The sequence below is a fragment of the Myotis nattereri genome (assembly GCF_964212035.1).
Source record: "Myotis nattereri genome assembly, chromosome: 2".
Classification (NCBI taxonomy): domain Eukaryota; kingdom Metazoa; phylum Chordata; class Mammalia; order Chiroptera; family Vespertilionidae; genus Myotis; species Myotis nattereri.
In genome coordinates, this window is record NC_138076.1 from 23,126,093 (window position 1) to 23,197,026 (window position 70,934).

Genomic DNA, 70,934 nt, shown 5'->3' on the forward strand with positions numbered 1-70,934 from the left:
AAGGAGACAGGACCTGCTCAAAGCCAGGCCTGGTGCCTGGAGCCCTCACCCCCCATTTCAATCCCTGATGAAGCAGTGGGAAGGGGCCAGCAGTGGCTGCCCCCAGGCCCCTGGCCCCTTCCTCAGGCCCACGGTGGGCCCCGCCTCTGTGCAGCCTTCCTTCTGGAATGACTTGTTCCTTTGACTCACACCCTTCCTGTCAGCACCCCTAGAGCGTCATCTCTCCGTCCTGATTTGTGGAATGGTTTGTGTGTGCTCACTTGTTCCTTCTGTGGGACTGTTTGTCCCTGAGGCAGGTGCCCCCACCCAGCTCCCTCACCCCCCAGCACTCAGCTTCAAGCAGGGCACAGAGCAGGTGCTTGCTCCTTCTCTATTGGGTGATCAATTGAGGAAGCAGCTGGGGGTGCAAGTATGTCTTCTGAATTAGGAAACCTGCCTATGGGCTTGGCTCTGAGCCCTCAAAGAGCCCCAAAGGGAAGACAGGACCGAAGGAAGAGGCCTTGGCCTCTCTTGTTCATTGTGTGTGTGTGTGTGTGTGTGTGTGTGTGAGGGGGGTGATGGGGGCTCTGCCTTTCGTAGACTTGGAAGGAGAAGGTGCAGGTGGTTGCTGAGACAGCTGCTCCTCCCTTCTTGGTACACGTGAGCCCTGGTGCACATGGTCCCCCAGTGGAGGCGGTGGGAGGGAGTTATTATGGGACAGGCCCTGCAGATAATGTTCAAGGTTCAAGGCCCTGCTGTTGCCATCCTGAGGAGAATTATGGCCCTGGTGAGAGGGGAGGGGGTGGTGTGGGGACACTGGAGGACCGAGGCATAGTGCTGTTGCTGATGTCAGAGGCAGCCATTGACTCAAAAGAGGAGGGTGTTGGTGACCTCCCCCAGGCCAAGGCTTTCTTCTCTTCCTCAGGCCGCATGACTGTTAACTCTCACTGTCTCTCTGACTACGGCGGGGAGAGAGGCCTGGGAATTTCCTCTGGTTCCGGACGTCATCTGTATCTGGCTTTGCTTCTTAAGGGCAGAGCCCCGCAGGGAGATCAGATGGACACAGCTGGTCAGAAGGAAGATACCAGAGATCTGGCTGAGGCTGTGCAGAGTGTTGGAGAGGAAGGCCTGGGGCCAGGGGAGGGAGACAGGGTGAGCAGAAAAGAAGACTTCATTCATTCATTCATTCAACAATCCTTTATTGAGTATCCACTGTGGCTCTACAGCTATGAGGAAAATGAACCATACGATCCAATATGGAAAGTTGTAGAGCACATGAGGGGTTTTGGAAGTACAAGGATGGAACACCTAATTACACAGGGAGAGGGAGGAGTGTTATGGATGGCTTCTGGGAGGAAGTGACATGAGAGCTGTGTGTAGGAAGTGCAAGAAGGAGTTAGCCAGGTTTGAGATAGAGGATGGAGTGTGGGTGTCCCAGGAAGAACAAATGGCCAACAATATGGAGAAGGGATCTGAGGGTTGAGAGCTGGCTGTCCTGGGTGGGGAACTTTGGTTGTTCAGCCATGAAATTGTAGGTTGTGGTGGAAGATTAATTCCTCTGCAGGTTCCTGAGAGTTGAGGAGAGGGACCTTGAACTTGTCTGGGCCCTGGCTCAGAGCAGGCGAGCACTGGGCAACAGCACCTGCCTTTGGGTTGGTTGCGATGGTAGTGAGGATGCTGTGAACTGGAGCGGAGGAAGCACAGGTTTTGTATTCGGAGGCCTTCAGTCCTGGTTCCACCACTTACTTTATGGTTGGAGTTGCTCACATCTTCAATCTCAACTTTCTTATCTGTAGAATAGAGAGATGTTTTGTTTTCCCTTTTGTAATCCTTTGGGGAGGAGTTATATGGCTTAAATGAGGTAATAATACATCAAGAGCCCACAAGATGAAATCTGGACTTCTCAGCCCAGTCCCTGGGCCTCTGAATTCTCACCCTGGCTTTCCTCTCCAGCCACTCTTAGCATGGTGCTGAGGTGACTGCCTGCGGTCTGCCCCATGCATGCCTTCTCCTCATTCAAGGCAGCTCCCAGTGTTACCTGTCCTCAAGGGCTTCCCTTTGGGCCCCACATCACCCAACTTCTTTTTTCTAGAATATATTTTTATTGATCTCAGAGAGGATGGGATAGGGGACAAGAGAGATAGAAACATCAATGATGAGAATCATTGATTGGCTGCCTCCTGCATACCCCCTTCTGGGGATCGAGCCTGCAACTCAGGCATGCACCCTTGACTGGAATCAAACCCAAGACTTTTCAGACCACAGGCAGATGCTCTATTCACTGAGCCAAACCAGCTAGGGCTATTTACTTATTTAATATTGAGAGAATAGAGTGTTTTCCTCCATTGTGAGAAGGTAGTAGAAAGTTAAGGCAAGTTTGACTACTTGGATTGGAAATAATTATTTTTTTAAATATATTTTTTATTGATTTCAGAGAAGAAGGCAGAGGGAGAGAGAGATTGAGCCTGCAACCCAGGCATGTGCCCTGACTGGTTATCAAACCGTGACCTCCTGGTTCATAGGTTGACGCTCAACCACTGACCCACGCCAGCCAGGCTGGAGGTAATTATTGATTATCTTCCCTTATAATACATTTATGTAATCCAGCACGCAATTCCTTAATCTGAGTTGGTCACCATCATTTCACAGATATTACTCTTATTTGTACAAGGGTGACTGTAAGTACAAGTTCACTGAGGGTATGGTAAGGGGGAGAGAGAGAGAAACAGCAGAGAGGGAAACACCATTGGCTGCCTCCTGCATGCGCCATACCAGGGATCAATCCAGCAACCCAAGCATATGCCCTGATTGTGAATCGAACTGGCAACGCTTTGGTGCATGGGATGACACCCAACCAACTGAGCCACACTGGCCAGGGCAGGAAGTGCTATTTGAAAGAGGTAGTCAGGGAAGGTGAAAGTTGAGCAGAGATCTGAGGATTGTGAGGGCAGGACCCTGCAGCTACCTAGGGCAAGCATGTTCCAAGCACAGAGAACCACAAATTCTAACCCCATCCAGGGCACAGGTGATTTTCAGGGGGTGAGGTAAAAGATGGGGAATGGACATATACTTTTCTTTATTATTTGTAATAGCATATAACAATTTACTACAAAGGCAGTTTTTTGAATGTTTCTGAACAGCTACCGATAAATATATTTTATACATGCATGTATACATTTTATATAATGTACTCTATATTCTATACCAATTTTTAATTATGTATTTTAATCCTCACCCGAGAATATTTTTTCCATTGATTTTTAGAGAGAGTGGAAGGGAGGAGGGAGAAACATTGATGTAAGAAAGACACATCAATTGGTTGCCTCCTGCACCTGCCCTAACTAAGGCTGGAGATGGAACTTGCAACCCACGTATGTGCCCTTGACCAGAATCAAACGCGCTACCCTCTGGTGCACAAGCCAACACTCTAACCATCGAGCTATGCTGGTCAAGACTATGTTTTTCTTGATGAGAGAGAGAGAAGAGAGGAGAGAGGAGAAACATCGATCAGTTGCCTCCCATATGTGCCCCAACCAGGGATTAAACCTATAACCTAAATATGTGCCCTGACCTGCAATCTTTTGATGTATGGGACAATACTCCAATCAGCAGAGCCACCTGGCCAGGGGCTATTCCAATTTTAAATGCTGGTTATAACTCACTAAATTCATATCAAGACCTAGTAGGTTACAACCTAGGTTTAAATTAAGATGATCATGTTCAGTCTCATTGGCAAAAACTTGACCTCTCCCAGGTTTAACCTAGTCCTAACAGATTGTGTCACTGTTAGGAGTTCTTGCATTGGTACAACACACGTGCATTGTATCACCGATGACATTCCTGCTCAGCTCACATTAACTCCTAGGTTATGTAGGAGTTAGACTCTTTCCTGTCGCTCTTTCCTTGATTATGAGCAGGGTTGGTTAGCTTCAAGCTGGAAGGTTGGTTCAGCATTAGTGCATCAGCCTGCAACATCTACAACCAAAATGCCTTATTTGTACGTCATGGGGAACGCTGGCTCCTAATGAGAAAGGAAATTGGATGTTTATCTTTTTTAGTACGACTTAGGTGAGAAAATGCCCCACAGACACATAGACACACACACACGTATGTATGTATAATTTTTTTCGGGGGGGAGTCAAGGGGTGGGGGACTGCTCATTAATTGCCTCTCCTATTTTCTTGCCAGGTACAATTCCTGGGATCCATTTCTTAAGCTGTGCAGTGCCACCATGAATGTCATGTGTGAATCTGAGACAAGAGGTTGGAAACTGCTCACAGTAGGTGTATCCACTCTGCCTGCTGGCCTACGCCCTCTCCTGTCTGCACTGCCAGCCAACACTTGTAGACCATTTTGCCATCTTCACCTCTGTGCAATACCTGGGGGGGTTCACGTTGACACGGCTTCCCTGAGGAACCTTCCATAATAGACAGTATAAGGGTATCTGGCTATTGTTAGGCCTTTTGGGAGTTTATCAGACTTGGGGAGGGAAGCAGACAGTGTGGTTTAAACTTAGCTAAGAGCATGCAATGTAAGATCAAAGGCCAAGGAAAGGGAAAGAGACCGGCTGGAGGTGTAAGAGATATGCTGCTATACTCAAGTATATCAGAATACAGATGGCCAGGAAAGGGGTTTCGGTAGATCTTCCTCATTTGTCTTCCTTGAAAGCAGTCTCATGGGAACTCCTATTGGAAGAAACTATTAAAAGGTAAAACAGGCCCTGGCTGGTGTGGTTCAGTTGGTCGGAGCATTGTCCCATACACCAAAGAGTTGCAGGTTCAATTCCCCATCAGGGCACATACCCAGGTTGCAGGTTCCATCCCTGGTCAGGGGGTGTGCCTCCCCCTTCCTCTCACTAAAATCAATTAAAAACTAAAAAAGATAAAACAAAGGTATAAATAGGAAAAAAAGCATGATTTCAGTATCTGCAAAAATCCTGGGCTGTGCAGAGCTGAGGGCAAGCCACTTCATTGAACATCCTGGTGACGAAGAGGAAGGAAGCTGGTAGTCTAGTTTCACTTGCGAGGTCTAATTCTTCGATGCTGCCTGCATGACACAGGTCTAAAAACAATGCACCAAACCTTGCTATGACTGGGAAATTGTTAGAATTCAGTCTCTTTTCCTCCTTTAACATAATAAATTATAACTCCTGTTACTGTGTTTGAAGTTGAAGAAGGTTGAAAAAACTAGATAACTACAGTTCAAATTTCTTGAAGGATCAAAAGTTCTGAAACAGTGGTGCTTAAAAAAGCAAATGCTGTAATCCTGCTGACTCCCAACAAATATTATCTAGTTAGACATGTTTTTCAAAAGGTGGTGATGGTGTTTTTCTCCCTTTGTATGAGTAGTTAAAAAATTCTGGTTATTAAATGGTTTGAGGCACAACACACTTGATAAATCATTAAGTACAGCTGTTTCTTCACAAATTATGTTAAAATCAACTCAGTGATGAAGAGGTCAGCAATCAAATGGTTTATAGGCATCTGGGGCAGTTTTAAAAACACCTGAGCTCATAAAAAGTTAAGTCTACGTAATGCTATAAAATAATTCAGGGGGAATGCATATAAATCTTATGAAAAGGACATCTTTGCTCAACAGATTATGAAAATGAAATGCCTGTAATAATTCCACAGTTAAAAAAACCCTGAGAATTCAGAAGAGAGACTTGCTCAAGCCTAAGATGCTAGGGGTAGAACAAAGTGAAAAAAATTTTTTTAAATATATTTTATTGATTTTCTACAGAGAGGAAGGGAGAGAGATAGTTAGAAACATCGATGAGAGAGAAACATCGATCAGCTGCCTCCTGCACACCCCCCACTGGGGATGTGCCCGCAACCCACGTACATGCCCTTGACCGGAATCGAACCTGCGACCCTTCAGTCCGCAGGCTGACGCTCTATCCACTGAGCCAAACCAGCTTTGGCACAAAGTGAAAATTTTAACATAAACTCCTAAACTCCCAGCTCAGTACATTGTCCACTGAACTACACCGTCCTCTCTGCAAGCAGCCTGTTACACTTACCACGCAGTAAACATCATACTAAAAAAGTGGCATCATTGTGGGTGGTCAGCAGGAATAACGTAGATGTATCAGCCACTGAAACACCATTTTGTTTGTGCTTCTCTTTGATGAGAATAGCACAAGAGGCTCAAGATTCAATCCGAAGGGCTAGAAAACTGAACTAAATTAACAGAGAAAAAGTCACCTTAGTTAAATGCTGGATCTCAGGGGAACCTTGCTTTGAATAGCTGTTGGTGAAGCCGGAACAGCAACTTTAGTAGTGATGTTGTTTCTCACACCTGAGGCTTTTGTTATAACCAGTAACTATGAAAATTCACGGAAAGCCCCTTTCTGAAGGCTGAAAATGTGTTTTTCTCATCAGTGGGGAGAGGGGATGACCACAAGATACCTAGTATGGAAATATTCCTTCATAAGTAACTAGCAACTTGCAAGTGTGACAGAGGGGAAATCCCAGTGTGTGGACTGGTTATACCTTTGAGACCAGAAACTTAATTTTGCTTATTCTTTGGCGGCAACTCAAACTTGGGAAATAACATGACAACTTTGAGATTCGTATTTTATTTACAAGCAAATGAAGACTATTCCCTGTAAACTCTAATTTGGGATGAGAAGAGCAACATAGAAAAGTAGTTGCTGGCTCCATAGTGATGTGTGAAAGGAGTCCATCCAGCTATTTCTTTAAACAATGATTTTGTTAATAAAAAGGGGGAAAAGCCACATGATTTCTTCATGTTGCACATGTGAAAGAATCCAAAAGAAAAACGTCATTTTCATTCAGTGAGAGCCCCTGCTCCCCAAGAGCAATAGCCTCGGAGCAGAGTTAATACTCATCAAGGGTGTCTGCTCGAGGAACGGAGAGACCTCGATCTTTAAGAGCCTGAACCTTCAGCTTCTCGTTTTCCAGCTTGGTCTGCTGTTCTACCCTTTGTTCTTCTAGAATTTCTTCAATAGACACTTGCTGCAAGGGTGTGTCACTCTCCTTTTCCAAGTCCTACAAAACAAGGTTTAAGAAACTTCAGCTGACCAAGAATAGTAGACACTGCAGATCTCAAGGCAAATGGATTCCTATGTCAGGCTTGGGTATTTTTTCATAATTGTGACATGGCTGAAATAGCCTTCTCCTAGGAATAGATAAGTTTTACAAAGAAATGGCTGGCCACACTACTATAGAGTACTTACATGAATGTGGTAATAGGGATCAGTTAGTGTTTATTGTGTATAACAAAGCTTTAGGTTGCCCGAAGTCCTACACTAGTCAATCACTACTTTTCTTAAAAAACAACTAACTAAATATATAAATAAAATAAGGCTCGCTCTCCAACCCAAGAGAATCCAAGAGAGAAGTTACCGAGGCCAAGATGGCTTTAGATATGTTTTGTATATTTACATTACCAAAGTCAGCTTAAATTCTGGCGGTTGTTGCTCAATAAGGTAGAGAACTCTGAGTCAAAGAAGCACCCCCTCCCACCAAAGGCGATAAACCAGTGGTTGTCAACCTTCCTCATGTCGCGACCCTTTAATGCAGCTCCTCATGCGGTGGTGGCCCCCAACCATAACATTACTTTCGTTGCTACTTCATAACTGTAATGTTGCTACTGTTATGAATTGTAATGTAAATATCTGATATGCAGGATGTATTTAGGCGACCCCTGTGAAAGGGTCGTTCAATCCCCAAAGGGGTTGCGACCCACAGGTTGAGAACCACTGCAATAAACTGCCTTCTGTTGCATTAACTAGGAGTCTTTAAATGAAAACACAAGACTCCTTTCCCCTCTATGACAACAAGTCTAGAGAAAACCTCAGCAGAGCAGTTAGATTACCACACCAGTTTGGCCCCAATATAGTTCTCTACTTGAATTAAAATCTGTTTTGCTTAATGCCCTGCTTACTGCTCAGTTAAGAGTGTCATCCCATACACCAAAAGGTGGTGAAGTTTGATTCCTGGTCAGGCTTTACGGGAAGCAACTGACCAATGTTTTTCTTTCTCTCTCTTTCTCTAAGCAACTATTTCTCTCTCTCTCATTCAATGAAAAACGTATCACTTGGAGAGGATTTTACAAAAAAATCATTTTACTTACTAAAATATTTTTGCCATTATTTAAAAAAAATCGATGCTCATTGTATGATATTTAAAAACCAGCCAAGCAGCCCTAGCCAGTTAGGCTCAGTGGATAGATCATCGACCTGCAGACTGATGGGTCCCAGGTTCCATTCCGGTCAAGTGCGTGTATCTTGGTTGCAGATTCCTGGCCCTGGTCGGGGTGCATGCGGGAGGCAACCAATCGATGTGTCTCTCTCACATCGATGTTTCTCTCTCTCTGTCTCTCCTTCTCCCTTCCACTCTCTCTAAAAATCAATGCAAAAATATCCTCGGGTGAGGACTAAAAAAAAAAAAAAAGATGAAAAAAATAGACAAGCAGAAAAAAATCCTTAATTCCAGTATGGAGGAATAACAAGTTGGTGAATAACTTTCCAATTTTTCCATGTATATACTGACTTCTTGAAAGACCCACAATGCAAATATTGACTGTCATTTTGTTCTTAATATGGCATAAAATGTTTGTTTTATTTTTAAATAACTTATAAACATTTGATAACTAATCTTGTAATGCAGAATCTTGCTATAAAAGCATCTCACTATTATCCATAGATTCGGTTCATTCTCTTTAAAATGAGCTTACAGGTATTACTCTGTTTTTGTAACTGAAAAGCCTACACAAACAGGATATTCTTAGTTCTTATCCTCTTCTCTTTCACTGATAAAATTGTGTGAAGGCATTACAAATATACAAACTCTCCAGATGTTCCACTGGATGCTAATCTTCAGATGCTGCCAAGGCCTCAGAACCCACAGGCTGTGACACATCAGATGAAGGACTCTCTCCAGAGAGGTTAGATGAAAGCCACACAAATGACATAAGCAAAATCTGCCCTGGGTCAAATGTTAACTGCACCCAGAAAAATATGTTATCAAGTGTAACCTGCCCTCATAACCCCTGGGTAGCAGCTGAAGGGAAGATCATGTTCTTAGCTTAGTTTACTCAATTGAGCTATTTATGTGGTTATGATGATGCTGTTCCCAAGAATCTGTCTTGTTACTTTAGACTTTGTACCATCATCTTTGAGGCAGAATCCAGGGACTTCTTAAGCAATGAAATGTTTGCAGAATCTAGATAGCTTCCCTAGAATTGGTACTTAATTTCTTCAAACTGACTATTGATTCATGTAACTATGTAAGCATTCCTGTTTTTCTTTAGTGTTACCACTGCAAAAATTCTACAGCATCCAAACCATAATATATAAAAAGAGTACTTTTCTCCACAAAAGGGCTACCAGGATATTATGAATCTTTAAGAACAAACACAAGTTCATTCATTTCTCTTCAGATATACTTATATCTACATAGGGTCAATTTGTGCCAATGTAACTGGCATAGAAAGCATTTCTGTGATGTTCACTACTATAAATCTGAAGCAGAGTATGTGTAAATATTTTAACTTAGCTCTTTATCCCTAGTAGAAGTAATAGATCTCCTCTTCAAAAATTAAATTCAGAGAAGTATAAAAAAAGAAAAAAAATAATCAACCACAATTCTACTGACCAGAGAGGGGTTACCCCTCTTAATATACTGGCAGACTACTTCACAGTCACATCTCCAGGTAGTATAGTGCTTTATTTTAACCTTTACATAATACATGGAGATGACAATTTCTGCTGCATAAACATGGAAGAAATGATACACTGAACCAAAAGCATCAACTACAAAAATATTTTAAAAATTAGAAAAAGGCATTTCATAGCCACACTTGGGTAGTATTGAGTAGTCATTTCCAGCTAACTATTTCATACAAGGTCTCTGAACCAACTGGACCCTGGCTTTTTGTTAAAATGATTCAATACTCTCAAAACCTGATTTAAGATGTGGCTAGGTATTGGGAAATTTACTGAAAACTTTAAAAACTTTAAAAACAAAATAGGCCAAAACTGGTTTGGCTCAGTGGATAGAGCGTCGGCTTGGGGACTGAAAGGTCCCAGGTTCAAGTCCGCTCAAGGGCATGTAACTGGGTTGCGGGCACATCCCTAGTAGGAGATGTGCAGGAGGCAGCTGATCGATGTTTCTCTCTCATCGATGTTTCTAACTCTCTATCTCTCTCCCTTCCTCTCTGTAAAAAAATCAATAAAATATATTTAAAAAATAAATAAATAAATAAAAAAATAAAAACAAAATAGGAAAAGATGAAATCAAGCAAACATCAAAGTTTTTCTGATTATTGGACCCAATAATCAGAAGTAGCAGGATCAAGTCAAAGGTATTAAATAAGGTACTTTTAAGTTATGTTTCATGTAAAACATGAAATCAGGTCTATCTTTTTAAAATATTGAGTGCTTCTTAGTTTTATAGAGTTGGGCAAAAGTAGGTCTATAGTTGTGAGTACATGAAACAGTTTATTCTTGTATTACTAATTAATTACTGTATTCTTTTTGATCTGAAGAAGTATAAACCTACTTTTGTCCCACCCTGTATATAAGTTTTCTAATAGTTTTGTATATATATGCATACATGTGTGTATATACGTGTACATACACACACGCTAGAAGATTTAACTTCACACCTGTCAGCTAGTCGTTTTCTTTTTCCTCATTGGTTTTGAGGTAAGGATTCAGGTGAAGCTGACTGAACTCCATTACCAGGATAGTTTACAGAAAGCCTTCTCCTACATGCATTCCTTCCGCTTTCCCCTTTAAGAATATGGGTATCACACTGAATATGCATTGTGACTTTCCTCCCCAACACAGCTAACTTTGTTATGAAAAACTACTTATGACCAACTGCTTAAATAACTACAAAACATAAATGTATATAAATCTTTATCAAATCATTCTTTTCAAGTTTTTCAATTTTCTGCTATTAGAAATAGCAGAAATAATTTGTTAATGAACACATTTGCAGGATGGCAGTTTTTGAAGATATTAGGTAAAATTAATGATATTTTGCTGCTAATGGGATCAAATCTTTAAAAATGCCAAGAGGCACTGAAACAAAGTTAATTATCTATAACTTTCCTTTTATAATTGTGGCTTTCCTAAGCTAATTTGGTGGTTTCCTGTGAGAAGCTGGGTAAAATGTGGAAAATGTATTTTTCTTCTTGAAAAGACCAAAAAAAACCCCCAAAACAAACAACAAACCAAAAAACTAACTCTCATAATTATCAAGACCCACGCTATAGCAGCTTAACAGTTTTCACTTACTATTTCTCCTAGTAGGACCACATTTTCTCCTCTGACCACAAAAATCCCTCGAGGAATATCACCGTATTTTTTGCCCACATGAATACGCTCCACAGTCTGATGTAGCACTAAATTAGCTATAAGTTGTATAGGGAAAAAACAAAGATATTCAGTTTAAATTACTGGGTAAAGGACTATAACTCAGTTATTTTGAGTAAAAAAAATTTAATTAAACATGATTGCAAAACTTTCTGACTTTAGGAAAAACTAAAATTTCAAACACAATCTCCTATTTCTTTACAACACACCACTTAAGAGATGTTTAACCAATTACAAACTGAGAGAGTATCTAGGATTATGTTGCACTAATATATGAGTGATGGTGGGGAAAAGTTTAAAAAAATGAAATTCATTTATCAGTTAACTGTTAAAATGAACATGGCTGTAAGAAAATATAAATGAGTAGGGCACTTGGAAGACTCTAAACAACTGCAAAGATTAAAACTCTAGTTTCTTCTATGTTGTGGGGTGTGTGCATGTGATGAGTTACCAAAATTTAACTTTGTTTCAGTACTTAGGATTTACTTATGATACAGCAAAAACTCATTTTTTCATGTTGTCAGATAACCCATACCTGGTAATCTGAGAGTAGTCAGTATTTATTACTTTTCGCTCAAAGTAGTCTGATGAATTTGACTTAAGATTTAGAACCCGCCAGTTGGTGTGGTTCAGTGGTTGAGTGACGACCCATGATCCGGTTCAATTCCCAATCAAGGCACATGCCTGGGTTGTGGGCTTAATCCCCATTAGGGAGTGTGCAGGAGGCAGCCGATCGATGTCTCTCTCTCATTGATGTTTTTATCTCTCTCCTCTAAAATCAATAAAAATGTATTTTAAAAAAAGATTTAGAACTCCCAATATGTTAAGAATTATTTTTTTCTTTGCCTTATTTGAAGAAAGCAGGTATCTATATTCTTTAACTTCTATAACTCTTATAAGTGTTTCAATTACATTGTTATTTTCCTCATGCCCAAATCCACTGACCTAGAAGATGTCCAACAAATGTTGATATGAACTAAGAAGTTTCTTGAAACAAAAGCAAACATAGTTCTCTAGAAAAATGCAAGATGCAAAACAAAGACTGAGATTCTTGAGTCGGATGTATTCTTAAGTGAAAAATCTTGAGCTTAATGTTGGGGTGCCTAACAAGCTTCAGAAAGTGCCTTCTATCCAGTTTTCATTGGATGGGGGGATTGCCTTCAGTGCAGGAACTGCTTTGAAGAGTAGTCGCACCCAAGCCAATGTACAACTGAGCAGCTTTTTCAGCAGACTGAGTTTATTTCTATCTTTTGGCTCCCTCTAATGGGGAAAATAAAAACAATAGTCCAAGACATTATAATCTTATGTTCTAGTGAAAACCAGTTTTAGAAATATAAGCTTGAAAATACAAGCTTTTGAATCATCTTGTCATAATTTAGGAAACAATGATGTAATGACTCAGGACAGTATTCCATTATGCCAGACACATGAAAAAGTTGCAGATAAATGCCTTACAATATGAAATAACAAAAATACGACCGGCAGCTCTTATTATCCAGAGTATAAGAGAAGTCTATAGCTAATACATACCAAACTGGTCAATGCTCCTCAAAAAGCCTATAAGCGTCCTTCCATCTCGCAGCAGGACCAAGTGCTTTTCTGGGAACAGGAAAAAAGATCTTTGAAAAATGAAAACTGTTAGCTTCAGTGAGCTTACAGGGTAACAATAAATATAAAGTTGTTAGTTTAAGTTCTACCACTTCCTCTTCCAATGTATTTAAGTTGGAGTTCATTAAGAAACTGGAGGACCAAGTTAGCCTGGGGTTTAGATTGAAACAGCAATTTTCAACCAGTGTGCCCCAGGAATTCTATTGATTTTTTTTTTTTTTTTAAGACAGAAAAAAAAAGGAGAGGGAGAAAGAGATAGAAATATCAATGTGAGGTCAAGACGGCCCTGGTGAAGATGAAACGGCCCTGGTGAGGTTGGGACAGATAATGGGGACCAGTATAGACAGATGAACAGGGGTAGATGCAGAGGCAGAGCAGCACTGAACAGACTGTCAAACTACAGTGGGAAGCCTGGGAAGGGTTTGGGGTGGGGTGGGGGGTTAAGAGATCAACCAAAGGACTTATATGCATGCAAATAAGAATAACCAATGGACATAAGACACTAGGGGGTAGGGGTGGGCAAACTTTTTGACTCGAGGGCCACTATGGGTTCTTAAACTGGACCGGAGGCCGGAACAAAAGCATGGATGGAGTGTTTGTGTGAACTAATATAAATTCAAAGTAAACATCATTACATAAAAGGGTACAGTCTTTTTTTTTTTTTTAGTTTTATTCATTTCAAACGGGCCGGATCGAGCCCGTGGGCCGCAGTTTGCCCACGGCTGCACTGGGGGTAGGGGCCGGGGGAATGTCAAGGGGTGGGGGGAGGGGGGGGCGGGAAGGAGACATATGTAATACTCTTTGTAATACTTCAAGCAATAAAAATTATTAAAAAAAAAAAAAAAAGAAATATCAATGTGAGAGCGAAACACGGATTGGCTGCCTCCTACATACCCGCTACCAGGAATCGAGCCCGCAACCTGAGCATGTGCCCTGAACGGAATCGAACCAGTGATCTCTTAGTGCAATACCTGACTATTTAGACCAGTGGTTCTCAACCTGTGGGTCGAGACCCCTTTGGGGGTCGAACGACCCTTTCACAGGGGTCGCCTAAGACCATCGGAAAACACATATATAATTACATATTGTTTTTGTGATTAATCACTATGCTTTAATTATCTTCAATTTGTAACAATGAAAATATATCCCGCATATCAGATATTTACATTATTTCATAACAGTAACAAAATTACAGTTATGAAGTAGCAACGAAAATAATTTTATGGTTGGGGGTCACCACAACATGAGGAGAACTGTATTAAAGGGTGACAGCATTAGGAAGGTTGAGAACCACTGCCTTAGACTGTCAAATAAAAAAGGGACAACAGCCAACACAATAGCTGTCTGCTGTGAATGAATCAAAATCGTGCCTTTTTTTTGGTCAGATTGGCAAAAACATTTTTTGGTGTGCCACAGACTTTTAGTAATTAGTTTATGTGTGCCATGAGATGAAAAAGGTTGAAAATCACTGAATTAAGAGAATCAGAGTAGTGTGGCAGAGTGGAAAAGGGACTGGATGAGTAGCCAGAAAGCCTGACTGGCCTAGATACGCATGTTTGAGTTACTCCTCCATGTCTACCTAGTGTTATGTCAGTTTCTATATCTGCAAATTGAGTTTAGTCTGCATGATCTTTGTGATCTTAATTCTAGGACTGTTTCCCCCCATGAACTTAGAAAAGTTTCTATTTCACATTTTGGAATTATGAATCAGGGGAGGTTTTAAATAAAAACAATGTCCCAGACATGTAAAAGGAGGATGCTGATAATATGCTAGAGCAAAAATACAATAATATTTACTGAGTGCTATGTACTGTTCTGGGGCCTAGATATACATTAGAGAATAAGACTCAAGAAGTAACCAACCTCATGAACTTATATTCCTGGTGGAGGAAGGCAAACAAAATAACCTATTATGATTAGTACAAAGGTATAATATGTAAGATAGCAAGGTATATGATGAAGGGAGGGAATGTAGCTACGGAAGAGAGTGGCTAGAGGATGGCCAGGGAAAATCTCTCTGAAGAGGTGACTTAGAGCTGACTCTGAAGAATGATGATAAACCAGCCACTAGAATAGCTAGCAAAGTTCATTCATTTGCTGTTTTAATACCACACATAAAGTACCGTCTAGGTGTAGGACAGAGGAAAAGACAGCAATTCTTCCCTGAAAGAATTTACAACTGAGTTCCACAAGACAATACATCTTAATTATATGAGACTGAGAGAAACTCAGTATGTAGCTGGAGTATGGTATCTGGATTGGTCCTTGAAAAGTAGGTAATTTTTGGCCTTGGGAATAGTGACAGGGAAGGGGAGGGAAATCTGTAATTAGGCAGGAGAAAAGGGCAATGTAACCATATGTGTGGTGAAAAGCTGAGGGTGTGGCCGAAACCGGTTTGGCTCAGTGGATAGAGCGTCGGCCTGCGGACTGAAAGGTCGAGGGCATGTACCTGGGTTGCAGGCACATCCCCAGTAGGGAGTGTGCAGGAGGCAGCTGATCGATGTTTCTCTCTCATCGATGTTTCTAACTCTCTATCTCTCTCCCTTCCTCTCTGTAAAAAATCAATAAAATGTTAAAAAAAAAAAAGTTGAGGGTGTGAAGGGAAATAACAGTAAACAATGTCAAAAAGAACTGGGAACAGGTCGATTTTGGGAATAAAAAAACACTGAAGACTGAACTGGCAAAAAAGGGAGAGTGACTGAGGCTATTCCCGGAGTCTGAGGCATAAAGAAGAGACCTGAACCAAGGTAGAGAGGAGAAGGGAGAGACGAGAGAACTGAGACTGTGCAGGTATAAGTAACAGCTAACTGAGAGTGTATATGTGGGTACGTGTGAGAAAGTGTGGTGCTGAAGAGAGGAATTAAAGAACACGTACTCATTTTGAGTTGTCATGGCAGGGAGGACCAGTTACCAAGAGTTTGTAATTCTGAAGTGCTATCAGGACACTTATATAGAAGTGTCAAGACAGCTGGAAATGTAAGACTGGAATGGCAAAGAGGTCAGAAATAGAGAGAGAGATTTTGGATAAGGCCACAGATAGGTGATATAATTATTAAAGTCCAGGAGATCTCCTACAGACTTAAAAAAAGAAGCAAGCCAAACAGAGAAGTGATATAATATTAAAGTCCCCGAGATTTCCTAGAGACTTAAAGAAAGAAGCAGGCCAAAGAGGGAACCCAAGAGACAATCTATTTTAGGGAACATAAGAGTTGAAATAAGAAAATCAAGTGCCAGTGTCAGAGAAATGAAGAACACAGATTAAGAATCTAGTATCACAATGTATAGTATCACAATGCTGCAGAGGGGAAGGGGAAACTCAGGAGTGCATTAGACTGATGCCTTTAAAGATTGGAGCTGCAGGAGTGTGATGACAACAAAAATCAATTATGGGGTAACAGGTGGTCTATTGCAGATGGCCTGAAAGAGTCAAAATGGAGATGGCTCAAGTGGTTTGGGGGTAAGGATAGAAAAAATGGGATGGAAGTTTAATGGAGAGACAAAACTGGAAAAAAAACACACACGATAAGGACAGAATAGAACGTAAATGAAGGGAAAAATCCAGGGAGAAAAAGGATATTAATGATAGAAGGTTCCAGAAGTAGTGGGAGAAAAGACATAAATTGAGAGGGAGGAATAATTCCCACTCAAATGAAAGGATTGGTGAAAATGCTAGAGAGACTAAGGTGAGAGGAGGAAAGTGGGGGGGGGGGGGGGGGCGTGAAAGGCACATATGAAATGGTTTTTAATTTTTCAGTAGAGGAAGCTTGGAATCTACAAAAAAGAGGTTAGAAGGCTTGAGAACAAAAATTATTATTTTGCCAAAACCGGTTTGGCTCAGTGGATAGAGCGTCGGCCTGTGGACTAAAGGGTCCCAGGTTCGATTCCGGTCAAGGGCATGTACCTGGGTTGTGGGCACATCCCCAGCAGGAGATGTGCAGGAGGCGGCTGATCGATGTTTCTCTCTCATCGATGTTTCTGACTCTCTGTCTCTCTCCCTTCCTCTCTGTAAAAAATCAATAAAATATATTTTAAAAAAATATATTATTTTAAAGATTTTTAAAATTGATTTTTAAATATATTTTTTTATTGATTTTTTACAGAGAGGAAGAGAGAGGGATAGAGAGTTAGAAACATCGATCAGCTGCCTCTTGCACATTCGCACATTCCCCACTGGGAATATGCCCGCAACCAAGGTACATGCCCTTGACCGGAATCAAACCTGTGACCCTTGAGTCCGCAGGCCGACGCTCTATCCACTGAGCCAAACTGGCTAGGGCATTTTTTTTTTTAATTGATTTTTAGAGAAAGAGGGGGAGGGGGAGGGGGAGAGAGAGAGAGAGAAACATCCATGTGAGAGTGAAACATCCATTGGCTGCCTCCTGCACACTCCCTACTGGGGATCCAGCCCGAAACATGGGCATGTGCTGTGACCAGGAATCGAACTAGCAACCTTCCAGTGCACAGGATGTAGCCCAACCAGCTGAACCCACACCAGCAAAGAGCCACAAATTATTTTTAGTAAAAATACAGAGTGTGTTAGGGCCTGAAATAATTCAGATATACACAAGAGAGGTGAGGGCAAAAGGGCATCCACAGACAGCTAAAACTTAAGTTTTCATTATATTACAGATAGATTTGTACAGTGGTTATTTATATGAATTTGGTCCAATTTATCCTGCATTTCCCTTCAATAGCAAAATCACTAATTTAGATTTTAAAAATAATTTCAGACGATAAAAAAGTTTAGTTATACATTCATTCTTTAATTTGCACACATAGTAACTGCAGAGACTTGTAACTTGTTTGGAACTATGTGTAACCATTTTGCAGCAATTGCAAGTTAATGAGACAAATCACACGATTTAAACGATTAGAAAAATGTTACTTGAGAAATAATTCACAGATGAGAGTTTAGCAGAAGGAAAGACGGGACAACTGTAACTGGCTCCTCTTCGGGACAATGACGAGGAATAGGGAGGCCTTCTTAGTAAAAGCAAAAAGAAAACGGCCCTGACCGGTTTGGCTCAGTGGATGGAGTGTCGGCCTGCGGACTGAAGGGTCCCAGGTTCGATTCCGGTCAAGGGCATGTACCTTGGTTGCGGGCACATCCTCAGTAGGGGGTATTCAGGAGGCAGCTGATCGATGTTTCTAACTCTCTATCCCTCTCCCTTCCTCTCTGTAAAAAATCAATAAAATATATATTTTTTAAAAAAGCAAAAGAAAACGGTCTAACGGGGTGGGGGTGGGAAGAAGTTTCAAGTGACTCAGCCTTTCCACAAAAGTCAGTCAATACCTTGTCCGGCAATGGTCTCTTCTATCACAACCTGCAAGTGCTGAAGATCCTCCCGGTAAAATACTGCTAATGGCCACAGAGTTTATGCAGAAAGCCTACGTTTACTGCCAATTAAATCCAGATGCTGTTTCTTAATAGTTTCATTTCTTGAATCCTTTCTCTAAGTATTTGCACCAGTAACAACCTGGAACTTCGAAATAGCGCAGAGGAAGACAGCTGACTGGGCGGGGGCAGATTTCGCGTCTGGTCCCCGGCAGCGCGTCCCGCGGGAGGAGGACGGAACTGTCCAGCGTGGGGCTGAGCAGCCGGGGAACTGGGCTGCGAGGAGCAGCACAGACCTAACAGGGGGGCTAGGAGGTGGGCAAACGGAGCGTCCCCGAGGAGGACGTCACCGCCAAACACCGGAACGGCTAAGCACACACTGCCCTCCGCCCCACACTCAGGCTACGAGCTTCCTCGTCGGGGATGAGGGGGCTCACCCAGACTTCACCCGAAGGAGAAGAGCAACTCACTGTCGATGTCCTCGATGAGGCTGGCGGTGCCGGGCATATAGTTCATGTTGAGCTGAGAAAAGGCTGCAACGTAAAGCGGCGAAGGGCCCGCGCGTCCAACACCTCCTTCCTCCTACCGTGGTCGCCGCCTCGGCGGGACGGGGACGGGGACCCAGACGGGGACCCGCACTTCTGCCCCGGCTTTCAGCCGCCGGGGCACGCCGGAAGCTCCTCCATATTATCCCTACCCACTTCCGGTACCACGTGCTGTCTTCAGGAAGAGGCGGGGCCATCGTGCGGTCCTGGGACACCCTTTCCCCACCCTTGAAGAGAGGGGAAAAGGAATCTAGATGGCACAGGCGGAGGGAAAATGAATTCTCCTTTCTAAGGAACACGGTGCTGCTCCTCGTCTTCCTGATCCCTCGATCCCCAGAGTCACAGAGATCCATCCCTCAACCCTCCGGACTCGGGAGCCGAAGGGGCGGGACTTGGCCTGGGATTGGCTATTGTTGGCCGACCCCCTTCACTGCTGTCCATTCCCGCTCGCTGGCTGGCGCCTGCGCAGTGGGCCGGCTGTGGGGGGCGGGAAGCTCCTAGGGGCAGTAGAGCCCATGTCGGCCCTAAGGCGTTCGGGCTATGGCCCCAGTGATGGTTCGTCATATGGCCGCTACTACGGGCCTGGGGGTGGAGATGTGCCGGTGCACCCACCTCCACCCTTATATCCTCCTCGTCCTGAACCTCCCCAGCCTCCCATTTCCTGGCGGGTGCGCGGGGGCGGCCCGGCGGAGACCACCTGGCCGGGAGAAGGCGGAGGAGGCGATGGCTACTATCCCTCTGGAGGCACCTGGACGGAGCCGGGTCGAGCTGGGGGAAGCCACCAGGTAAGCTTTGTGCCATTTGTCCTAGGGGGTCCTTTGGGGGTGAGGGCCGTGGAGATAGATATACCTCCAGAGTTCGTCATGGATCGGGTTTCATATTTGTTTACCTTTTGGGGAAGTATGTAGCGATAAGAGACTGGGATATGCTCGTGTTTTCTTTGCCCCTCCTTTTCCACTTCGACCATAATAAATGTGTATTACCATTAAAAGGGGGGAAAAGATCCTGCGCTGACTTGCTAAGCTAAATAGAGGATGCGGGATGTCTCGCCTGGGAGCGATGCGGGGCTGAAGTGACCCAGCTCTGCTGGTCGAGCTCGCAATTTATCCTGCGTGGCTGTCAGGCCGGCTCCCGCGCAGGGAGGTGGCTGCAGCCCCCGCCGCCTGCCAGCGGCCCCTCCCGCGCGGGGAGGGATCTGGGCATTTAGCCTTTGCCCGGAATGCTCTGCCCAGGATTGAATCACGAATAGTCGGTGTTGGAACACTTGCGTGTGTGTGTGTGTGTGTGTGTGTGTGAGAGAGAGAGAGAGGGGGGGGGGGTGTTATTTAATCTTCACGGCGGCTGCAACATAAATGTTATTGCACACAGCATCCCTATTTTACGATTGAAGAACGGTTGGCTCTCAGAGGTCAACTCGTTTGCTCAGTATAATCGGACCTATGCCATTTTATTTCTTGTGTTTCTGCCAGAAAGCTACAGTACTTATGCTATGTTAATGCAGTATTCGTCCTAGACTCGAATTCTCATCATATGGTGTGGGACACATCTCTCCTTTCGTTTAGGAATTTTAACATCCTCATTGTTGGAAGATGTGACAGTGAAATTCCCATACATTGCTGATGGGGATGTAAAATGGTTCAGTGCTTTGGAAAATGGTCTGGCAGTTGCTCCAAACGTTAAGCGTAGAGCTAGCATATTACTCAGCAAGTCTGCTCTTAGAGACATATCCAAGAGAACTGAAAACTTATGACCACATAAAAACTTGTACACGTATATTCAAATTCCAAGTAGCCAAAAAGTGGAAATAATTCAAATGCCTATCAACTGATGAGTAGATAAAATATGGAATATTCATACAATGGAATTATTTAGCCATAGAAAGGAAAGAAGTACTGATACATAACATTCTGCAACATGGATGAACCTGGAAAACCTCCTGCTACATGAACGAAGCCAGTTGTAAAGATCACATATTTTATGTTGCATTTATGTGAAATGTCCAGATAGGCAAATCTATAAAGATAGGAAGCTTAGTGGTTGCCAGAGTCTGGGGGACTGGGGACATTGGGGGTGGTAGATAAAGGGTATGGTTTCTTTTGGGGGGGGATGATGAAAATATTCTGGAATTAGATTGTGATGATGATTGCACAACTTTGACTATACTAAAAACCATTGAGGCCAGGCTGGTGTTGCTCGCAGTGGTTACAGCGCTGGCCCGCTCCCAAAGGGTAGAGGGCTCGATTCTTCCTCAAGAACACATACCTGCGTTGCAGGTTCAGTCCTCAGCCTGGTGCAGGTGCATGTGCATACGGGAGACTACCAGTCAATGTATCTCTCTCACATCTATGTTTTCTCTCCCTCTCTGCCTCTCCCTCTCTCCTCCTCCCTCCCTTCTATTCTTTAAAAATCAATGGGAAAAAATCCTTGGGTGAATATTAACCAAAATAAATAAGTAAATAAAATAAAACACCATTGAATTGTGTTTTAAAGGGTGGGTTTTACCTGGTCTTGCTTGACAAAGTCACATATGACAAGCTCTGTAAGGAAGTTCTTAACTACAAGCTTATAACCCCAGCTGTGGTCTCTGAGAGGCTGAAGATTCGCGGCTCCTTGGCCAGGGCAGCCCTTCAGGAGCTACTTAGTAAAGGACTTATTAAACTAGTCTCAAACACAGAGCTCAAGTGATTTAACCAGAAACACCCCAGCTGCTGGAGAAGATGCATGAACAACAGATCTGACCAGCTGTACATTTTGAAAAATAAACATTTATTAAATTAAAAAAAAAAGAAGGGTGGGTTTTATAGTATGTTATATCTTAAAAATTGTGTGAGAAAAAAACATGTAGTAGTGAAAGGCTAATTGTGAAGAAGGGTCTGTATTTGCTCTGTCTAAATCTGGAATAAGCAGCCTGTGAGACTTTAATCCCATGGTAGAGTGATGAAACGCTCAGCCTATAAATAGGCAAACTAGATGGAAGATCAATTGAAGGGAAAGAGGAGAGGAGAAGTCTTTTTTTCTCTTTAATATATTTTTATTGATTTCAGAGAAGAAGGGAGAGAGTGATAGAAAGAAAAATCAATGATGAGAGAGAATCATTGATTGGCTGCCTCCTGCACGCCCCACACTGGAGATTGAGCCCACAACCCGGGCATGTGCCCTGCCTGGGAGTCGAACCGTGACCTCCTGGTTCATAGGTCAGCCACTGAGCCACGCCAGCTGGGTGAGAGAAGTCTTAAACTGAAGACTTCTACGTGGGCTTGTTGTATTACCAAAACAAAAGTGTGTTAGATGCTCAATAAGTACTTGTTAATTGAAAAAAATTTTTAGAAAGTGTGTTTTCAGAGTAAGGTTACAGAAGTTAAGATTTTTAATACTGCAGAGGCAGTTGTAAGCCATGGTTGGAGCATAGGCATGCACACAGGGTGGGTGAAGGTGCTGGAGTAGTTGAATGTAAAGCTGGAATGTGTAATGGTCATTTGTAAACCTTTTCAAGAGCTTATCTTTCTGGTTGATGTTCCTGAAACTTGAAAAGTATAGGATTGTAATTTATGCAGCAATAGAAAATTAATGCAAAAGATATGCATGCTGTCATGGATGTTGCAAATGATTCTTTCCAAATTCCTTATTTGTCTTTTAACTTTATTTTGGACATATAAGTTTTACATTTACCTATAATCAAATATGTTAAACAAACAAACAAAAGGTATTAGGGGCCTTTTAAAACCTTATTACTCGCCTGGCCAGTGTGGCTTGATGGTGGTTGAGCGTTGACCACAGTTCGACTCCTGGTCAGGGCACATGCCCAGATTGTGGGCTCCATCCCTAGTGGGGGCGGGCGTTCAGGAAGCAGCTGATCAATGATTCTTTCTCATCATTGATGTTTCTATCTTTCTCTCCTCTCCCTTCGTCTCTGAAATAAAAATATTAAAAACCCACAAAAAAAACCCTTATTACTAAAAAAATTTAAAAAATGTGGTCCTTGGACCAGAGGCTTCAGTATTGCTTGGAGGTTGCTGGAAATGCAGAATCTCCTGCTCTAGATTTACTGCTGCAGTTTAGTAAGATACGCAGGTGATTTGTATGCACACTCATGTTTGAGAAGCATTACTCCGTGGAACTGAATATAGTAGTGAGATGATGTTGCACTAAACGACTACAAAGACCTGACTCTATCTTTACATATTTAAATATAGCTATACTTAGAGCTCTGTAGTTTGCTCCCTGAGCTAGTAGCATCTGCATTACCTAGGAGCTTGTTGGAATGCTGTATCTCAGGCCCTGCCCCAGATGCACTGAATCAGAATGTGCATTTTACCAAGATCCCTAGATGATTTACGTATTCTCCCAGAACAAGTCATCCAGAGAGAGTTTGTGAAAGCTGGAAGGCACAGATGAGATTACAACCTAATCTCAGAAGTGATATACCATCATATTGGTCATAGAGATCAACCCTGGCACAATGTGGGAAGCAAGTTCACAAGGGTATGAATACCAGGAGGCAGGAATCATGGGGGAGCTGCTTTGGAGGAGGATTATAATGGCAAGGAATGGAGAGACAGAGAGCTCAGTTAGGCTCCCAAAGTAGACCAGGAGAGAGGAACTTAAATGAATTTGAAACAATGTCTGAATGTGGTCAGGTTTTGTTTTTTTTCCAACATTGTATTGTAAAAATTTTCAAACACACAGAAAAGTTGAAAGAATTATACAGGGAATACCTATATATCTACCACCTAGATTCTATAAATAGCATTTATTATATTTGCTTTATCACATCTATTTTATTTATTTTTTTAAAATATATTTTATTGATTTTTTTTACAGAGAGGAAGGGAGAGGGATAGAGAGAAACATAGATGAGAGAGAAACATCAATCAGCTGCCTCCTGCACACTTCCCACTGGGTATGTGCCTGCAACCAAGGTACATGCCCTTGACCGGAATCGAACCTAGGACCCTTGAGTCGGCAGGCCGACGCTCTATCCACTGAGCCAAACCGGTCAGGGCATCTATCTTATTTTTTGGATTCATTTCAAAACAAGTTGCATGGATTTGAAAGACATTTTCCAAGGTATGTATCAACTGGTAGTGAGAGATGCAGGAGAAAGAGAAGGTGATTCTGAGGTTTTAGTATTTCATAGGAATAAAGGTTTCATAGGAATAAAAACGAGGAGGAAAAGTTTTTTTATGGAAAGATATGGCTTAGTTTTGTACCAAAAGAACTAGTGATTGGTTCATAGAGGAACTTAAAAAATATGAAATGTAAAGACTTCGTAAGGGTTTATGTACTGCCTTTCTTTCATTTCTGCTGGAAACCAATTAGTCACAGTAGTTAGTCATGAGCCAAGCTCTGGATGCAATGTATGCAGTTGATTAAAGAGAAGTTTGTGATTTTCTGTTCTTATTTTTTTTATGTCGAATTTTAGAGTTTTTGTGGCATCCAGTATTTGTTGTATGTGGTAATAAAACAATAGATGTGGAGCTTAGGAGGGCGAATGGGGGCTGGAGATAGTGATTTGAGAGAGTCATCAAATATAAGCATAACTGAATTACCAAACTGAATAGTGTTGCCAGGGGAGATCTTTGAGAATCTAGAATAGGTGACAGCAAAAGAGGATCCAAAAGAATACAATGAGAGACAACCCTCCAAAAGGTAGTAGGAAAATCAGGAAAGTCATACAATGCAAACCAAGCAAGGACACAGTTATTTTGCAGACAAGTGATGTGAGAATTGAAAAGAAACTGGTGGATTTGGCAGTAAAAAGATGTTGATTTTCATGGTGGGAGTTTAATATAGTATTAAAGTAATCAATGGGAGGTTTGGATAAGGAGATAGTGTAGACTAGTATACTTCCAGAGTTTGTTATTAAGTGAGAAAGAAAGTGGTCACTTGACTGGGAAGCAGGATAGAGGGAAGAATTTTTAGGATTAGGTGGCTCAAGTGTGTTTGGAAGCAGAAGAGAGTAACCTAGTAGATTGGGTGAGAAGATGCAACCAAAAGGATGGAATATGGTTGGGGGTGAGGAAAAGTTGAGAAACTTCTTCCTGAGCCAGAGGAGATGATAGAGTAAGTTTGGAGTTGGAGAGAGGGACATTGAGGGATTTACAGCCCTTGGCATCCTTTCTTAGTGAAGATGGAGGGAGAGACACTTAGCATGTTAGCCTTTTAGATAGATAGATAGATAGATAGATAGATAGATAGATAGATAGATGTTTCTCTCTCTCTCTCTCTCTCTCTCTCTCTCTCTCTCTCTCTCTCTCTCTCCCTCTCTCTCCCTCTCTGAAGTCAATATACCGCTAAGGATATCCATTAAGGAAACTGTTTGAGTTACTTGGATTAAGTATTTTGTAAGTCTTTTTAAAATATATAGTTTTTGAATTCTTACTGATATTTCCAATTCAAATTAACTATTAAAAATGTAAAATTTTATTATTCTTATATCTCTTATCTCCTATTGTAAAAATACTGATTTTCAACCACACAGCATAGTCATTCATTTGCAATTATAGTACCCACACAACAGTATCAAAAATACTAACAATGTTGTTAATTATTCAGATGATGACTGAAGAAACTTCAAGTTTTTTGTTTTGTTTTTGGTACTCTATAAAGTTTGCATATCCCAATAGGGATGTTGGTCAAATTACTATGCTTTATGTCCACTTGAAATAGTTTCTCTTTGTGAGGTGGTTCTTTCAATTTAATACTGAGTAGTTTTTGCTTTCTTTTAGGGATTTAAAAACATTTCATTATTTTTTTTATAGTTATGTAAAATATTTACAGTTGATATAAAGTTAAATGTTGAAAACAGTGTATATTTAAGGAAAGTCTACTTTCAATCCCTGCCCCACAGTTTTGTTTTTTAACTTTTTATTATAGAAACTTTCAAACAGATATAAAAGAAAGAGACTATAATAAAAATCCCAGATATCCATCACTCATCTTCAGTAATTATCAGTTATGTTAATCTTGTTTATTTATAAATAAACTAGAGGCCCAGTGCACAAAAATTTGTGCACTGACGGGGTGGGGGGTGTCCCTCAGCCCCACTTGTGCCCTGCTGGGGTCCAACCCCAGCAGGTCCAGTGGTCCCCAAAGGTGTGGACGGAGTCGGCGAAGAAGGAATGTCATGGAGGCAGCATTCAGTTGATCAGCATCATAGCCAGGTTCTCCTGCCAGGTTCTCCAGCCAAGTTCTGGTCTGGATCTCCAGAGAGGTTCTGCTTAGGATCTCCAGCCAGGTTCTGTGTCCATGTTCTCTTGCTAGGTTCTCCAGCCAGGTTCCCCAGGTTCCCCAGCCAGGTTCGGTCACCAGATTCTGTAGCCAGGTTCTTCAGCCAGGTTCTGGCTAGGTTCTCCAGCCAGGTTCAGTCACCAGGTTCTAGTCAGGTTCTCTTGCCATGCTCTATAGTCAGGTTCAGTCCAGGATCTTTTGCCATGTTCTCTCGCTAGGCTCTGTCTCTAGGTTCTGTGTAGGTTCTGTCTTCTAAGTTCTGTCTTCTTAGTTCTGTCTTGTTACATCTGTATTTATACCAGTTGATTCCAATCCTATCAATCTCTATTCCAAAAGTTAGGGCGTTTCTTATCTCCATTCCAGGGAGTAAAGATTATGTAGCTTAAGCATGATTGTTCATAGTTAAAGTGATTAATTACCCACCTGGCACTTAGTTAAGAGGTTTTATTCCCTCCCTAACTTCAGGGGAAAATCCTTACCTGGGGAAACAACCTTTCTCAGAGACCTTGGTTAAAACACATAGTGCCAAGAAGGTGAGCAAACATATTAAGAACAGTATGCCATATATGCCAGGTCCCTTGAAGCAGCAAGCATGGACCGGCTCCCAGCAGTGCCCTCTCACAGTCTGGGACCCCTTGGGAGATAACGACCTGCTGGCTTAGGCCCACTTCCGGGTGGCAGAGAGCAGGCCCAATCCCTAGGTGCCTGCCCCGCAGCCCCTGGTCAGGCTCAGAGCAGGGCCGATTGGGGAGTTGGGGCGCCTCTCCCTGTCATGCATAGAGCAGGGCGGATCGGGAGGTTGCAATGCCACCCCCAGTCATGCTCAGGGTAGGGCCGATTGGGGGGTTGGGACGCCGTCCCCTGTCACGCACAGAGCAGGGCCCATCAGGGGGGTTGGGGCTCTGTACACTGTCACACACAGAGCAGGGCCGATCAGGGGGTTAGGGAGCTCCCCCCCCCCCCCCCCCGTCACGCACAGAGTAGGGCCGATAGGGGAGTTGGGGCACCACCCCCGTCACACACACAGAGCAGGGCGGATCAGGGGGTTGGGGTGCTGCGTCCTGTCACCCACAGAGCAGGGCCGATCAGGGGGTTGGGGCACTCCCCCCGTCACACTCAAGGTAGGGCCGATGGGGAGGTTGCGGCTCCACCCCGTCACACACAGAGCAGGGCCCATGGGGGGGTTAGGGTGCCGCACCCTGTCACACACAGAGTAGGGCCGATCAGGGGTTTGGGGAGCTCCCCCTTATCAGGCACAGAGCAGGGCCAATCAGGGGGTTGGGGCGCCTTCCCCTGTCACGAACAGAGCAGTGTGGATAGGGAGGTTGTGGCCCCTCCCCGTCTCACACACAGAGCCACAGGGCGATCGGGGGTTTGGGCGCTACCCCCTGTCACGCTGCTCCAGGGGCCAGGAGGCCTCACGGCTCCGCTGATCCCAGTGCTGGGAGGCCTCGCTGCTCTGCTGATCCTGGTGCTGGGAGGCCTCATGGCTCCGCTGATCCCAGTGCTGGGAGGCATATTACCCTTTTACTATATAGGATAGAGGCCTGGTGCATGGGTGGGGGCCGGCTGGTTTGCCCTGAAGGGTGTCCCGGATCAGGGTGGGGGTCCCGCTTGGGTGCCTGGCCAGACTGGGTGAGGGGATGATGGCTGTTTTCAGGCTGGCGGGCAACTGAAGCTCCCAGCCTCTCCTTTTTTTCTTTTTCTTTTCTTTTTTTTATTCTGGGATTTATTTACCTTCTATGGCCGTCACTGGAACTGAGAGCCGGCTTTAGCTCTGAGGCTCAGCTCCAGCTCTGAGACCTTGGCTGCTGAAAGCAGGTATCTTGGTTTATTTGGATTCTATAATTGAAACATTGTTGCCATCACTGCCACTCTAAGCTCTGAGGCTGAAGCTGGCTGAAAGCAGGTTTCTGGAGCTTGTTTAGCTCCTTTAATTGCAACAGTGTTTCTTAGACTGCAGCTCAGAGCCCAGCAGCGGCAGGCGGGGAACCCTGGCTTCCTCCATCACTGGAGCAAGCAAGCCTCCTGTTCGCTTCAGCTGCCTGGCTGCCGGCCGCTGTCTTGGTTGGCAGTTAATTTGCATATCGCCCTGATTAGCCAATGGGAAGGGTAGCGAAGTTATGGTTAATTACCATGTTTGTCTATTATTAGATAGGAAATAAATAAATCTCTTACCATTGTTAGTTATGGTAGTTTAAAAATATTACAATATTTGTTTAGGGTAGTCCTGAGGACAGGTTTGTATTCTATTGGAAGTAATCTGCTCTACAAGGAGGAAATAGATGATTTGTGAAAGAATAGGATAATTGCAGGAGTAAGTATTAGGAAGAAGTTATGTGGTCCACAGAACAGTGTGGAAGAATTGGCCTTTAGTAGGGCCAAGGACACTTCATTCATGCTTTCTGGGAAGACAGTGACAGATATGGTATTTGGTAGATTTAGTAGGAAGATGAAGGAATTTCTGTCTGATTGCTGCTACTGCTTTTTCTTTATTTGATTTTAAGTGAAATGTGAGATAAAGTTGTCACTTGAAAAATGAAGGGTGGATCGCCGAAACCGGTTTGGCTCAGTGGATAGAGCGTCAGCCTGCGGACTGAAAGGTCCCAGGTTTGATTCCGGTCAAGGGCATGTACCTTGGTTGTGGGCGCATCCCCGGTGGGGAGTGTGCAGGAGGCAGCTGGTCGATGTTTCTCTCTCATCGATGTTTCTAACTCTCTATCTCTCTCTCTTCCTCTCTGTAAAAACTCAATAAAATATATTTAAAACAAAAAGAAAAATGAAGGGTGGGATAAGAGTAGAAATGGTTCAGGAAAGTGTGATGAACATACTAAGGAAGTGCAATATAGTTGCTAGGCAGTGCTGAGTGTCTACCTGAAATTTGTGGTCATGAATTTATAGTGAAATCAGAAAGCTTGTGTTTTTCTCCCCCAGATATTTAGATGAAGTACAGATGTGAAATCAGTGGATAACTTGGTTTTAAACTGGATTAGGTGTTTGTAGGGTGAGTATATCTGAGGGAAAGAGTGGCAGGGGATGAAGTAAGGAAGGAAATGAGGACATGGGTGGCATGAGGGATGCAAGGGTGGAGAGGTAGTAAAAATGTGGGGTACTTCAGAGAATCAGTAGGAAAGAAAAAAACAAAATAGTTCTGGGGAATAAGGTAGTAGTTGACCACCACTGGAGTGAGTTAGCTTCAACTCTTGTATTTTCATCTCTTTGCTCAAGATTCAAATTCTTGGAGGAGAGAAATCAATTAGCCAGTCAAATATTCACCCTTTAACCAGGAGATGGAAGGAAATATATTAATCAGGGGAATTTGTCTGAGAAATTTGGTAGTTAGGATCTGAAGTTTGCCCAAAACATTTTTTTTTAAATCTTGCTGTTTTTCTATATTATGTAAAAGGAGATGTTACTTGCCCAGTTTGTACTAGGTGTACCAGTTAATAATATGGATTTTTTTCAATAGATGAAGTTACACATATGTTGATATATATGCGATTTGATATGTATGCTATTTCGTTGTATTGACAGCAAGCTTTAAAACTTCATATGTCAAATTTGCTGAAGGTGTTAACATCATAGGTATTTTTACGCTTAAAAATGTTGAATTTCATGCCAAAAAGAAGAGCATTTGTGGGAACTTTTAATTCATTACTTTATTTTGAAGAAAACTGCTGCTGAAAGTTACCGTACACTTCGGGAAGCTTATGGTGAACATGCTCCATCTCAAGATACTTGGGAACGCTGGGTTAAACGCTTTTTAAAGGTGATGATTTTGATGTGAAAGACAAAGAAAGTTCAGGTCAATTTAAAATGTTTGAAGACCAACAATTACAAGCATTATTGGATGAAGATGCGTGTCAAACTCAAAAACAACTTGCAGAAAGATTAAACGTTGCTCAGTAAACAATTTCCGATCTTTTACAAGCAATGGGAAGGATTTTAAAGGAAGGAAAATGGGTGCCACATCAACTGAACGAAAGACAAATGGAAAACGGAAAAGTCATCAGTAAAATGTTGCTTCAACGGCATGAAAGAAAGTCTTTTTTGCATTGAATTGTGACTGGCGATGAAAAGTGGATTTGTTTTGAGAATCCCAAATGCACAAAATCATGGGTTGATCCAGGTCAACCATCAACATCCACTGCAAGGCCAAATCGCTTCGGAAAGAAGACAATGCTTTGGTGGGATCAGGAGAGGGTGTGGTGTATTATGGGCTTCTAAAACCAGGTGAAACCATTAATACTGATCGCTACCGGCAACAAATAATCAATTTGAACCACGCTCTAATAGTGAAACGATCAGAATGTGCCAGAAGACACAGCAAAGTGATTTTGCTTCATGATAATGCACCATCACACACTTCAAAACCAGTTAAAGACACTTTAAAAGGTCTTGACTGGGATGTATTAACCTACCCGCTGTATTCACCAGACCTTGCTCTTTCAGATTACCACTTGTTCCGATCAATGGCACATGCACTTTCTGAGCAGCACTTCAAAACATACGAAGAAGATGAAAATTGGGTCTCTGAATGGTTTGCCTCAAAACAAGAAAAGTTCTATTGGGATGGTATCCACAAATTACCTGAAAGATGGGGGACATGTGTAGCTAGAGATGGACATTACTTTGAATAAAGCACTTTTGATGTTTCTCTTGAAATTATCGTGTTTTCTTTGATTACAAAATCCATCATTATTTTCCGGTACACCTAGTATACTGTCATATAGAATAATTACAAACTTTAGGAACAGTTTTATGACACCAATATGTATTGTAATTAAGCTCAGATGGTGAAAATTAAACTCTCAGTGATCACACTGCCAGTTCACTTCTTTGTGAAACCATATTCACAGTTTTTTGGGAAAATTCAAAGATTCTGTTTAAGCTTAAAACTATACTTAAACTACAAAGTTCAAAGCACAATAACAGCTTATAGGGTAACAAATGTATATATTAAACCAGACTTTGAAAAGTTTTGAGTTGATCTTGTCTCATCAGAGTTATTGGCTTATTGCAAATAATTACATTAACTTTTTGAGTTGGACTTAAAAGCTGTAGAGTTTAATGTCATAGCTAGATTTTCTCCTTGGAGAAAATTACCAAATTGTTCTATATTAATTCCTGATATGAAGTTAGTTATATGTTACCAGCACAAAGCTGAGCCATAGCAGAGTGTAGAGCAGTGATGGTGAACCTATGACACGCGTGTCAGCGGTGACATGCGAACTCATTTTTTTTGGTTGATTTTTCTTTGTTAAATGGCATTTAAATATATAAAATAAATATCAAAAATATAAATCTTTGTTTTACTGTGGTTGCAAATATCAAAAAATTTCTATATGTGACACGGCACCAGTGTTAAGTTAGGGTTTTTCAAAATGCTGACACGCTGAGCTCAAAAGGTTCGCCATCACTGGTGTAGAGGAATGTGAAAAAACTAGAGTAGCCAGGCAAAGAAGTTGAGTATTAAAGTTTTATGTATTTGAAGTACTAAAAGTTTAATAAAGTAAATTTGAGGTAAAGTTTAGTAGTAATACTTTCAAGTTCCAAAGTTATTGAAATAAGTAAATACTACTCAACAATGGCAAAGAACTATAATTTGCTGCATTAATTAAATTTTGGTATTGATGGAGTTAGTGATTGGCGAGGGAAAAAGGAATCTAATGTTTCTGGTTTTGCTAATCATCTTGACATAGTAAAATTCCTTTATATATCATTTGGTCTGGTAGTATTGGCATAATGCATAAGAACAGGCTTTTACTGGACAGTCAGTATTGTTTTGTTCTAGGGCATGGGTGCGAAACATCCAGCCCATGGGCCATATTGTTTGGTCTGGCCCTGCCAAGGCATTAGGGGTGAGTTAATTAAATGTTTGACCAAATGTAGCAGGCTAATTTTTAAGTTGATAATTTTGTACAGCCCATGAATGATGTTATAAATATCCGAATGGCTCTTGGCAGAAAAAAGGTTTCCCACCCCTGTCCTAGGGCATGTGATTTTTCATATATATCTGCATCAATTTAATAATAATTGATTTTATAGAAGGGTTCTAGTGCTTTTTCTTCTTTTTTGAAACTTATATCTGTCTCTCTCAACTTCTCAGAATAATGTAAGAATGTTAGTAAAAGTGCATTTATTTTCCACTTTCTTTTGTTTTTTGTTTTAGGAGCAGCCACCATATCCTAGCTACAATTCCAACTACTGGAACTCTGCCAGACCTAGGGCTCCTTACCCAACAAGTACATATCCTGTAAGACCAGAAATGCAAGGCCAGGTATGGTCTAAAATTGACAGAGTTTCTGAATATTTTCTTAATGAACTGATTTATTTTCAGGAACTATGGAGATTTCATAGTAATGATGTGTGGGGTTTTGTTATTTAATATATCTTAATCATCTTAGTATTTTTAGCTTAAAGATAAATATCTAGACAAATATTACCTATAATAAAGATAGCTTAAGGCATAATAGTTTATTTCTCAGGATCTGGAAACAAAAATAAAATGTACTTATTTTTTTAAATTTAGCCTTTTTTAGAAATATAATTGGCATATATAACATTATATTAGTTTGAGGTATATAACATAATGATTAAATATTTGTATATATTACAAAATGATAGGTCTAGTTAACATTCATTACCATACATAATTACAAATTTTACTTTTTTGTGATGAAACATTTTAAGGCTTATTCTTTTAGCAACTTTGAAATATATGGTACAGTATTAACTGTGGTCACCATGCTGTAATTTATTTTTTTTATACCTGGAAGTTCGTACCTTTTGACTGCCTTCATTTATTCCTGCTGCCCCTTTCTCTCTACCAGTCTGTTCTCTGTATCTTTGAGTTGGGCTGTTTGTGTTTAGTTTAGAGTCCACATATAAGTGAGATAATATGATATTTGTCTTTGTCTGTCTGGCTTATTTCACTTAGCATAATGCCCTTAAGGTCCATCCATGTAGTTCCAATTGTCAAGATTTTCTTCTATTTTTATGGATGAATAATACTCCATTGTATACATATACCACATTTTCTTTATCTGTTGATCCATTTATGAACATTTTGGTTGTTTCCATGTCTTGGCTATTAATAACTAGAGGCCTGGTGCACGGGATTTGTGCACTGGTGGGGGGGTGTGGCCTGTGGGGATCCACCGGCTGTGGGAGTAGCCGCTCATCCTGGTCAGCAGAGTGGCACTCCCACTGTGGGAGCTCATTGACCACCAAGGGGCAGCTCCTGCGTTGAGCATCTGCCCCCTGCTGGTCAGGGGCTGTCATAGAAACTGGTCGAGCAGTTGTTCACGGTTCAGTCGCTGGGCTTTTATTATATAGGACTAGAGGTCCAGTGCACAAAAATTTGTGCACTGGCGGGGTGGGGGGTGTCCCTCAGCCCCACTTGTGCCCTCTCACAGTCTGGGACCCTTTGGGAGATAACGACCTGCTGGCTTAGGCCCACTCCCGGGTGGCAGAGGGCAGGCCCAATCCCTAGGTGCCTGCCCTGCAGCTCCTGGTCGGGCTCAGAGCAGGGCCGATTGGGGAGTTGGGGCGCCACCCCCTGTCATGCACGGAGCAGGGTGGATTGGGAGGTTGCGATGCCACCCTCAGTCACGCTCAGGGTAGGACCGATTGGGGGGTTGGGGCGCCGCCCCCTGTCACACTCAAGGCAGGGTCGATGGGAAGGTTGGGGTGCCGCCCCGTGTCACCCACAGAGCAGGGCCAATCAGGGTTGGGGCACTCCCCCCTGCCACACTTAGGGCAGGGCCAATGGGGAGGTTGCGGCTCCACCCCATCACACACAGAGCAGGGCCCATGGGGGGATTGGGGAGCTCCCCCCTGTCACACTCAGGGCAGGGCCGATGGGGAGGTTGCAGCTCCCCCCTGTCACACACAGAGCAGGTCCCATGGGGGGGTTGGGGTGCCACACCCTGTCACACACAGAGCAGGGCCGATCAGGGGGTTGGGAGCTCCCCCCTATCAGGCACAGAGCAGGGCTGATCAGGGGATTGGGGCGCCTTCCCCTTTCACGAACAGAGCAGAGTAGATAGGGAGGTTGTGGCCCCATGCCCTTTCACACACAGAGCCACAGGGCAATCAGGGGGTTGGGGCGCTGCCCCCTGTCACGCTGCTCCAGGGGCCAGGAGGCCTCGTGGCTCCGCTGATCCCAGTGCTAGGAGGTCTCGCTGCTCCGCTGATCCCGGTTCTGGGAGGCCTCATGGCTCTGCTAATCCCGGTGCTGGGAGGCCTCGCTGCTCTGCTGATCCCGGTGCTGGGAGGCCTCACGGCTCCCCTGATCTCGGGTTCAGGAGGCCTCGCGGCTCCGCTGATCCCGGTGCTGGGAGGCATATTACCATTTTACTATATAGGATAGAGGCCTGGTGCACGGGTGGGGGCCAGCTGGTTTGCCCTAAAGGGTGTCCTGGATCAGGGTTGGAGTCCCGCTTGGGTACCTGGCCAGACTGAGTGAGGGTATGATGGCTGTTTGCAGCTGGTCACACCCCCTTCAGGGTGGGGGTTCCGCTTGGGTGCCTGGCAGCCTGGATGAGGGGATGATGGCTGTTTGCAGCTGGTGGCACCCCCTTCAGGGTGGGGGTCCCCTCTGGGGTGCCTGGCCAGTCTGGGTGAGGGGCTGAGGGCAGTTTTCAGGCTGGTGGGTGACTGAAGCTCCCAGCCTCTCCTTTTTTCCTTTTTTTTAAATTCTGGGATTTATTTACCTTCTATGACTGTCACTGGAGCTGAGAGCCAGCTTTAGCTCAGACCTCAGCTGCTGAAAGCAGGTTTCTGGACTTTGTTTACCTTCTGTATTTGAAACTTTGTTGCAACTCCAGCTCTGAGATCCCGGCTGACTGAAAGCAGGTTTCTGGGGTTTTGTTTAGCTTCTATATTTGTAACAATGTTTCTTAGAGAGCATCTCAGAGCCCAGCAGCGGCAGGTGGGGAATGTTGGCTTCCTCCGTCACTGGAGCAAGCAATCCTCCTGTTCGTGTCAGTTGCCTGGCCGCCGGCTGCCATCTTGTTTGGCAGTTAATTTGCATATTTCCCTGATTAGCCAATGGTAAGGGTAGTGAAGTTACAGCTAATTACCATGTTTCTCTTTTATTCTTTACTGAACATGGGGTACAGATACCTTTTTGAATTAATGTTTTGTATTCTTTGGATATATTTCTAGATATGGCATTGCTGGGTCACGTGGTAGTTCTATTTTTAATTTTTTGAGGAACTTTATACTGGTTTCCATAGTGGCTGCACCAATTTATAATCCCACCAGCAGTGCAAAAAGGTTCCCTTTTCTCTACATCCATACTAACACTTGTTTCTTGCCTCTTTTGATATTAGGCATTCTAACAGGTGTGGTGTGCTCATTGTGGTTTTGATTTACATTTCCCTGATGATTAGTGATATTAAGACTCTTTCATGTACCTGCTGGCCATCTATACGTCTTCCTTGAAAAAAATGTCTGTTCAGATCTTCTGCCATATTAAGCTGATTATTTTTGCTATTGACTTGGTTTTTTTTTGTTTGTTTGTTTGTTTTAAATCTTTATTGTTCAGATTATTCCATTTGTTCCTCTTTTTCCCCCCCATAACTCCCCTCCTCCCAGTTCCCGCCCCACCCTCCGCCCTCACTCCCCACCCACTGTCCTCATCCATAGGTGCACGATTTTTGTCCAGTCTCTTCCTGCATCTCCCACACCCCTTTCCCCCCCAAGAATAGTCAGTCCATTCCCTTTCTATGTCCCTGATTCTATTATGATCACCAGATTATTTATTCACTTGATTCTTAGATTCACTTGTTGATAGATGCATATTTGTTGTTCATAATTTGTATCTTTACCTTTTTCTTCTTCTTCCTCTTCTTAAAGGATACCTTTCAGCATTTCATATAATACTGGTTTGGTGGTGATGAACTCCTTTAGCTTTTCCTTATCTGTGAAGCTCTTTATCTGACCTTCAGTTCTGAATGATAGCTTTGCTGGATAAAGTAATCTTGGTTGTAGGTTCTTGGTATTCATCACTTTGAATATTTCTTGCCACTCCCTCCTGGCGTGCAAAGTTTCTGTTGAGAAATCAGCTGACAGTCATATGGGTATTCCCCTGTAGGTAACTGGGTTTCTTTCTCTTGCTGCTTTTAAGATTCTCTCTTTGTCTTTTGCTCTTGGCATTTTAATTATGATGTGTCTTGGTGTGGTCCTCTTTGGATTCCTCTTGTTTGGGGTTCTCTGCGCTTCCTGGACCTTTAAGTCTATTTCTTTCACCAGGTAGGGGAAGTTTTCTGTCATTATTTCTTCAAATAGGTTTTCAATATCTTGCTCTCTCTCTTCTTCTGGCACCCCTATAATTCGGATGTTGGTACGCTTGAAGTTGTCCCAGAGGCTCCTTATACTATCTTTGTATTTTCGGATTCTTTTTTCATTTTGGTTTTCCAGTTGGGTGTTTTTTGCTTCTTCGCATTTCAAATCTTTGACTTGATTCTTGCGCTCCTCTGGTCTGCTGTTGGGTGTCTGTATAATATTCTTTATTTCAGTCAGTGTATGCTTAATTTCTAGTTGGTTCTTTATCACAACATCGAGGGTCTCATTAGATTTCTTGAGGATCTCACTACATTTATCGGCGGTCTCACCAGTCTTTTCGAGGGCCTTACTAAGTTTATCGGCAGCTTCTAGACAGTTCTTGAGAGACCTTAAAAGTGTGGTTTTGAGCTCTATATCTTCCATTTCTGACATTTGCGTCCTGTTTCTTTGTCTCCGCATTTTTTTATCTTTTCTTGGTGCACCCCCTAGTGGTCTTTGTGGGCAGTCTTGTTGTAGTTAAGCCTTGATTGTCGGCAATACCAGGGGTGATTTGACCTCCAGGCTAACTGGCTATGAGAGTCAGCTGTGTCTGCAGTGGGAGAGCTTCTGTGCTGGATCTCTAGGGCGGTGCTAATCTAGCCTTTGCCTGAGGCTATCTGGCAAATGGCTCTGCGCAGGGCTTGGGCGGGGCGGGTCCCTGGGGATCTACAAGGCGGGCGGAACAAGCAGTTATGGCTGCTCTCAGTCCAGTCCGAAGAGGCTCTGCCTCTCAGAGTCCCAGCAACCGCTACAAACCTCGGAGAGAAAGCTGCCTTCGAGTTCCGAGTTCCGACCGAAGCCAGACAGTCCCGCTTCTCCCGTTTGAGTCTGGATCCCTAAAGACTCGCCCGGATCTGGAGCTCAGAGTCTGAAACTCCCTCCCGATTGAAAACAACAACCTCGCCCTCCGCCGCCAGCCCGCTCCGTGCATGCACTCCGCACCTGAGTATTTCACTTCAGCACTGCGCCTCATCTGAGTCTGGGTATGATATTCTCTTTCCTCCTAGTTGTAGAATTTCCACTCAGCCATCCTTCCTGTGGTTCTGAATGATGTCCGTTCTGTCCTTTAGTTATATCTCTGAAGTGGTTGTTCGAGGCAGCAATCTCCAGCGTTAACCTATGCCGCCATCTTGGTTTCTCCGGCAAGGTGTTTCTTTTTCTGCTATTGACTTGTATGAGATCTTTATATATTTTGTATATTAATTCCTTATCAGAAATAGAATTTGCAAACATTTTCTCCCATTCAGTAGGAGAAATGTGCTTTCATTTTGTCATGGTTTTTTCTTTGCTGTGCAGAAGCTTTTTAGTTTGATATTTGTCCCACTTATTTATGTTTGCTTCTGTTGCTTTGCCTTTGGAGTAAGAACATTTGACTTCTGCCCAGACATAGCTTAGTGGTTGAGCATTGACCTATGCACCAGGAGGTCATGGTTTGATTCCCAGTCAGGGCACATGCCTGGGTTGCAGGCTCAATTGTGCAGGAGGCAGCCAATCAATGATTCTCTGTCATCATTGATGTTTCTATCTCTCTCTCCCTCTCCCTTCCTCTCTGAAATCAATAAAAAAATATTTAAGAAGAAGAAAATTTGACTTATTTTAAATATTTCAAGCATATTGAAAGCAAACAGAAAAAAATGTACATTTTTAAATCCAGCTCCTTTGTCAGTTTTTAAGTTTGCCACATTTGTTTCAGATTTTTTAAAAAAAGTAAAATAGCCCTAACCAGTTTGGCTCAATGGATAGAGTGTTGGCCTGCAGACTGAAAGCTCCCAGGTTCGATTCTGGTCAAGGGCATGTATCTTGGTTGTGGGCACATCCCCGGTAGGAGGTGTGTGGGAGGCAGCTGATCGATGTTTCTCTCTCATCGATGTTTCTAACTCTCTATCCTTCTTCCTTCCTCTCTGTAAAAAATCAATAAAATATATTTTTAAAAGAAAAGTAAAACACATACAGTGGAGCCCCATATAACATTTCTTTCCATTTTTGAAGTTATATTTATTATCTTATACATGTGTTTATGCTTTTACTGTTTGTATATGTATTTATATAGTATTATTTAATGTCTTAAAACTTGATCTGAGTGGTTTTACCCTAGCATTCTCTCCTTGCTCTTTTTACTCAACATGGTTTTTTACTTTTCTGCATGAGATAAGGATTTCTCTGGGGTAATCTGAAAATTTAATTCTGCGTAGAACCGTAATTTACATTAACTCTGATCTGGATCCAACATTCAAATTATTTGAAAGCTGTTTACATGCAGTCATTTTGATGCAAATACATTGTTATTAAATACTAGAGGCCTGGTGCACAACATTCGTGCACTGGGTGGGGAGGGGGGTTGTTCCTCAACCCAGCCTGCACCCTCTCACAGTCCAGGACTCCTCCAGGGATATCTGCCTGCTGCAGAGTTGGGAGAGGCTCCCACCACTGCTGCTGCACTTGCTAGCCGTGAGCCTGGCTTCTGGCTGAGCAGCGCTCCTCTTGTGGGAGTGCACTGACCACCAGGGGGCAACCCCTGCGTTGAGCATCTGCCCCCTGGTGGTCAGTGCATGTCATAGCGACCAGTCATTCCACTGTTCAGCGATTTGCATATTAGCCTTGTATTATATAGGATAGCCAAATTACTTTTTTCAGAGATGATTCTACCAATGAGGAAATGTTTAAAAGTTAGTCATCCATAATCTGGCCACTCTAATAAAGCAATAATTGTCACATCTCTGTATTTCCTTCTATTTTTTTCTATCTAGATACCATATTTTACATGCAAATAATATTTTAAAAATATGATTGTAGTACAGTGGGGCCTTGACTTAGGAGTTTAATTCGTTCCGTGATGGAGCTCGTAACTCAGATTACTCGTATGTCAAATCACTGTGACGTTGGTTGCGTGAACTAGCGGTGGGATATCTGAAGCTGGCTCATATGTAACCCGAATTTTAGCTCGCAACTCAAAGCAAAAAATCAGCCGAGAGACAGCTCGTATCTCGAAAAAACTCGTTAGTCGGGACACTCATAAGTCAAGGCCCCACTGTATATTCAATTTTACAGTGGCTGCACTTAAGTAGCTTTCAAAGAATTTGAATTTTAGATCCAGGTAAGAATTCATGTAAAATAATGTTCTCTGCTGAATTAAAATTTCAATCACTGTAAACTATCCTATACTAATAAAAGACAAACATGCAAATTGACCATACTTTTGCTACACCTTAAACCACGCCCACCAGCCAATCAGAGCAACTATATGCAAATTAACCCAACCAAGATGGCGGCTGGCAGCCATGGAGCTGGAGTGAGCAGGAGGCTTACTTGCTCCAGTGATGAAGGAAGCCAAGGTTTCCTGCCTGCCGCGGCCTGGCTCTGAACTCCACTGAAAGCAACAAAGTTTCAATTATAGAAGGTAAACAAACCCCAGATATCTGCTTTCAGCCAGCGGTGGCCACGGAGCTGGAGCAAGTAGGAGTGGGTTGCCCCTGGTGATGGAGGAAGCCAGGCTTTCCTCAGGCCTCCGCTAAAGGCAACGAAGTTTCAATTATGGAAGGTAAATAAATCCCAGAATAAAAAAAAAAAAAAAAGGAGAGGCTGGGAGCTTATGTAGCTAAGGTGCTTGGCCAGCCTGAAAACAGCCCTCAGCTCCTCACCCAGACTGGCCAGGCACCCCAGTGGGGACCCCCCACCCTAAAAGGGGTGTGGCCAGCCTGAAAACAGCCATTAGCCCCTCACCCAGGCTGGCCAAACCTCCATGGGGTGAGGGTCCCCACTGGGGTGGACATCCTCTGAGGGGTCCCACATTGCAAGAGGGCATAGGCTGGGCTGAGGGACCCCCAAGTGCACAAATTTTTGTGCACCAGGCCTCTAGTACTAATATAATTCTGATGGGTTTCAAATAGTTGGATACTATATTCAATTCTGTTCTAATTTATTAGTGATATGTAGGCTGAAATAATAGCAGTAAGTTTTTTTACGGGGCTGAATAATTAATTCACCTAAAAAAACTACATTATGTTCCTTTTTTCCCCTCATTAATTTGTTGATGTAATCAATTCTTTAAGATTGATTTTGAGCCAGAATAATTAAAGTTAGAGCAAGGTTTGCATATTTATTTAGGGGAAATATAAAAGCAATCTTTTTAAAAATAATAATCAAGTATATGTGAACTTTAGGATAAGGTTGATCCGAGATAGTGGAATGCAAAATAAAGATAACAATGATGTTACTACTTATCTATCACAAACTTCCATTTTTCTAATGTGTCATCATTCCTGTGACTGAAATTGAGAAGCAGGCATTGTTATTGCTTAGTGCTACATGCTTGTGGATTGGCCACCTACCCTTTCAGGTGAACAGTTCAGTTGTTCTTAGTACATTCACAGGTTGTGCAACTATAATCACTGTCAAATTCCAGAACATTTTCATCACCCCAAATAGAAACTATATACCTGTCACCCCATTTCTCCCACCTCCTAGCTCCTGGCAACCTCGAATCTACTTTTTAATCTCCCTGAGTTTGTCTATTCTGGACATTTCATGTAAACAGAATCATGTGACTGGTATCTTGTGACTGGCTTCTTTCACTTAGTATAATGTTCTTTCATGTTGTGTTATGTCATTTCTTTTCTATGGCTAAATAGTAATATCCATTCTGTGGTTATACCATATTTATTTTACCTATTTATTGGTTAATAGAAATTTGAGTTTATCTACTTTTTGTCTGTTTTGAATCATGCTGCTATAAACATTTGGGTACCAGTTTTTATATGGACATAATGTTTTCCGTTCTCCTGCTTGGGTAGGTACCTAGGAGTGGAAATGCTGGGTAATATGTTAACTCTGTATAACAGTTTGAGGAACTGACAAACTGTTTTCCAAAGCAACAGCATCAACTCACATCCCCAGCAGCAATGAATGAGGGTTTCAGTTTTTCCATATTCTTGCCAACACTTGCTATTTTCCTTTTTTTTTTTTAAACTAATATATCTAGTGGGCATGAAGTGGTATCTCATTGTGGTTTTAATTTGCAGATTCCTGATGACTATTGATGTTGAAGGTATTTTCATGTGCTTATTATTAGCCATTCATGCATCTTATTTGGAGAATTAATGCAGATCCTTTGTCCATTTTTATAATGGATTTTTGAAAATTGTTGACTTGTAAGAGTTCTTTATGTATTCTAGATAAAAGTCTCTTATGAAATATATGACTTACAAATATTTTCTCCCATTCTGTGGATGTCATTCACTCTTTTTTAAAAAAATGTATTTTTTATTGATTTCAGTGAAAGAGGAGGGGAAGGGGGGAGGGGGGGAGGGAGGGAGGGAGGGAGAGTGGGAGAGAGATAAAGAGAGAGAGAGAGAGAGAGAGAGAGAGAGAGAGAGAGAGAGAGGGAACGATCAATGAGGGAAACATGGATGGGCTTCCTCTTGCACACCCCCTACTGGGGATTGCAACACAGGCATGTGCCCTGTCCCGGAATTGAACCAGTGATCTCTTGGTGCATGGGATGACGCTCAACCAACTGGGCCAGGGCTTTTCAGTCTCTTGATAGTGTCCTTTGAAGCACAAATGTTTTTAATTTTGATGTTTTTTATTTTGAAGTTTAATTTATCTTTTCTTTCCTTTGTTGCTTTTGCTTTTGGTGCTCTATCTAAGAAACCATCACTGAAGCCAAGGTCACAGAGATTTGCTCCTATGTTTTCTTTAAAGAGCTTTAAAAAAAATAGTTTTAGCTTTTATATTTAGGGGGCTGTGATCCATTTTTAGTTAATTTCTGTATATGGTAGGGTTCAACTTCATTCCTTTCCACATGCCTATCCAAATATTTTAGTACCATCTGTTGAAAAGACTAGTCTTTCCTCATTGAAATATCTTGGTACCTTTGTTGAAAATCAACTGACCATATATATGACTTTATGGCAATATCAGATTGTTTTGAATACTATGGTTCTGTAGTAAAATTTGAAATCAGTAAGTATGAGTCCTCCAACTTTTTCAAGATTGTCTTGGCTGTTCCGGGTCCCTTGCAATTTCATATGAATTTTAGGATCACCTTTCAATTTCAGTACAAAAGGTACCTAGGATTTTCGTTGGGATTGCATATAGATCAAATTGAGGAGTAGCATGCATTACTTTTACAGTTAATGTGAGAGAAAGACATCACTCTTTTAAGTATGAGTCACAATTTTTCTTAGCAATGTTAATTTTTATGATTTCATCAATTGATCTTATTGGTAAAGATTGTTCTTAGAACATGGCATTTTCCCCTCTTAAGGGAAGGAATTTATTACATGTGTATATTACATATGTTTAAGAAAGAGTCACTTATTATTTGTAGTGATTTTTTGAAAGCAACAGTAGTGACCCAAAGGTATCTAGACATCTACCCGAATGGGGTAGCACATGTATTTTTCTGATGAAACATCATGGGGGAATTACAGTTTATCTTCTGACCAAAACAGACTCCTGTAGTGGTATGTAGATATGACTAGTTTCTTTTTAAAAAAAAAATTAAATGGTGTCACTCATTTGCCTTCTCGCTGCCATTTCATTTTAGTCTTGCCACATGATCGTTCTTCTATTTGGTAGGTTTTATATATCTTAAAAATTCTAATTCAGAAACAGTTTTAATAAACCAAGAATGCATAATTACATGTATTTGTTTTCTGAGAATGTGGAATTTATATCCATTTCTTCAAAAGCTATTAATGTTGCTAAGGCTTCTTCTCAATGCACCACGTTGATTAGCCTGCTTCACTTTCAGGTGCAGTTTATGTACTGTGCAGCTATTGGGGCAATCTTTGATATATAGCTTTCCTCATTTTTCAGAGCTTCATTCTTCAGCTAATAGTAAGGATTGGTAAGAGGAGCATGTAGGGCGATTCATGGAGCAGGGTGTGAGCAGCACTGAAGTACACCAACTCATACAGAGGCAGAAGATATTGTGTCACCAGACTGTTGATGAAGTTCGTGAGGTATTCTCTGAGTTCTTTAAACTAAGATTACTTCTTATTTTCTCTAATAACTCCTTCATTTCCATCAAGGACTTCTGGAAGTGAAAGAAGCCTTGCTTTGATTTTCTTCCTCTTTGGCTTCTGTTTCAGAGCTCTGAAACTGGGCCAGGAACTTCTTTATTTTCTTTGCTGTGCTGCCAGACTACTTTTCAGAAGAAGACTTAAAAACTTCGAAACATTTCTGAAATATGATCATTACCTCATCTTTAACCAACATCTTTAGCAACTGACTCCATGTTTTTTTTGTACACATGCACATTGTAGGTCAGTGATCTACCAACAAGAAAGAACTTGGGAAAAGGTATGAACTCATGAAGACACCTAAAAAACAGGAAGTAATTTGTATGACAAACATGCAGTTTTCTAGTGATGATGTGGATTGTTTAAAAATCCTCTTATTGAGCCCTGACCAGTGTGGCTCAGTTGGTTAGAGCGTTGTCCTGTGCACCAAAAGGTGGAGGGTTTGGTTCTGATCAGAGCACAAACCCAGGTTGCGGTTCCATCACAGTCAGTATGGGTGTGGGAGGCAACAATAGATGTCTCTCTCTCTCCCTCTTCTCCCCTTTCCTCTGTCTAAAAATCAGTTTTTTTTAAAAGAAGTAAAATCCTCTCATTGATTATTAATTCAACCTGGTTTTCTAAAGCTTCTTTTCCTTGTTCCTTCTAAAGCAGAGGTGGAAAACCTTTTTTCCTGCCAAAGGGCCATTTGGGTATTTAGAACATCATTCGCAGGCCATACAAAATTATCAACTTAAAAATTAGCCTGCTATATGTGGTCAAATAATTAACTCACCCCTAATGCCTTGGCAGGGCCAGACCAAATGATTTCTCAGGGCCAGACCAAATGATTTCTCAGGGCCCTGCAGGAGAGGATGAAAGACGTTGGGTGTTTTCACATTGATTTTCTGATAAAGGAGATATTCTCTTGGCTTCTGAGAGATTACACCATAGAACACAGAGTGCCTGGGGATACAGATGATCTAACAAAGAACTGAGGTCCTTTTATAACATTCTGAATTGAGAAATCATGATACAAAAAGGCATTGTATCACTTTTTCATTTAATTTAAAGGGGAGTTAGGTTGTAAAATACTATGTTATTAAGTACTATGGTGAGGCACTCCTGTGAGACAAAAATTGTAGAGGTGGTGCATGAGGAAGCAACCGGGAGGTGATAATTGATTTGACAATTCCAAAAATGAGTATTAGTAGAAATTCAAGTTGATGTTGACTGTTGATAACTGTGAAATCTTGGAATATTTTGTGGTGAAGCCTTCCGTGTTTTTCAATATAAACAAAACAGGAGGAGTTGTGGTGCTGCTAGAGGAATGTTTTATTATTACTTATGTTTGCTGTTTGATATTCATTTATCAGATGGAAAGGGAATTCATTGAACAGTATCGTTTTTTGGGTGAGAGACCTGACCACTTTTCTCTTCTTTAGATTCTACATCCATACAAAAATTCATTAACTGTGAAATCACCTTTTGGTAGAAATATATCATACTAGATAATCTTTAACTTGCAATGTAATGCCATATTTTCACTTTTGAATGCTAAGTCATGTCTAGCTATCTGTTCATCTAGAACAGGGGTGGGCAAACTTTTTGACTCGAGGGCCACAATGCGTTCTTAAACTGGACCGGAGGGCCGGAACAAAAGCATGGATGGAGTGTTTGTGTGAACTAATATAAATTCAAAGTAAACATCATTACATAAAAGGGTACGGTCTTTTTTTTTTTTTAGTTTTATTCATTTCAAACGGGCTGGATCCGGCCCGCGGGCCGTAGTTTGCCCACGGCTGATCTAGAGCTAGAGTAGCAGTGGGAATTTCTCTGAGTTTAAAAAGTTCCAGTCTCTTGACTTCCTCCGGAATCCAGATTGAGTATCTATCTATATAAAAGCCTAAGTGACTGAATGGCCGAACGACCATTTGGCCGGTCTCTATGACATGCACTGACCACCAGGGAGCAGATGCTCATCACAGGAGCTGCCCCCTGGTGGTCAGTGCATTCTCACAGCGGGAGTGCCGCTCAGCTGACTGAGGGGCACCAGATGCTGGCAAAAGCAACTGTAGCAGAGTGAATCTCTCCCACCTCCATGACAGTGCACTACTGAGCGGCGGTGGCGGCGGCAGGTGCAGCAGGGCCGGGATGAGCCGGAGCGGGGCCAGGATGAGTGGGATTGGTGCCAGCCTGGGCTCCTTTCCAGTTGCCTGATTCCCGCAGGCCAGGCTGAGCGACCCCACCTGCCAGAGGGTTCCCACTCACTCTGCAGACACCCTTTGAGTCCCAGCGCCGCCCCAGGTGTGGCCGGCCAGGGAGGGACCATGGGAGGTAGGCTCCAGGGCATATCTGGCCTGTCTTCCAGTCCCGCCTGCCAGCCACCTTCTAATTAATTTCCATTCAATGTGCATGAATCCGTGCACTGGGCCTCTAGTTTTACAGAAATTTAGTGACTGTCAAAGATTTTTAATTCTTCATCAGTTTCAGATTTCATCTCTTGACATATCAGCTGACATGTTTCACATCACAGCTTGCTGTCACCAGATACAAGTTTCCTCTTCATTAAAATAGTGTACAGTAGGTCCTTGGGTTACATCGGAGATCCGTTCCTATGGCGTGACGTAACACGATTTTTGCTGTAAGTCGAAACCCACCTACATAAGCACCTACGTCACTCACATGGAACACATACACAGCAGTAATGAAGTCAAACAGTAAAAAAAATTTAAAAGAAAGATAACAATTCCTGACCTTTACTTGTGGTAAATAAATAATAACAAACATAAAGCACATATGTACATACGTCGAAATGACGGAACTTTTTATTTTTAATAAATAAATGGGAGATGGTGACATAACTACGAAATGATGTCCGATGTAACCCGAGGACTGTCTGTACTTGGAATAGGGTCACCTGTGGACTGAAGGGTCCTGGGTTTGAGTCTGGTCAAGGGCACGTACCTTGGTTGCAGGCATGATCCCAGGGTGGAGACAACCAATCCGTGTGTCTCTCTCAGATTGATGTTTCTCCCCCTCCCTCCCACTCTCTAAAAATCAATGGAAAAATATCGTTGGGTAAGGATTACCAAAAACACCCAATAGTCTACTCAGAAACCAATGAAGAAGCTGTGGTCCTAGCAACCCTCTAGATCAGCCGTGGGCAAACTACGGCCCATGGGCCGGATCCGGCCCGTTTGAAATGAATAAAACTAAAAAAAAAAAAAAAAGACCGTGCCCTTTTATGTAATGATGTTTACTTTGAATTTATATTAGTTCACACAAACACTCCATCCATGCTTTTGTTCCGGCCCTCCGGTCCAGTTTAAGAACCCATTGTGGCCCTTGAGTCAAAAAGTTTGCCCACCCCTGCTCTAGATTCTAGACACACTTGGGATTTAATGACATTTTTAATTACATAAAAATTTTTTTACTATAAAGAGTGCAAGTTTATTATTAATAATTTGGAAAATAAAGAAAGGGAAGCAAAAATACTCTAAATTATATTATCCTAATGAGGGAAAGCAGTTTGCCACCCCAAAATAGTCCTTTTGGGATATCGATTACTTTAAGCTGGTTATTTTTAAGAAACAAAAGACTCATAAAAAAACCTTTGTCAGGACAAAATGGCTGCCTAGGTCCCAGGCTCAGGCATGACTCAGCACTAAACTCGCTGCCACTTCTCCTGGATCCCCCTCTCTCCCCAGAGTCCACAATTCCGCACCTTCTCCCACACTCCAGCCACGGGTACCGAATGGCCCAAGAAGCATTAGTAGAAATATACTTCCATCAAGATTGACAGTCTCGGGAGAAACCAAGATGGCGGCATGGGTAAGCACCGGAGAGTGCTGCCTCGTACAACCACTTCAAAAATACAACTAAAAGACGGAATGGACATCACCCAGAACCACAGGAAGGCTGGCTGAGTGGAAATTCCACAACTAAAAGGAAAGAGAAAAGCATACCGAGACTCAGAGGAGGCGCAGTGTGGAAGTGAAATACTAAGGTGCGGAGGTGTGTGCGGAGCAGGCTGGCGGCTGAGGGCGCGGTTGTCTGTTTCAATCGGGAGGGAGTCTCAGGCTCTGAGCTCCAGTTCTGGGTGAGTCTCTAGGGACCCAGACTCAAACGGGAGAAGCGGGACTATCTGGCATCGATCGGAACTTGAGGGCAGCTTTCTCTCTGAGGTTTGCAGCGGTTGCTGGGACACTGAGAGGCAGAGCCTCTGGGGATGGGACTGAGAGCAGCCATAACTGCTCGCTCCGCCCGCCCGGTTGATCCCCTGGGACCTGCTCCGCCCCACCCAAGCCCTGCACAGAGGCATTTGCGGGATAGCCTCAGGCAAAGGCTAGATTAGCACCTCCTTAGAGGACAGAAGTTCTCCCACTACAGACACAGCTGATTCTCACAGCCAGTTGGCCTGGAGGTCAAATCCCTCCCAGTGTTACCTACAACAATCAAGGCTTAGCTACAACAAGACTGAGCACAAAGACCACAGGGGGGTGCACCAAGAGTGTCTAACTCAGGTAATTGGGACACTTAGCACAGAAAGCCACTCTATCGACACAGCGAAGCATAAAAAATGCCGAGACAAAGAAACAGAACACAAATGACAGAACTGGAGGAAAGCAGGCTGCTGGATATAGAATTCAAAACCACACTTTTGAGGTCTTTCAAGAGTCTTCTAGAGACTGCCGATAAACTTAATGAGATGTACAAGAAATCTAATGAGACCCTTGATGTTGTGATAAAGGACCAACTAGAAATTAAGCATACACTGACTGAAATAAAGAATATTATACAGACTCCCAACAGCAGACCAGAGGAGCGCAAGAATCAAGTCAAAGATTTGAAATGTGAAGAAGCAAAAAACACCCAACCGGAAAAGCAAAATGAAAAAAGAATCCAAAAATACGAAGATAGTGTAAGGAGCCTCTGGGACAGCTTCAAGCATACCAACATCCGAATTATAGGGGTGCCAGAAGAAGAGAGAGAGCAAGATATTGAAAACCTATTTGAAGAAATAATGACAGAAAACTTCCCCTACCTGGTGAAAGAAATAGACTTAAAGGTCCAGGAAGCGCAGAGAACCCCAAACAAAAGGAATCCAAAGAGGACCACACCAAGACACATCATAATTAAAATGCCAAGAGCAAAAGACAAAGAGAGAATCTTAAAAGCAGCAAGAGAAAGAAACTCAGTTACCTACAAGGGAATACCCATACGACTGTCAGCTGATTTCTCAACAGAAACTTTGCACGCCAGGAGGGAGTGGCAAGAAATATTCAAAGTGATGAATACCAAGAACCTACAACCAAGATTACTTTATCCAGCAAAGCTATCATTCAGAATTGAAGGTCAGATAAAGAGCTTCACAGAGAAGGAAAAGCTAAAGGAGTTCATCACCACCAAACCAGTATTATAGGAAATGCTGAAAGGTATCCTTTAAGAGGGGGAAGAGGAAGAAAAAGGTAAAGATACAAATTATGAACAACAAATATGCATCTATCAACAAGTGAATCTAAGAATCAAGTGAATAAATAATCTGATGAACAGAATGAACTGGTGATTATAATAGAATCAGGGACATAGAAAGGGAATGGACTGACTATTCTTGGGGGGGAAAGGGGTGTGGGCGATGCGGGAAGAGACTGGACAAAAATCGTGCACCTATGGATGAGGACAGTGGGTGGGGAGTGAGGGCGGAGGGTGGGGCAGGAACTGGGAGGAGGGGAGTTCTGGGGGGGGGGGGAAGAGGAACAAATGTAATAATCTGAACAATAAAGATTTAATTAAAAAAATAAATAAATGTTGTTACAGAAAAAAACAAACACACAAAAAACAAATTATGAACAATAAATATGCATCTATCAACAAGTGAATCTAAGAATCAAGTGAATAAATAATCTGATGAACAGAATGAACTGGTGATTATAATAGAATCAGGGACATAGAAAGGGAATGGACTGACTATTCTTGGGGGGAAAAGGGGTGAGGGAGATGTGGGAAGAGACTGGACAGAAATCGTGCACCTATGGATGAGGACAGTGGGTGGGGAGTGAGGGCGGAGGGTGGGGTGGGAACTGGGAAGAGGGGAGTTATGGGGGGAAAAAAGAGGAACAAATGTAATAATCTGAACAATAAAGATTTAATTTAAAAAAAACCAACAAACAAACCTTTGACCCTCCCACTTATATGTCTAAAGCAGTGGTTCTCAACCTTGGCTGCACATTAGAATCACCTGGGAATCTTTGTTACTAATGTTGTGACCCCACCCCATAACAAAGAAACAGAATTTCTGGAGGATGAGGCCCAGAAATCAGGATTTTGAAAAGATTCCCAGGTGATTCTAATGTGCAGCCAAGGTTGAGAGCTACTGGTTTAAAGGAATTCAGATCAAAAGACCTGCTTAATGGATGGGAGCTATTCTCGCTAGTTGTTTTCCTTAGCATATATGAATTAAGTGTGGCAGACAGACAGGGAGGATCCAAGTAACTCTTGTATGTTAGGTTCTCCTCTGTATCCTATTGTTTCTGGGTGACCCAGCAAGAATTTGTTTACCACATGTTTGCTCTTTCTCATCTACCTGTAAATTGCATATGTTCTTGTTGAAATACTAGAGTCCTTCCTCCCTCTCCTTAGTTTAGAATGGCATATTAGCCTCAACTGCCCAATGTGACTTTAGATTTCATATTCTTTTTATATATATATATATATTTCTTTATTAATTTCAGAGAGGAAGGAAGAGGGAAAGAGAGATAGAAACATCAATGATGAGAGAGAATCATTGATTGACTGCTTCCTGCATGCCCCCAACTGGGGATCGAGCCCTCAACCTGGGCATGTACCCTTGGCCGGAATATAACCTGGGACCCTTTAGTCCGCAGGCCGAAGCTCTATCCACTGAGCCAAACCGGCTAGGGCTGGATTTCATATTCTTTTTTTTTTTTTTTTTTTTTTTTAAATATATTTTATTGATTTTTTACAGAGAGGAAGGGAGAGAGATAGAGAGTTAGAAACATCGATGAGAGAGAAACATCGATCAGCTGCCTCCTGCACATCTCCCACTGGAGATATGCCCGCAACCCAGGTACATGCCCTTGACCGGAATCGAACCTGGGACCCTTCAGTCCCCAGGCCGACGCTCTATCCACTGAGCCAAACCGGTTTCGGCTGGATTTCATATTCTTATGGAACCCCTAAATGTACATCTATAATAATAAAAGCATAATATGCTAATTAGACCGGACAGCCGAACAACCTTGTGGACAACCATGCTATGACACCCACTGGCGCCAGGCCAGCCAAGGTGGGTGCAATGTGATTGGTTGGGGGCCTGGCCATCGCCCTGCAGAGGAAGGCTCAGGCCACTGACTGGCGGGCTGTAGCAGGTGGGCGGGTCCTCCCTCTGCGGGGGTGATCCATTGAAGAGCCCTGCCTAGGTGGGCAGGGCCTACCTTTTTGGGGTGACCAATCGCAGGGCTCCTGGACTGTGAAAGGGCACAGGCCGGGCTGAGGGGACACCCCACCACCACCACCACCCAGTGCATGAATTTCGTACATCGGGTCTCTAGTATGTAATAAAATTGGTCATTTTTTAAAATTGAATTTTAGAAAGGGAGGAATGGAGAGGGAGAGCGAAACATCAATTGGCTGCTTCCTACACACCACCTACCTGGGGATTGAGCCTGCAATCTGGGCATATGCCCAGACATGGATTGAACTGGCAACTTTTCATGCACCGGATTATGCTCAACCAGCTCAGCCACTCCAGCTAGGCTAATAGTGACTTTTTTTTTTAATATCACTTTTTATTTTTATTTTTTAAATATATATTTTTGATTTTTTACAGAGAGGATGGGAGAGGGATAGAGAGCTAGAAACATCGATGGGAGAGAAACATCGATCAGCTGCCTCCTGCACACCTACTGGGGATGTGCCCACAACCAAGGTACATGCCCTTGACTGGAATCGAACCTGAGACCCTTCAGTCCGCAGGCCGATGCTCTATCCACTGAGCCAAACCAGTCAGGGCTAATAGTAACTTTTAAAGGCAGAATAAAATTCCCTCAATCAATGGCCCATCATCTACTTAATGATTCCATTATTATAGAGCATTTAGGTTGTTTACAATTTTGTGTGATTATAAATAATGCTGTGATGAACAAATTTATGCCTATAACTTTTTCTCTAGTTGAATCATTTTCTTAGGAAGGATTTCTAGAAGTTAAATAACAGTACAGAGCCCTGGCTGGGATGGCTTAGTTGGTTGGGCATTGTCCTCTGCACCGAAAGGTTGCCAGTTCTATTTCTGGTCAGGACACATGTTCTAGTTGCTGGCTCCATCCCTCATAGGGGGCTTGCTGGAAGCAGTTGATAGATGCTAAGTCACCAACTGTGTATGTTGTATTAAGGGATTCTTTGTTTAGGCACATTAACCCATGGGCAGAAGACCTTAACAGCCTCCTATTGGCTTTAACAAAGGATGGTTCATTGTCCTTCTACTCAGGGAATGCCTTGCTGGAATCTTCCATTGACCCACTCCCAGGCATGTGGTGATAATAGCCTGTCTTTTATCTTCTTGCTATAAAAGTATGACTAGGAATTTAAGTTATTTTTCACATTGATCACATTGATTTAACCCAATTTTTATGTGTTAGATTAGGAATCAAATTTGAATTTCATTTTCTTCCATCATTAACAGCTATATAAGATCAGGATTCATCTAATCTAATAAAAGACAAATAGGGTAATTAACTGTACCTCTGACACGCTTCCCATTGGCTAATCAGGGCAATATGCAAATTAACTGCCAACCAAGATGGTGGCCGGCAGCCAGGCAGCTGAATCGAACAGGAAGTTTGCTTGCTCCACTGATGGCGGAAGCCAAGGTTCCCGCCTGCCACTGCCAGGCTGTGAGCTGCACTCTAAGAAACAACGTTGCAATTATAGAAGCTAAACAAACCCCAGATACCTGCTTTCAGCAGCCAAGGCCTCAAGCTGGAGCTGGCCTCAGAGCTAAAGTCAGCTCTCAGCTCCAGTGACAGCCATAGAAGGTAAATAAATCCCAGAATGAAAAAAAAAAGAAAAAAAAGGAGAGGTTGGGAGCTTCAGTTGCTCGCCAGCATGAAAACGGCCCTCAGCCCCTCACCCAGACTGGCCAGGCACCCCAGTGGGGACCCCCACCCTGAAGGGGGGTGTGACCAGCTGCAAACAGCCATCATCCCCTCATCCAGGCTGGCCAGGCACCCAAGGGGGACCCTCACCCTGATCCAGGACACCCTTTAGGGCAAACCAGCCGGCGCCCACCCGTGCACCAGGCCTCTATCCTATATAATAAAAGGGTAATATGCAAACTGACCCTAACAGCAGAAAGACTGGGAATGACTGGTCATTATGACACACATTGACCACCAGGGGGCAAATGCTCAATGCAGGAGCTGCCCTCTGGTGGTCAGGGGGCTCTCACATGGGAGGAGCTCTGCTCAGCCACAAGCCAGGCTGATGGCTGCCAGTACAGCTGTGGTGGTGGGAGCCTCTCCTGTCTCCTCAGCAGTGCTAAGGATGTCCGACTGCAGCTTAGGTCTGCTGCCCACTGGCAAGTGGACATCCCCCAAGGGCTGCCGGGCTGCCAGAGGGATGTCTGATTTCCAGCTTAGGGCCAATCCCCCAAGGAGCAGGCCTAAGCCAGCAGGTGGTCATCCCCCGAGGGGTCCCAGACTGCAAGAGGGCACAGGCTGGGCTGAGGGACAGCCCCCCCCCCCCCGAGTGCACCAATTTTTGTGCACCGGGTCTCTAAAAAAAAAAATCTCTCTCTCTCTCTCTCTCTCTCTCTCTCTCTCTCTCTCTCTCTATATATATATATATATATATATATATATATATATATATATATTGATTTCAGAGAGGAAGGGAAAGGGAGAGAGAAACAGAAACATCAATGATGAGAGAGAATCATCGATTGGCTGCCTCCTGCACGCCCCCCACTGGGGATTGAGCCCACAACCCGGACATGAGCCCTGGAATGGAATTGAACCTGGGACCCTTCTATCCGCAGGCTGACGCTCAATCCACTGAGCCAAACTTAGTGCAGGATTCTTTTAAAATACATATATATATTTTTATTGATTTCAGAGAGGAAGGGAGAGGGAGAGAGAACTAGAAACATCAGTGATGAGAGAAAATCATTGATCAGCTGCATCCTGCGTGCCTCACACTGGGGATTGAGCCTGCAACCCAGGCATGTGCCTTGATGGGGAATCGAACCATGATCTCCTGGTTCATAGGTTGATACTCAACCACTGAACCACGCCAACTGGGCAGATTCTTTTTTTGAGGTATAACTGAAATATTACATTAGTTTGAGGTGTACAACATAATAATGGTTTGATATTTGTATACATTGGGAAATGATCAACACAATAAGTCTAGATAAATAACAGCACAGGATTCGTATTCTTCGATCTAAAGTGGGAAAGATTATGTAGTTTTAGCAAGAAAGATGAATATTGGAAAACTTGATTTTTATGTTAGTACAAAGAACATGATCACGGTTCATTTCCTGACCTTGCCAAAATGATACCAACAACAATCTATAATAATAAAAGAGTAATATGCTAATTAGACCCGACGTCTTTCCAGACGAAGCCAGGCTGCAGCCCCTGGATGGAGGCAGCTGTTGTGGCTGCGAGGGAGGGATCCAGGTAGTCACCGCAGCTGTGAAGGCTACTTTTGCACGAATTTCATGAATTGGGCCTCTAGTGATATTATAAATAATTACCATTTATTGACCATACTACATGCCAGATACTGTATTAAGCATTAAAAAAAAAAAAAAAAATCCTCACCTTGCCCTGATGGGTTTGGCTCAGTGGATAGAGCATCGGCCTGCAACTCAAGGGTCCCAGGTTCAATTCCGGTCAAGGGCATATGCCTTGGTTGCGGGCATATACTCAGTAGGGAGTGTGTGCAGGAGGCAGCTGACCGATGTTTCTCTCTCATCGGTGTTTCTAACTCTCTATCCCTCTCCCATCCTCTCTGTAAAAAATAAATAAAATATATTTTTTTAAAAAAATCCTCACCTGAGGATATGTTTTTCATTGATTTTTTTTAGAGAGTGAAGGAGAGAGAGGAGGGGGGAAGAAGGGGAAAGAGGGGAGAGAGAGAGAGAGAGAGAGAGAGAGAGAGAGAGAGAGAGAGAGAGAGAGAGGAGAGAGAGGAGAGAGAGAGGAGAGAGAAACATTGATGTGAGAGAGACAAAACGATTGGTTCTCTCCCATTCGCACCCTGACTGGGGTCAGAGATTGAGTCTGCAACTGAGGTATGTGCCCTTGAGTGGGAATTGAACCTGATACCCTTCAGCCTGTGGGCCAACACTCTAACCACTGAGCAAACTGGCCAGGACTATATTAAGCATTTCATATATGTCATCTCATTTAATTTTCACTATAATCTTGCAAGGTAAGTTTATGATTTTATATATACACAGAGCCTCTGGCAGAACTAGGTCTATCTCTGTAGTCTTTTTTTTCTTTCTATTGTATCATGATTATTTTATTTTTTCTCTAGCCACTCTCCCACATTTCCCAGAATCCCCTCCCCAGTTTGTGAGTACAAGTTCTCTGCCATGGGATCTAATTGTTAGGTATACCTATGGAAATGTTCAGAATGGAAGCACTGCTCTAAGGCATATCATCTCAATATACTCCCATTATTATGACACAGACTCTACAATGTTAGTCTGAGTTTAATATATGATATGTGGTTATAATATATGAAAGAATGCTTTGAAGATTGCTTAGTAGTTGATATTTTCATTAGTTGCTGATCTCTTCCCAAAGTTTTCAAAGTTGAGCAATAAGTCAGTGCATTTCAACTCTGACTCATCTTTTTTTCTCAAAACTTTGCTTTATTTACAGAGTTTGAATTCTTATACAAATGGAGCATATGGCCCACAATACCCCACTGGCCCTGGGGCAAATACTGCCTCATACTCTGGGACTTATTACACACCTGGATATTCTCAGACCAATTACTCCACAGAGGTTCCAAGCACTTACCGTTCACCTGGCAACAGCCCAACCCCAGTCTCTCGTTGGATGTATCCCCAGCAGGACTGCCAGGCTGAAGCACCTCCTCTTAGGGCGCAGGTTCCAGGATATCCTGCACCACAGGTGAGCAATTTTCTGTTGGGTTTGTTTTTTTTAATATTCTATGAGTAATGTCATGTTTATTTCTCTGTTCACTTTAAAAGGAATTTATAACATGCTAATATAAGAAATGTCCAAACCTGTAGAGAATTTTTATGAGTTTGAGCCAAACTGACAGCAATTGCCAGGAAACAAAATCTTAGTGGATTGAGAAAATGCTTCAGAGAATGGCAGTTTTGCACCTTATTTTATACATTAGAATCAAAGGAGGAGACCCAGGGAGGGTTACATGAAATCCACTGGTGGAAAATTAGGGAGGCAGAAGAAAGCAAAGGAAATCTCTGGGGTTGGATAAAGAGTAAAATGAATAGACGTATACTTTTTCACATTGGTGAGTACAGGATAGTAAACAGTTAACTTTTCCGGAACATAGAGACAGTAGGCTCTTTCGGAACTTAGAGACAGTAGGTGAGAGAACAAGATAACAATGAGAGGTTCTGGGCTCTAGTTTTCTGGTGTGAGATTGTGCCCTGAGGGGTCTGAAAAAAGGGGATTACTCTGACATTCTAAAGATATGTTGTCATAAATGCAAAAAGATAATAGACAGGCTCAGTTAAGGTAAAGATTGATCCTTGTCATGGAAGATACTGGCCTAGGACATGACTACCCACCAAGACTCACTTAGTTAGGAAGTTTTCATGTCAGACCATTACAAGTGGTTACTTTCGGTCTCTGAGTTTGTAAGGCCCACCATGCAGGCCTCCCCTGAGCTTGTCAGGTTTAGTATGTGACCCCTTTTTCATCCTCAATATGTCTTTGTTTCTGCTTCCTTATAGTATATGGGTCTACTTACTTACAGTATGTAGGGGCAGACTTATGTTGTGCTTCAGACATTGAATTTTAGACCCTATTCCTTCTGAGTTTGATCATCAGCAAATCTGCCCCTAGTATCTTTGGAATCAAGCTTTTTAGACTTGGAAAAATATGCTATAACTGAACAGAGATGCTACAGTTTAGCTCAGTAGTAGCTAAAATATACTGTTAAGGAAAGAGGAAGTATCTCAGAATCTGTTAATACGAGAATATTTTCATTACTTTAAAAATTTTTTTTAGCAATGACCAGCATATTTCATTCTTTTCAATCTAGAACCCTGGAATGACCCTGCCCCATTATCCTTATGGGGATGATAATCGTAGTGTTCCACAGCCAGGACCATCTGTACGACCACAAGAGGACTCATGGGCTTCTCCTGATGCTTATGGAATGGGAACCCGATACCCCTGGCCTGCAGCTGCGCCCTCAGCACCACCTGGGAATCTTTACATAAGTGAAAGTACTTCACCATGGCCTGGCGGTGGCTCTCCTCAGCCACCTCCATCACCACCACCCCAGCAGCCCAAGGTAGGAGACCGAAAGGTTCTTCTTTTGATGTTTGGGTAGTTAAGAAAGCACAACATGAAACTCTTCTACACTGGTCTATGTTAAGTGGGGACAAACTCCTAAACATTGGTGACTACTATCTATAGCTTTATCTAGCACCGTTTCCTTAAAAAAAAAAAAAAAAAGACTTTTTTAGAGCAGATTTAGGTTCACATCATCTTTCTAAAAGACAGTTCATTTACTGTTTGTTGTAATATTATCTGAACATTAAATCAAAGATTTGTATTTTATTACCTCAATCTATAGACAGAAGATAAAACCAATATGATAAGTTTTTCAATATGTGCATTAAGGTTTTAATTCTTTATGGGCAAAACTAATTTCTATTTATTATGTCACTCAGTGGATTGTGAGGTAGTAAGGGTAGATTATGAGTTGTTCATGATGAACTACCCAGGTAGATTCCTGCCATTATACTCAGGAATTCTCTGCCTTTTTCTTGACAGAGCACTCCCTTTTATCTTTTTAGGGCTGCGTTTTTCTCAAATCATTAAGGAGGGAGGTCCAGTTTAATTGGTGGGGAATCTTTTCATGTACCTTCCTGATCAGGTGAAAGATCTGGGCTAACAAATCTGGTGTTGATGGATTCCCATTAAAACAGCTTTTCCCCCCCTCTTTGCCCTCCCACCTCAAGGATTCCTCATACTCCTATAGCCAATCAGATCAAGGCATGAACCGGCACAACTTTCCTTGCAATGTCCATCAGTATGAGTCCTCGGGAACAGTGAACAGTGATAATTCAGATCATTTGGATACCCAAGTCCAGTATAGTGCGGAGCCTCAGCTGTATGGCAACACCACCAATGAACATCCCAGCAATCAAGAGCAAAGTAATAATCTTCCTGAAGAGTGTTTGCCTTCAGATGAAGGTACTCCCCCAAGTATTAAAAAAATCATACAAGTGATGGAGAAAGTCCAATATCTTGAGCAAGAAGTAGAAGAGTTCATAGGAAAAAAGACAGACAAAGCATACTGGCTTCTGGAAGAGATGCTAACCAAGGAACTTTTGGAACTGGATTCAGTTGAAACTGGGGGCCAGGACTCTGTCCGACAGGCCAGGAAAGAGGCTGTTTGTAAAATCCAGGCGATACTGGAAAAATTGGAAAAAAAAGGATTATGAAAAGATTTAGAAGAAAAGGGAAGCCTGTTACTAACTTGACCAATACTCCTGATTTTGGTTATTTACCCTCTTTTTGAAATGCCTGTTGATGACAAGAAGCAATACATTCCAACTTTCTTTTGATTTAAAACTTGAAGAACTGGTAAAGGACTTGGAAAAACATTTTCGTTATGACTCGTTTTCAGTTTTCAGACCAATGAATGTAATAGGAAACTATAGCGTTACCAATATTGCAAAGTAGGCTCACTTCTTAAGAGATTTATGGATATCTGCAAGCTGTTTCTTATCAGCAGGAGGGAAATACACTTTATGTAACAGGCTTATCAGAAACCTACCAGATGAGACTGGATATAATCTGAGACAAACAGGTTTTTTAAAACATCTGGATTACTTGTCACATTTTTGTACATTGTGACTGCTTTCAGCATACACGTCACGTGTAATTACAGCTTGGACTTTAGCCTTGTGGGACCTCTGTTTTGTTTTGTTATTGCAGTTCACAAATATAGTATTCTTCTCTACTTCTTGGTACATTTTGTAGTAATATGTTTAATATAATTATTCAAGAGACTATATTGACAGCCAGATAGTATGGTATTTCTGAATGAATTTATCTCTTTTCACCATTTGAATATATTGCAATGTGTAGTGAGTTTCTGAGGTAAATTGTCTCCTTTTTTGTATAGATCATTAGGTTAGAGTTTTACCACTTCTACTTTTCATGTTAATAGCAGAAGGCGATTTGGAAATGGCACGGGCATAGAAATGAAAATGTTTGTGGCCAATTTTTCTTTTTTGCTCTTTCATTGTATTTGGATAAAGATACACTTTAAAATGTCCATTTCCTCCCCTTAATTATCTTTTTACTAGTGCTGCTTCCATATGCAGCATTGTGATAGGTACATGAAAAATTAAATGCCACAGTGGGTAGAAATAACTGTAAAAGTAATAAACTACTTGGAAATGCTGTTCTCCATCTAAAAAATTAGTTTCACCATCAAGATCCCTACAAGCAGATTTCAGTTCAGTTTATATTAAAAAACAATGAGGGTAAAAGAGAATTCATTCATGCTCAGGGAATGAATCAGCCATAGTGAGAGTGGGAAATATTATTTTTTTTAAAAGTATATTTGATGTTTATTTCTCTAGAATAAATTGCATAGAAAGTATTGCCTGTTTTATAAAATGATGCTTATTACCATTAAGAACAATCATTATATAGCCAAATTTAAGGAAGGAATATTGAAAGGATCTTAACTGTGCTTGCTTGGGTAGTTCTATGCTATTGTATAGAAGACTTAGGTAAATAATTTACTTTTCACACCTGAAGTGACTTCTAGTAAACAGTATCTGTTATTGGAAAAACAGCTGTTTCTTAAGATATCCAAGTGATAATGTTTTTTTCCTAGACTGCCAGGCCTATTAATGACAATAAATCTGTCAGCCATCTCCTCTTCTTATTAAAAAAAATACAAAGCCAATCCCTCCTATATAATAAAAGGCTAATATGCAAATCGACCAAATGGAGGAACGACCGGTCGCTATGACACACACTGACCACCAGGGGGCAGATGCTCAGTGCAGGAGCTGCTCCTTGGTGGTCAGTGTGCTCCCACAGGGGGAGTGCTGCTCAGCCAGAAGCTGGGTTCACAGCTGGTGAGTGCAGCGGCGGTGGCAGGAGCCTTTCCCGCCTCCGCAGCAGCACTAAGGATGTCAGTCCTTAGCTAAGCTGGCAGTTGGACATCCCGCAAGGGCTCTGGCCAGGCTGAGGGTCCCCCCCCCCCCCCCGTGCACGAATTTCGTGCACCGGACCTCTAGTAGAAACATAATTGATTATAAGAAGAAATGGAGTAAAAATAATGACTGGGTCTTATGGTTGGGATGAGTGATTTTATGAGGTAATGTGATAATATTATTCTAGGATTTTTATTTTCGGTCTAATATAGGAATTTTTAAAAAGTCTTTTTAATGAAAATTAGAAAACTGTACTTGAAACAAAATTTAGAAGGGGGAGACCCTTAAAGCTAAGTTAACATAAACCAGTGAGACAATGACCAATTCAGGAGAGAACACTACTATTTAACTGAGTGCCCAAGATAGCAATTTGCATTGTCCTGATTTATGCATATATACATATATATTACGCACATATATACATATGTGTGTGTATGCTTTTTAAGTTATTTTTTTAATTTTCAGATAATTTTAGACCTGAAGAGTTGTAAAAATAGTATTTTCTGTATACTCTTCACTCATTCACTCAACTTGCTCTCTGATAATATCTTTTTTAAAATCTTAAATTCATTGGGGTGATATCAGTCCCCTTCTGTTAACATCTTACATAACCATAGACCATTTGCCAAAGTAAGAAATTCGCCTTGATACAATACTATTAACTAAAGTAGAGAGTTTAAAAAGTAGAGATTTTCTTAGAGTTTTCACTAATGTACTTTTTACTTAACTGTCCCAGGATCCAATCTAGGATCCCACCTTGCTTTTAGTTGTCATGTGTCTGTAGGGTCCTCTAATCTGTGACAGTAAATTATGGCACTTGGTGTTGTAATGTATTTCTGGTGTTGTTAACCTTAATCACTACCCAAGGTGGTGTCTGTTAGGATTCTCTACTGAAAATTACTTTCTTTTGTAGTGACTAAATATTTGCTGAAGATACTTTGAGACTATGCAAATGTCCTGTTTCTGCTTAAACCTTTGCCCACTCATTTTGGTATCCATTGTGAATCTTGCTTGTGTTGTCAATTACTACTGTGGTGGTCTAATGGTGATTTTCTATTTCTCTCATTCTACATTTATTGATTGGAATTCTTCTGTAAGGAAGGGATAACACTTCTGGATTTGTATTTTTAATTATAGCAAAATATTCAGGATAAGTACAAACTTAGAACTTAAAGATGTAAACCTTATTAAATTGATTCCTAATACCAATATCACAGAAAGGAAAACTAAATTGGTAACCTGTTTCAGAAAATATAATGAACTTTTGAAGGAAAGTAGTATTTATGATTTGTGGATTTGGTTCAATTTTTGACTTAGTATTGACTCTAGACTGAATTCAAAATTTTCTTGAAATTTCACATCTGGACTTTTATAAAGTGTCTAAATTTATATTACTTTGAGGATAATTTTTGTCAAAATCTTGAATAAAGTTATCTAGCCTTGGCATGTTAAACACAACTATGTCTTTTTTATAATAAGCCACTATTGTTCTAAATATAAACACCAATATGAGTATTAGACAAATAAGCCCTAATGAAATATCTGGGGGATGTGTTATGCTTGTCTGTACATTTTTGGTGTGAATTCTTTGAAATGCTTTTTAAAATAGGGTTTTAAAAGTACTACTTTAGTTGGTTGATGTATACTATTAAAGATATGCAGATTTTTAAAAAATAATTTTTAAAAATTATTGGATTTTTAAATTATTTATTTTTGAAAAGGGAGGGAGGAAGGAAGAAGGGGGGGAGGGAGAAATATTGATTGGTTGCCTCCTGCAATGTCCCTACCCCTACCCGGGGATTGAACCCGAAACCTGGATATTTGCTGTGACTGGGAAGCAAACTCACCATCTTCTGGTGTTCTGGACAGTGCTCAACTAACTGAGCCACACTTGCCAGGACTGTGCAGATTTTTTTTTTTTTAAGTTTAAGAATATAGATTAAATTGGCATTTAAAAAATGTTTTTCTGGGGATGGATAGTTGATGAGTGGATTTTTTTTCTTTTTCATCTTTCTAAAAAGCTGAGTTTAAAAAAATCAAATAATTCTATGGAAGTTATGATTTTAAAGTCAATTCTGTGAAAAGGAGCATTCTGCTCCCACTCCCATTTTTTATTCTGCAAAAGCAACCACTTTCAATTGAGTTTTAAAAAATTTATCTCCATATTTTTCAATAGCTTTTTCTTGATTTATGAATTTTAGGTCATTTTTACTGATTTTCTGTATAGAGGAAAGTTTAGGTTTACTTCTCTGCCCCTAACATACACACATCTCAGTCCTTATCCCCTCGACTTTCAATCTAGGTATATGGTAATTTTGTTGACTATGGAAATGATAACCAGAGCTCAGTCATGTAGTAAACTGATGACTTTAACTTTCCTGAACAACTTGTTTTCCCTGGAATTAACAATTTATCTTTTTTATTTTGTTTGTTTATGTACTTATGATTAATTTGACCCCAAACCATCCACCACTTGTCTAAGTCTTCTCTTAGGAAGCTCAGACATAACTAGAGCCTTCTGACTGGAGAACTGGTATGTTCCTGGTGCATACTTTCCTTCTGGGTCTTCTACTTAAACTGTTGGTTTCCTTTTTTCTGTAGCCTTTCTCTTAGTTTATTTCCTCATTTTCATAGAGCTTCGTCTTTAGTAGCTTCCTGGGAAAGGGTGCATGGCTCATAATTTTTTTTACATCTTGCATATTTGAAAATGTGTTTTCACGAGCCCTTTGTATAAAATCCAATTTTTTCTCTCAGGAAGCTTTTAGGATATTTTTGGCCCCTCTGTTCTGAAATTTCCTAAGGTATAGCTTTGGTGTGGGTCTGTTTTTCTCTATTTTCTGGGCATATTTCATTCTGGAAACCATGCCCTTAAGTCTTATGAATTTTGTTGTTGTTGTTTGTTTAATTTCCCTCCTCCACCACCCTAATCTCTATTAACTATTTCTACAATTCCTGCTGTTTCTGCTGTAGACCTCTTAGACTAGTTCTTTGATTTACTTATGTTTTCTTTGATTTTCATTTTTTGTCTTTTTGTTATACTTTGTGGGAGATTCACTTCACCTTTATCTTCCAACTCTTGAATTTTACATTTCTTCAATCATATTTTCAATTCTTAGAATATTTTTGTGTGTATTCCTTTATGAGTTTGTGCTTTTGTTTGTGGTTGTAGCATCTTATATCCCTGAGGACATTAATGATAATTTCTTGATGTTCTTAATGAATAATGGATTTTCTCCAAAATTGCTTGCTCTTTCTTTCTCTTTTTCTTTCTTCCTTTCTTTCTTTTCTTTCTTTCTTTCTCTTTCTTTCTTTCTTTCTTTCTTTCTTTCTTTCTTTCTTTCTTTCTTTCTTTCTTCTTTCTTTCTTTCTTTCTTTCTTTCTTTCTTTCTTTCTTTCTTTCTTTTCTCTCTCTCTCTCTCTCTCTCTCTCTCTCTCTCTCTCTCCCTCCCTCCCTCCCTCCCTCTCTCTCTCTCTTTCTTTACTTGTTTCAATTGATTTTAGAAAGAGAGGAACATCAGTTGGCTGCCTCCTATAGGCATCCTGACTGGGATCGAACCTGCAACCTGGGTATGTGCCCTGATGGAGAATCGAACCAGTGACACTTCAGTGCACCGGACAATGCTCAACCAACTGAACCACACTGGCCAGGGCTCCTTTCTTTTTTTATCTCCATCTTTATCATGTTAAAGAGATTTCTCAGATGTCTAGTAGTTCTTGCTTGTATTTAAAAAAAAAAAAATATATATATATATATATATATATATATATATATATATATATATATATTTTTACAGAGAGTAAGGGAAAGGGATAGAGAGTTAGAAACATCGATGAGAGAGAAACATCGATCAGCTGCCTCCTGCACACTCCCTACTGGGGATGTGCCCGCAACCAAGGTACATGCCCTTGACCGGAATCGAACCCGGGACCCTTCAGTCCGCAGGCCGACGCTCTATCCATTGAGCCAAACCAGTTGGGGCTTGCTTGTATTTTTTATAGTGTTACTTTACTAGAGACTCAAAATTGTTCCTAGAAAACACACCCTAACTATTTTAATTATCATTTTTCTTGGAGTGGGATAGCTATTTCAAATTTGAAATTGGGAAGGGAATATTATCTGGATAGTTTTCAATCCTGTGTTTAAACAGGAGGGTTTTATATATATTCTATGTGGCTTTTCTCCAGTAGTGGGCAATAGAAGCACATCTGTTGTAATGAAATATGAGGCAGAGGAGGTGCCAGCTGCTGAGAGAGAGGATTTAGGGGTTTCTGGGATCAGTGCACATTTTCTCTCAGCCACTCCTTAAATGTTATCTTATTTTGCAATACATAATTTATCTTGGTAGCCTAATGCCACGAGTAGTATTGCCAGATAAAACATAGGACTCCCACTTACATTTGAATTTAAGATAAAACAACAAATCATCTTTTAGTATACGTGTGTTCTAAATATTGCATGGGACATGCTGGGACTAAAAAGGATTGTTTTTCTGAAATTCAAATGTAACTGGGAGTACAACAGCTCCCTCTTATGTGAGGGGAGATACATCCTAAGACCCTCAGTGGATGCCTGAAACTGCAGGTAATACCGAACCCTAGATATATTATGTTTTTTCCTATGCATACGTACCTATACAAAGTTTAATTTATAAATTAGGCATAGTAAGAGATTAACAACTAATAATAAAATAGAACAATTATAACAATATGCTGTCATAAGACGTACATGAATGCGGTCTCTATCTCAAAGTATCTTAGTGTAGTGTACGTACAGTGTGGATTATGCTGGACAAAGGGATGATACATGTCCAAGGTGGGAAGGAATGGGACAGTGCAAGTTTTCATCATGCTACTCAGAAAGGCCCAGAGTTGAATACTTAGGAATTATTTATTTCTGAGATTTTCCATTTAATATTTTCAGACTGTGGTTGACCACTGGTAACTTGAGACCATGGAATGTGAAACTGTGGATAAGAAGGGACTATTTACTGTATTTTTAAAATTATTTTGAGATAATTATAAAGTCACATGCAGTTTCAAGAAATAATGCAGAGCTTTCATGTACCCTTTACCCAGTTTTCTTCAAGGGTAATATATTGCAAATCTTGCTGCAATGTCACAATCAGGATATCGACATTCATATAGTCAAGATATAGAACAATTCCATCATCACACTTTTTCCTCCTCTTGACCTTTTATAGGCACACCTGCTTCTGTTTTCCAATCATACTAAAAACCCCTGGTAACCACTAATCTCTTCTCCATTTCTAAATTTTGTCATTTCAAGAATGTTATGTAAGTAGAATGGTACAGTATGTTAACATTAGAGAGACTGGCTTTTTTCCCACTTGGCATAATTCTCTTGAGATTTAGCCAAGTTGTTTCCTCTATCAGTACTTTTTTTATTGCCAAGGAGTAGTCTGAGATATGGATGTAGCACAGTTTAACCATTCACCTGTTGAAGGACACCTGGGTTGTTTCCAGTTTGAGGTTCTTACAAATAAAGCTGCTTTTATGTATATTCATGTACAGGTTTTTGTGGGACATAGCTTTTGTTTCTTTGGGATAAATGCCCAGGAGTGTAATTCTGGGTCATATGATAGTTGCATGTTTAATTTTTAAAGAAACTACCAAACTTTTCTAGAGTGGCTATACCATTTTACATTTTCACCAACAATGTATGAATTTCTCTGCATCCTTGCCATTATTTGGTGTCACTATTTTTTTTAAGCCATTCTGATGGGTGTGTAATGATATCTCATTGTGGTTTAATTTGCGTTTCCTTAATGGTTAATGATGTTGAACATCTTTTCATGTGTTTATTTGCCATCTGTATATTCTGTTCCATAAAATGCCTGTGCGTGTCTTTACCCATTTTCTAACTGGACTTATTTTAATAAACTTATTTTAGAATATTTAGATTTACAGAAAAATTATTGCTATACTACAGACTTTCTACTTTAAATTAGTTTTGTAGATTTGTTACAATTAATGGACCATATTAATACATTCTTATTAACTAAAGTCAATACTATATTTAAATTTCCTTGGTTTCTATCTAACATCCTTTTCCTCTTCTAGGTTTCCATTTAGGATACATTACATTTAGTCATCACATCTCCTTAGAAGCCTCTTGGATGTGACACTTTCTTAGGCTTTTCTAATTTTTGATGACTCTGACAGTCCTAAGGAGTTCTGGCCAGATATTTTGTAGAATGTCCCTCAAATGGGATTTGTCTGATGATGTTTTTCTCATAATTACACTTGGGCTGTGGGTTTATGGAAGACCACAGAGGTAAGTGCCCTTCTCATCATGTAACAGATGTATATACTGTCAACACAACTTATGCTGTTGATGCTAACCTTAATCACCTGGCTGAGGTAGTGTTGTTAGGTTTCTCCACTATAAAGCTGCTCTTCCCCCCCCCACCTCCCCCTTTTTCAATACTGTACTCTTTGGAAGAAAGTCACCATATGCAGTTCCACACTTAAGGAGTGGGGGAGTTAGCTTCTACCTCCTTGAGAATGTTTATCTACATAAATTATTTGGAATTTTCCTGCAAGGGAGGTTTGTCTAATCTCTCTCACTTATTTTAGTCAATAATTTATATCAATATGGACTCATTTATTTTATACTTTGTATTATGATCCAATACTACTTTATTTTGTCTTGATTTGGCCATTGGGAGCTCTTTCAGTTGTGTCCTTTTGACATGCCCCCTCATTGTGTGGCTTTTTTCTTTAAGTCCTTCCTTCCTTCCTAGCACTACAAGGTTCTCCAGACTCATCTTGTGTATTTCCTGTTCTAGTTGTAGAATCAGTTATTTCTCCAAGAAGGCCTGGTTCTTCTTATTGAAGAAGGGTATTAAAACCAAACTTGGGGCCCATTATTTGTATTTTCATTGTGTAATTTTAAGAATTCTTTGTTTTCCAGATATGACTGCTTTGTTGGATATGTGGTTTATAAATATTTTATCTCAGTCTATAGCTTGTCTTTTCATCATTTTTTAAAAAAATGTGTTCTTATTGATTTTAGAGAGAGGAAGGGAAAAGGGAGAGAGAGAAACATCCATTTGTTGCCTCCTGCTCATCCTGAACCAGGGATGGAATCTATGACTTGGCTCGACTTCTTGGTGCATGGGACAATGCTCAACCATCTGAGCCACACCGGCCAGGGCATCTTTTCATCTTCATAACAGTCTTTTACAGAACAAAACTTTCAAATTTTGGTGAAATCCTATTTACCACTTTTCCTTTTTAAGGATTGCTAGGTCTCTAAGATGTCCTTGTTCACCCAAGGTTCCTGAAGATTTGCTCCTGGTGTTTTTTTCTTTCTTTTCTGAAAGTATTATACTTTATAGTTGCATGTGCTACATTTACATTTGCTCAATATGATCACCGTTGCCAAGAGGACTTGGCTTGATGGAAACCTCCATGGGCTAGGAAAGCCACCTTGCTGTACCATTTAACTGAAGTTACCAGCTTTCAAAAAAACAGCCCTCTATGAAGTAAGACAGAGAAATCATAAGGAAAGTATAAATTACTTTCCTCAAAGCAAAAAAATCTAAGATTATTCAAGTTGAGGGCAGGAACTATTCAGTTGCACCGAATAAAGTAATAAAATGCCTTTTCATTAATGGTTATGGACTTATGAAAACCACCAACTTTGGGCTGGAATAGAATATCACACTGGATGTCTACTTTTTCTTCTAGTTCTAACATTCTGATTTTATAAACAAAGTAAGTGGTACAGCTGAAATTATAGCTCAGGTCTTCTGTGTTCCTGATTTAAGCACCTTTCCTCACAGTAGCAGCCTGTATACTTTTTTTTTTTTAATACATTTTTATTGATTTTAGAGAGGAACGGAGAGGAAGAGAGAGATAGAAACATCAAATGATGAGAGAGAATCCCCCGCCCAGGATCCAGCTGGAAACCTGGGAATCGAACCAACAAACTTTCAATGCATGGGATAAAGCCTAACCAACTGAGCCACACTGACCAGGGCTCCACCTTCATAATTTTTACTGTTATCAGGTTTTCCGTGTCCCATAGTATTAATTTGTTTTTTTAATATCTTAACTGCCGTTTTATTTCCATCCAGGCCCAGGGACAATTTAGAAAGGGCTCTGTTCTGAGGGCGCAGACTTAGGAGGGCGGAAGGCTGCCGATGCCGTGGTGTTGAAGTTAGCCTGTCAGTCATCGTGATTGAAACATAACCGGGTGGCTTCCGCAGGGTAATAAAATGCTGAGCAAAAGGTTGCCGAATTGGAGGATGTAATAAAGTCTGCTTGGCTTTATTTCCAATGCCGCAGGGTCCTGAGAACAGGCCCATTTCCTTATGCCTTGGGATTTGTTCGAGTTGCTTTTCATGCCTGCATCACTGAAAGTAGGCCCGCAGCACCCCGGCTTCTGCTGCCATTTCCTCCTCCGATCTCCACAGGGCCGGGGAGTCCGCTTCCTCTTTGTCATGTTTCTGGAGCTCATCATAGACGCTGTCATTCCTGTGAAAGTCTCCAGCCTTCCTGGGCAGAACATGGATGTGAACGTGCTTCACAGTCTGTCCGGCTTCGGGGCCATCCTGCATAGCAAAAGTAAGAGAAGTCCCCTGGAAATGCTTTTCCACCGCCGTGCCGACCCTCTGGGCGGCCTGAAACAAATCAGCCACTTCATCAGGACGCAGGTCTCGGAAGCGCTCTACTGGCCGAAGGGGACACACCAGGACATGCCCTGGGACCACAGGTTTCCTGTTCACGAGGGCGAAGGACAGTTCTGTCCTGAGAAACACCACAGAGGGCTTGATGAGATGTTGGCCAAATCTGAATGACATGTTCTCTCGGTTGGAATCTCTGTCCTTGGCGCCTCTGCACCTCCTACTCAGTCTCAATGCGGGTCTTTCTTTCCTTCTAGTTGTAGAACTTCCACTCGGCCAGCTTTCCCGTGGTTCTGGATGATAGTCGTTTGTTGGGGTCCAACCCCAGCAGGTCCAGAAGTTCCCAAAGGTGTGGATGGAGTCGGCGAAGAAGGGATGACACGGAGACAGCGTTTAGTTGATCAGCAGCCTAGCCAGGTTCTCTAGCCAGGATCTCCAGCCAAGTTCTGTCACAGCCTGTATACTTTTTAAAAATAATTTTTAATTGATTTTTAGAGAGCGAGAGGGATAGGGAGAGAGAGAAACATTGATGTGGGAGTGAAACATCAATCTGCTGCCTCCTGCATGCCCCCTACTGGGGGTCGAGCACATAACCCGGGCATGTGCCCTGACTGGGAATCGAACCAGCAACCTTTTGGTGCACAGGAAGATGCCCAACCAACTGAGCCACACCAGCCAGAGCCAGCCTGTATATTCTTGATCAAAATGTAGATTCATGACCTCTCTAATTACACAGAACGTCTGAGGGTTGGATCTGAAAGATCTACATTTTAAAGAATCTACTTAGCATATTCAAACATTTATTAGGGTTTGAGAATCCCTGTCACAGCCCAAAGCCCTGGTCTTGTTTTATAGTCAGAGCATCAGAGATGAGTTTTCTCAACTCTGGATGCCTAGGTGTCTACCAGGGACTGAGGACTGCTGCCTCTAAAAACTATGTATCCTTGTGCCTTGATAGGCACTCAACACATACTTTTAGAATATTGAAATATGGTTTATTCTGGAAAGAAATGAGAATTCAAATTGATGCCTAAAATTATTCCAACTTTGGATATGAAATCCATTTGACCCTCAGATTCTTCCTTTTGCTATTTAGGCAACTTATTGGCCATTAGCATTAATTTTTGTTCTGGAGCATGAAGTCTGCAAACTACCACCAGAGACCAAATTTAATCCTGTTTTTGTAAGTAAAGTTATTTTAAAATATATTTTATTGATTTTGTACAGAGAAGAAGGGAGAGGGATAGAGAGTTAGAAACATTGATGAGAGAGAAACATCGACCAGCTGCCTCCTGCACACCTCCTACTGGGGATGTGCCCACAACTAAGGTACATGCCCTTGACCGGAATTAAACCTGGGACCCTTCGGTCCGCAGGCCAACGCTCTATCCACTGAGCCAAATCGGTTAAGGCTGTAAGTAAAGTTTTAATGGGATAATGTCTTATGGCATCTCTCAAAAAACATACTCATTGTCTCTGGCTGCTTTTGGCCACAACAGGGGAACTGATTAGCTATGACAGAAACCTTATGACCCACAGGAGCCTAAAATATTTATCTGGCCCCCTGCACTAGAGAATTGAAAGGGAAAAAGTGAGCTTATTTCAGATTTTACCTTTTAAGTCTTTGCTGGCAGACTTTTTTTTTTTTTTTTAATAATTGATTTAGAGAGAGAGACATCGATTGGTTGCCTCCTGCATGTGCCCTGACCGGGAATCAAACCCACCACCCTTCAGTGCACGGAGCCATTAGCCATCCAAACCACACTGGCCAGGGTTTTGCTGGTAGATTTGTTATTTAGCTGCAAACAATAGCCAGTGAAACTAAGCAGTGTTTTTTGAGAGATATACCATAAGACATCATCTCTGATACTACCTACTGGGCCTTCTTGGGAACCTGAAATTTATACTGGTTAAGGCAGTGTTTCTCCAAGTGTGGATCTCACACTACCTGCATCTAAACCATCTGTAGTGCTTGTTTAAAATGCAGACTCCTGAATCCCACCAAAGACTCACTGAAAGAAAATTTCTGGAGGTAAGGGTGGTCTTTGATTATTCTTTTGTAATCAAAGAGTAATTGATCCCTGCTTGTTATAGCATTCAACAAGATATATTTCTTTGCTTACCTGTTTGTCTCTCCTGTAAACTCCTTCAGAGTATGTATTGTATTATTCAATACTTTTATATCCCAAACCCTAGGGTGGGCACATTTAATTGCTATAGTTCTCAAAGGGTGGTCCATGGACTCTGGGGGTGAGGTTGTAGAAAACTTTTCAGGGATCACAAACTATTCCTTAATAACTAAGACATGATTTGCCCCCCCCCCCCGCCCCTCTGTTGATACAAAAGTACTGGTGGGTAAAACTGCTGGCGCCTTAGGCAGGAATTAAGGCAGTGGAAACAAATTGTACTATCAGTCATTGTCCACTGCTGTGCATTCATAATAAAAAACAGTACCAGTT

General features: G+C 41.7%; 3 protein-coding genes across 5 annotated transcripts; 1 reads left to right on the forward strand and 2 right to left on the reverse strand.

The window, feature by feature from the left end:
* Positions 1–5,695: 5,695 nt before the first annotated feature.
* On the reverse strand, positions 5,696–19,204 carry LSM1 (LSM1 homolog, mRNA degradation associated). Its single transcript, XM_081082685.1, has 4 exons — positions 18,743–19,204; positions 12,860–12,928; positions 11,252–11,367; positions 5,696–6,992 (listed from the first exon to the last, which is right to left on the reverse strand). Exons 1-4 carry the CDS (start codon positions 18,786–18,788, stop codon positions 6,822–6,824), a joined length of 402 nt encoding a protein of 133 aa, XP_080938811.1. The 5' UTR covers positions 18,789–19,204; the 3' UTR covers positions 5,696–6,821.
* BAG4 (BAG cochaperone 4) lies at positions 18,924–58,611 on the forward strand. Of its 3 annotated transcripts, none has more exons than XM_081082682.1 (5): positions 18,924–19,602; positions 32,220–32,327; positions 55,299–55,553; positions 56,677–56,931; positions 57,605–58,611. In XM_081082682.1, exons 1-5 carry the CDS (start codon positions 19,333–19,335, stop codon positions 58,088–58,090), a joined length of 1,374 nt encoding a protein of 457 aa, XP_080938808.1. In that variant the 5' UTR covers positions 18,924–19,332; the 3' UTR covers positions 58,091–58,611. The 3 variants fall into 3 exon arrangements, with proteins under 3 accessions (XP_080938808.1, XP_080938810.1, XP_080938809.1); XM_081082683.1 differs by having other exon boundaries at positions 19,323–19,602; positions 56,737–56,931; XM_081082684.1 differs by lacking the exon at positions 32,220–32,327 and having other exon boundaries at positions 19,050–19,602.
* Positions 58,612–67,665: 9,054 nt separating this feature from the next.
* Positions 67,666–68,652, reverse strand: LOC308512949 (bis(5'-adenosyl)-triphosphatase; the record flags this gene model as incomplete). The annotated part of the gene is made up of 1 exon (XM_081082688.1): positions 67,666–68,652. One exon carries the CDS (start codon positions 68,650–68,652, stop codon positions 68,203–68,205), a length of 450 nt encoding a protein of 149 aa, XP_080938814.1. The 3' UTR covers positions 67,666–68,202.
* Positions 68,653–70,934: the final 2,282 nt, after the last annotated feature.

Coding starts and splice junctions, on each gene's coding strand:
- LSM1 (XM_081082685.1), bottom strand. CDS start 18,788: ATGAACTATATGCCCGGCACCGCCAGCCTCATCGAGGACATCGACA. Junction 12,929..18,742: donor CCTCATCGAGGACATCGACA/GTGAGTTGCTCT, acceptor TCCTGTTCCCAG/AAAAGCACTTGGTCCTGCTG. Junction 6,993..11,251: donor TGGTCCTACTAGGAGAAATA/GTAAGTGAAAAC, acceptor CTTGTTTTGTAG/GACTTGGAAAAGGAGAGTGA.
- BAG4 (XM_081082682.1), top strand. CDS start 19,333: ATGTCGGCCCTAAGGCGTTCGGGCTATGGCCCCAGTGATGGTTCGTCA. Junction 19,603..32,219: donor GAGCTGGGGGAAGCCACCAG/GTAAGCTTTGTG, acceptor TTTTTGTTTTAG/GAGCAGCCACCATATCCTAG. Junction 56,932..57,604: donor CACCACCCCAGCAGCCCAAG/GTAGGAGACCGA, acceptor TCCCACCTCAAG/GATTCCTCATACTCCTATAG.